The sequence below is a fragment of the Chiloscyllium plagiosum genome, unplaced genomic scaffold (assembly GCF_037043375.1).
Source record: "Chiloscyllium plagiosum isolate Xiang-an unplaced genomic scaffold, Cpla_swu_hap1 HiC_scaffold_10, whole genome shotgun sequence".
NCBI lineage: Eukaryota > Metazoa > Chordata > Chondrichthyes > Orectolobiformes > Hemiscylliidae > Chiloscyllium > Chiloscyllium plagiosum.
The window spans coordinates 93,259,225-93,320,172 of NW_028270148.1; the positions used below are offsets into that span (position 1 = coordinate 93,259,225).

Sequence of the window (60,948 nt, forward strand, 5' to 3'; positions counted from 1 at the left end):
CTCAGGCGACTGACTGTGTGGAGTTTGCATGTTCTCCCCGTGTCTGCGTGGGTTTCCTCCGGGTGCTCCGGTTTCCTCCCACAGTCCAAAAGATGTGCAGGGTCAGGTGAATTGGCCATGCTAAATTGCCCGTAGTGTTAGGTAAGGGGTAAATGTAGGGGTATGGGTGGGTTTCGCTTCGGCGGGTCGGTGTGGACTTGTTGGGCCGAAGGGCCTGTTTCCACACTGTAATGTAATCTAATCTAATCTAATGTAATCTAATCTAATCTAATGACATGTGGAGATGTCTTCGCCCTGAAGGTAGAGATTTTACCTTTTTTTCTAATCCATTTAAGTGCTATACTAGAATTGAAATTTTTTTTGTCCCATCGACCTTTTTGAACTCGGTGCTGACTTGCAGAATAGGGAACATAGTCGTTTCTGTTCATGCGGCAGTGTACTGGACGTCAAGGTTGGAGGTGATGGAGCAAGATCCGGCACTGGCTCATGGACCCTTTCCTCCTGAAAGTTAGCACGTGTATAGAGTATTTTTTGCAGGAGTTTAAAATCTTTTGGGATATTAATTTAGATACAGCCAGCAACCCATCGGTGCTGTGAGAGACCGCCAAGGCCTATGCACAAGGTTTGATTATTTCTTACTCCGCGACCCAGAAGTGGCAGAGGGGAGAACAGTAACGTTTGCTTGAGGCTCGTCTGAAGGCAGCTGAGTTAGCATACCTTGATAGGCTGTCTATAACTAAATTATAGCAGATTACAGCCCTTAAGTCTACTTTGAATGCTGCACTCACCCAAACAGCAAAGAGGAAAATCTCTTTTGCGAAACAGAGATTATTTGAGAATGGTGATAAACCGGGTAGATATCTAGCATACATAGCCAGAAAGAAGAATGCCCCCCAATCTATTACATCCATCAGAGAGAGTACTGGTACTCTTACTTACAATGCTGAAAAGATTAATGCAGCATTTAGAAAGTTTTACGAACTTATACGAACTGTTTATGGTTTTCACTCGGCGCACTATGAGTGGGGTTCTTCCTCCCAGGGGGTCACGGATTGTTTCAGGCGATGATAGTTAGCTATTCGTTTAAATGGTACACCTGGAATGTTAAGGGGAGTCATTCACCAATTAACAGAAAAAAGATACTGTCAAGCCTTAGAACAGAGAGGGTTGATATAGCCTTGTACCAGTTGGAGGGCTGTGAGGACAGAATGATGAAGATGGAATCCTTTTTTAAGACCCTGGACCTTCCGGGTGTAACCTCAGAGTAGGCGTCCTTTCTGAGTGCTCCCCTGACAATTCAGGAAGTACTGGAGGTGGTGAAACTGCTTCAGAGTGGTAAAGCACCTGGACCAGATGAATTTCAAAGTGAGTTTTATCAGGAGTTTATGGACAAGCTGGACGGGCCATTCTTGGATATGTACAATTACTCATTCAGTCAGGGCTGTCTCCCATCTTCTTTGGATAAGCAAATATTTCTCTTATTCTTAAGAAAGGAAAAGCCCCAGAAGGTTGCACTTCATGCAGGCCTATATTGTTATTGAACATGGACTTTAAAATCCTATTGAAAATGCGGGCGTTGAGGCTGGAGAGGGTATTGCCTTTTATTGTAAAGGAGGACCAGACAGGTTTTAAATATGGTCCAAATATGTCAGCAAAGATTGATCCTGGGTTTGGTAGTCTCCCTGGATGCAGAGGAAGCAATTGATCGGGTGGAGTAACTGTACCTCTTTTATGTCATGGAACAGTTTGGTCTTGGAGAGGTTTTTGCCAAATGGATGGCAGTGTCGTGTAGTGATCCGAAAGCAGCATTTCTCACTAATGGTATAAGGTTGGCAGAGGCTGCCACCAAGGGTGCCCTCTTTTGCCACTATTATTTACATTGGTGATCGAGCTGCTGGCAGAAGCCATTCGGACGGATCCCAATATAACTGAGGTAGGGTCAGGCAGGCATAAAATCACCCTCTATGCGGATGACATCCTTCTCTTTTTAACTAATCCAATGACATCTGTGCCCCACTTAATACAAACGGTTAATCTATCTGGTTTGTTTTCAGGGTATAAAATTAATTTCATGAAATTGGAGGCCATGCCTGTGGGAGGGTCGTACTAGTATATCCAGCTTTGGGGATGGAACCCGTATCCCCTTCCGGTGGTCACTGGGAGGTTTTCTGTATTTTGGCATTTTTATTTCCCTGGTTTTTGATCAATTATATAAAGCCAACTATGTGCAGCTTCTAGAGAAGATAAGGAAGGACCTTCGGTGCTGGGAAGATCTTTCAATATCTTGGTTGGGCAGAATAACTCTGGTTAAGGTAAATGTTCTTCCTTGCTTATTATATCCCATGCGAATGCTCCCTTTGATGCTGCCCAGGCAAACACTGCGCAGGCTTTACAGCTGGCTTGGATCTTTTATTTGGCATCATAGGTGGCCTCTTATTAAGCTGGATAAATTGCAGCTTCCACAGGAGAGGGGAGGGGGTCCAGACTTTAAGAATACCAATTGAGTTCTTTACTATCCTATGTGACTGAATGAGCCTGTCAGGATCCACGATCAATCTGGTTGGATATTGAGGCCTCCCAGACAAAATGCCCTCTCATTAATTTGTTGTTTATGAACAAGATGAGAATTGTTATGGATCACTGCAAAAGCCCGATTGTCCTAAACACAGTTAAAGCATGGAGAATGATGCGGCAGGGCGAGGGCAATTTACAAAAAAATTCCCCTTTCACTCCCATGGTGGGAATGTTGGGATTCCAGCCAGGTTCGATGGACTCTGGCTTTAAGCTCTGGGAGTTCAGAGGAATCTCCTGTTTGGGAGATTTATTTGACGGGGAGGTCATGATGTTCTTCGAACAGCTGAGTCAGAAGTTCAAGCTATCTAGGAAGCCTCTTACTTCCAGGTTAGAGACTTCATACAAAAGAAGTCTACATTGATGGCTAGCCCCTACAAGTCGGACATAGAGAGGAGAGTACTCCGATCTACAGGTGTCCTCTCAGTTAGTACTCTCTATCACTTGTTAGGTAGCAATGTGTTGAAGGACATTGAACGGCTATGCAGAACCTGGACTCAAGAATTAGGAGTGGAAATTTTGTCAAAGATGTGGGAGGATATCTGGGAAAATGTTAGGAAGATCTCAGTTTGTAATAGGACCAAGGCTATTCAACTGAAGGTACTTCATATGGCTCACCTGGCACTGGAGCGGCTTGTGAAATTTAAGACAGGAGTGTCCCCAATGTGCCCCAAGTGTAAAATGGAGGTTGGTACTCTTACTCACTGCTTGTGGTCATGTCACAAGGTCCGCAGGTATTGGGATGCCATAGCAAATGTTTTGGCAAAGGTTTTGGGAACTGAGGTTAAGTTGGATCCGGTGACCCTCCTTTTGGGTATTCCAAATCTTCCCCCTTTGGATGTGCATGGGAAGAAATTGTTTAATATTCTTTCATTCTGAGCAAGGAAGAACATTCTAATGAGTTGGGTGTTGGCAAATCTGCCAGGACTCTCGAGCTGGCATAGGTTAGTCATGGAACACATCCCTGGACTTCCTCAAGAGTACGGTGTACCAGAAAAGGGAATTGTTTTACAGAACATGGCGGAATTATTTTGAAATTATATTGATGCAGACTTATCAGCTATATTATTCAGGGCCTTTGTGTAGCCATGACGGTTGTGTCTGTCAGTCTGGGGGCCCCTGGGGGAAAGAATCCTGAACAAATACACATTTACTTCCATTGCTCCCAATGGTGGGGAGCTTCGGTGAGATTGCACTGAGTGTAGTAATTTAATTGAATATAATTTAAGTTATCTTGCTATAACATGGTTTAATTTTGTTTTGTTTGTTTATTTATTTTCCTTCTTTCTCCTTGGTTATTTATTGAATTGTAGTTTTTGTAGAGGTCTTTTGTCTTTTTGTTTGTGTTTCGGTAGTTTGTGGAGTAGAGTAGTAGTTTGTTTTCTATTATTGGTATTATGTTATAAAGTTGTCACACTATTTTGTACTGGTTTTGTAATTTTGTAAAACATTTAAAAACTTTGTTTTCAATAAAAATATTTTTTTAAAAAAAGAAAAAATATGGTGGTTTGGTGATAGGTAAACATATTTGTTGTGTGTAAGAGCACTCCTGGATATTAAAAAAAATGAGTAGATGAAAAATATACCACAGGTGATTGTGGATGAGTGGGACTCAAATTGTTCAGTTATGTAAGAATACTTATGGATATAAAAATAAAATAATCAGTGGAACATGAGTTTATGGAACACGGTTAACTGAAATAAAACTAACGCGAAGAGTGGACTTGGATTCTTCAAAAACATTTATTTTCTAGTGTATAACATTATCTTGCATCTTAACAGAATTTTTCAGCATAAACAGCAAGTATCATGATAAATATTAAGTAACATCATAAATGCAATAAAAATTATGTCTTTGTGAAATTATACAACTAATTTTTATACTGTAAAAATATGTGTGGGGACTGTGAGATTATACGTAGCATGGCAACAATGCAGCACAACACAAGGGAATGTATCCTCGACATGAAGATTGGACTTCATTTCCATCAGGATGGTACAATGGTCACTCCTAACAATACTGTCATGGATTGATGCATTTGTGGAAGTTAGATGAATGAGTATGAGGCACTGCAACTTTTTAACTCTTGTTGACTCCATCATCGTTTGCTGCAGACCCAGTAAATCAGCTGTGTCCTTCAGAACACACTAGGTAGTGGAGTTCCTGAGCCCTCTTGGTAATGGACATTGAACTTTTTCACCCAACGTATATTCTGTACCTTTGCCACCCTCAGTATTTCCTACATGTGCTATCCAACATGGAGGAATACCGGTGCAGCAGCTGAGGGCTGGCAGTAGTTCCTAATCAGCAGGAGGTTTCCATGCCTTTGTTTGACCTTATGAAACAGATCTCACCTAGTCTAGAGTCAATGCTGAGGACACAGGATAAGGCTTTCCTGACTCTGTGCCATTATGGTGCCACCTCTGGTGATGTCTGGGCAATTGTTAGTTTGGATTCTGTTGCTGGATTTATCTGCAGGACAATTTTCCAAACTTTGGCATAAACACCCCAGATGTTAGGAAGATTTTGCAGGGTCGACTTGGCTTGGTGTGTCATTGTTTCTGATGCCTAGTGATCTATCCAGTTTCATTCCTTTTTGACTTTACTCTAGTGATATGTCACAACGGTTTGGCTTTGCCAGAGGGCAGTTAATAGTTGACCACTTTTGGTGTGAGTCTGGAGTCACATGCCCAGGTAAGCAGCAGCAGATGGGTTTTTATAACAATGGTGTCATGGCTACCATTGCTGATAGTACCCCGTTTTAATTCCAGATTTATTTATTGTACTTGAATACCACCAGCCATAATGGGATTTGAACAACTGTTCCATAGGATTAGCCTCTGATTACTAAACCAGTGACATTACCACTGTGCCATCATCTTGGCATTGACCTGCATTGGCTCCTGGTTCAACAATCTCTTTAAAAGTCTAATTCTCATTTTCAAACTGCTCCAAAGCGTTGCTCCTCCCTATCTTTGTACTTCTTCGATCCCTATAACCTGCTGAGATTTCGGTACACTTCCAATTTCAATCTCTTGCCCATCCTGACTTTCATCACTATCTCTGTCAGTCATGTTGTGGCTCCAACCACTCATATACTTTCCTTAAATCTGTCCTCCTCTCTACCTTTTTTTCTCTTAAGATTCTCCTTAAAACCTATTTCTATGAGCCAGCTTTTCATCTCCGTTTCAATTTGGCCTTATGTGCCTTGCTGACAAATTTTATTTGCAACAGTTCTGTGAAACACGTTTGGCCATTTTACTAACTTATATCACCGAAGGTTGTTCCTGTTCTTACGGTCTCCATCAGAATGTTTAAAACATGCCATAAACGTAGTGACCACATTAACAACTCATGATTTTATGCAGGACAATATCTATAATGCATGTTGCAATTATGGTTAACCACAGTTGTATCATTATGGAAACTGAAATTTGCTAAATTGAAGAGTATTTGTTTTGGTGGAAAAAAATGTACATGGTACAGTACATCCCTGAGTAACAGAAAATTGAAAAGCTTGTCAGCTTTTCTCCTTTTTTAATTATCAGTTGATCTTCTGTCACGATTCTTGAACATTAGTGTGGAATCTAGAGAGCTTATGTAATAGTTATGATTTGGAGATGCTGGTGTTGGACTGGGGTGTACAAAGTTAAAAATCACACAACACCAGGTTATAGTCAAACAGGTTTAATTGGAAACACTAGCTTTTGGAGCGACGCTCCTTCATCAGGCAGCGCTCCAAGCTAGTGCTTCCAGTTAAACCTGTTGGACTATAACCCGGTGTTGTGTGATTTTTAACTATGTAATGGTTAGTTGCTAAGATGAAGTTATGTTTAATCTGATTTGTCTCTTTAACCTCTGCCAAGTTATATATGATTGGGAAGTGATCTAATTGAATAAAATCTATGGTTAACTACAGGGAGCTGCTTCTAAATCCTGGCTCATTGCTTTGAAGAGAAGTCGTTATTAAGATTGGAGAAAAAGAACAGCAAATTACTAGTTCAATTTTTCTTTTCTAATGCTTTTGACTATGCAATAATGTCTAGTTCGTGTAAAACTTTTATATTAGATTGATTTAGCATTTAAAAACATGCAAACATAACAATTAATGTAAGCAAAAAAGGGTGTTGTTGGATTTCAACTGTATTATATATATAAAATTCTGAAAAAGTTAATGTTATATTGAGGTCACACACTGTCTGTGAGTGGAGATGAGGAGTCCCATTCTGGCTTTTGGAGGGAATAGATATACTTATACCAGCTCCCTTAGATCCTAGTAACCCTGATATCTAAGAACAATGTCACTTCTGCAGTTCCTCTCCCACCAATCATGAACAAGCCCAAGTGACACTGAACCATCTCAAATAACCCTTACCCATTTCCACATACTGGCAGAGGTGGCAAATACTGCAAGGTGCCAACAATGGTCAGCTGGGAAAATGCCACATCAACAACTAAAGAAGAAAAACTGTTCTACAGAGAGACAACAATAACCTGACTTAACTCATAGGAGATCATAATTCTCTTTGACTTTACTAGTGTCACAAACAGCTCTGTCCTTGATTTTTCAGAGGGGTAATAAACCAGGCCGGGCTCTGATCAGTCTGGTTTTGTACGGAGATAAAAAGGATTTTGAGAGGCCTTTTGTTTTTATGTAAACAGATGAGACTTCAGGCCAAAGTGGTCATGTTTTAGAAGTGACCTGTATAGTGAAAGGAGAGTGGTCAGCTCTCTAGCTACTTGAGCTGAGCTGAGCAGTTTTTAGTTTAGTCTTAAACTGGTTGGAAGTTCAACAGGGAACTTTGTGGAAATTCTCTCTTTCTCCTGCCCTTCAACTTCAACCTGTCAGCATGTGTTCCATTTATACTGGTTTTTAAAGGGAGTTTGCTTATTGGGACTGTTGTGTATGTTCGGAGCAGCATAATTAAGTCTAGTTGGATAGGCTGAGTTCTGTGGGGGTTCTTTATTCTGTTCTTTGTGTTTTATTGTATAATTTTGTGAATACATTTTTGTCTGTTTTAAAATGTAATAGTCAACCTAGCTAATTTAATTTGGGTAAGTTTCGCTGTATACTTACTAAAAAAAAATTGCAAAATAATGGTCTGAGCTGCCTGCTTAAGAAAGTTTCACTTAGTCCATAATATTAGCTTCTGAAGTCTTTCGATTTTGTACAACAATGAGGCCAGTCACTAAACAGCAAGCTCATCCCAAGTAATCTCCAGGAGAAGATCCATGGAATGATGTAGAAAAGAGACCACACAGACTTCAACCAGGAGCTTCCATGCCCAATGAAGGATGACACAGTTAGAGGTTTATTGATTGTCTCTACCTCAATTGGAACCATTGCTCAGAAATGTTAGTAGCAGAAGTAAGTACCATCTATAAGATGCAGTGCAGAATTCATCAAAGCTCTTTAGACAGTACCTTTCAAACCCATGACCACTTCCATCTAGAAGGATAAGGATAGCAGACACATGGAAACACCACCACTTGCAGGTTCCCCTTGGACATCACCTCCCCACCCCACCCACCCCCCCACTCACCAGGCCACTCACCATTCTGACTTGGAAATATATTGCCATTCCTTCCCTGTTGCTGAGTCGAAATTCGGAAATTCCCTCCTCAGTGGCATTGTGGATCTACATGAACTGCAGTGGTTTAAGAAGGCTGCTCACCACTACCTGCTCAAGGACAACTAGAGATGGCCAATAAATGCTGGTACAGCCAGTGACAGCGACATCCCATAAATAAGTTTAAAACAATAGCAGGTCAAAGAAATGTGGGAGAACACTAAATCCTTTGTGAACTAATGATGTCTTCATGATCATGTATTGATAAACAAAATTAAAATTTTCTGTCTAAAAGTAGTTTCTGACTGAGAGTCAAAAGGCTATATTTTTTACTTTTTATATGACTAGTTCAGTTGGCTGATCAGCTGGGTTGTGATGAGAGTGGCACCAACAGTGTGGGTTCAATTCCCGCACTGGCTGAGGTTACCATGAAGGACTCTCCTACTCAACTTTTCTCCATACCTGAGGTGTGGTGACCCTAAAGTTAAAAAAACACCAATCATCTCTCTAATGAAAGAGCTGTCCTATGGTCCAGTAGCTGAAAATGTGTTGCTAGAAAAGCGCAGCAGGTCAGGCAGCATCCAAGGAGCAGGAGAATCGACATTTCGGGCTCTGATCTCCAGTCCTCACTTTCTCCTATGGTCCAGTATGATTTTACCTGAGTAAGCCCTGAACCACTTTCCTAGAATTTCCCACCATGTATTTTCGTCCTGTTTGTTTTGTGTATGCCAGGGGGAGTTTATAAGGAGATTAGAATTTTCATTCATAGAATCCTACAGTGTGGAAACAGGCCATGTTTCCCACCAAATCCACCCAGACCCATTCCCCTCCCCTATTACTCTATATTTCCCCTGACTAATGCACCTAACCTACACACACCCCTGAAGTCTATGGGCAATTTAGCATAGACAATTTGCCTAACCTGCATATCTTTGGACTGAGGGAAGAAACCGGAGCACCCGGAGGAAACCCATGCAGACACGGGGAGAATATGAAAACTCCACTTAGACAGTCACCCAAGACTGGATTTGAACCCGGGTCCCTGGCACTATGAGGCAGCAGAGCTAACCACTGAGCCACCCAATTTTAATTAATAGAGGTATATGCCAATGCTTCATAATTATTTATCAACAGCTAGAACCTACTTCCTTGTAATAAATAGTCATTTCATGATTACAGAAACTTGGTCCATGCTTTCTCTCAACTTGGGTCAACAAGTCAGGTAAATTAGGGAATTTTGCATGCTCTTGTCACAACTCCGGAAATAGAGGGAATTAATTTCCAGCATGCTGTCTCAGTGACATGTGACAGAAGCTTTTGTTGGTGGGAACTAGATGGCTTTCCTCTCTTCCTCTTTAATTACAATACAGTTAGTTCTGCTATAATGCAGTAGTTCCGTTCTCCATCCCATGCTATTAAAAAAATTGTGTAATAGCAGCACCATTTAAACTAGTAGGTCCAGAATCACATTATAACTAATGCACACTTTAAAACTTTGCACCTTAGAAACAGTGTCCCCAATTCGTCAATTGTGTTATAGCAAATTTGTGTTAACAAAACTCGCATTGTAGCAGAACGAACAGTATTCTTGGTGATCCACATGATAACAAATTGCAATTACAGCATCATTAATAGTGCAAACAGGAAATAAGTATATCATTGTATCCACTAAAAAATAAAAATCAAGTGACTCACTAAGTATACACACCTGTTCCAATGACTGAATGAATTGGTACTGGAATTGAATTGCTTCAGAAGAAAGATTAGTAAGAAATGGGAGTAAAGATTGAAAGTGTCTGCTCTATTCTTACCCATAAAATGGACCAACAATTGATATTTGCCCATAAAATTTTGGAATTGGTATTGAAAGCAGCAAATCACAGTAAGGAAGAGCGATTACAACTAATTGATAGGGCATTATGTAAGTTTACATCCAACTTTGTGTATTTTGCCACTCCATATAAATAGTGAAATTATATCATTTGCAAATACTATGCAAGAGTTTGAGAATGGGAGTTGATGGATACAGTATAGACGCTGTATACCTTTAGTCAGTTACAGCTTTGGATACTGAAATTTGAAATTCATCCAATAAAAAGGACACAAGTATAGATTTATTGATGCCCTCCAGCACACCTCATCCACTTCCCACACCTCCGCCCTCAAAACCCACCCCTTCAACTGCAACAAGGACAGAACCCCCCCCCCCCCCCCCCCCCCCCCAGGGCTCACCTTCCACCCCACCAACCTCTGGATACATCACATCATCCTCCGTCATTTCTGCTACCTACAAACAGGAGCTGTATCCGTTACTCCTAATGTGGTCTCATCTACATTGGGGAGACAGGACACCTACTTGCAGAACACTTCAGAGAACATCTCTGGGATACACAGATGAAACAACCCCACCGCTCCATGACCGAACGATTTAACTCCCTCTCCCACTCCCCCAAGGACATGCAGGTCCTGGCCTCCTCCATCGCCAAACTCTTATCACCTGACACCTGGAGGAAGAACACCTCATCTTCTGCCTCGGGACCCTCCCATGGCATCAATGTGGATTTCACCAGTTTCCTCATTTCCCCTCCCCCCACGTTATCCCAGATCCAATCTTCCAACTCAGCACCGCCCTCTTGATCTGTCCTACCTGTCCATCTTCCTTCTCACCTATTCGCTCCGCCTTCATCTCCGACCTATCACCTTCACCCCCACCCTATCTATAACATTCTCAGCTGCCTCCACACACACACACCCCACCCCCTGCAACTCCCTCCACAGCCTCTATCCCTCCCATTAATCTCTCAGCCCTTTGGCTCACAAGCCTCATTCCTGATGAAGAGCTTTTGCTTGAAACATCAATTCTCCTGCTCCTCAGATGCTGCCTGACCTGCAGTGCTTTTCCAGCAGCACACTCTCGACATAAATTTATTGAACTCTGGTTATTAACTTGACAATTGATTTTATAATTAGATGATTGTCATGCTTCAGTCAGAGGCTTTTTCCCCGGGTACAACAGAGTGTTACAAGGGGACATAAATTTAAGGTGAAGGGTGGAAGGTATGGGGGGGATGTCAGGGGTAGGTTCTTTACCCAGAGAGTGGTGGGGGCATGGAATGCGTTGCCTGTGGGAGTGGCAGAGGCAGAATCATCGGTGACCTTTAAGCGGCAATTGGAAAGGTACATGGATAGGTGCTTAAGCTAGGTACATGGATAGGTGCTTAAGCTAGGACAAATGTTCGGCACAACATCGTGAGCCGAAGGGCTTGTTCTGTGCTGTATTGTTCTATGTTATATTTTATGTACAAATTTAAAGAAAATGCCTCTTTGTCACTTCTTGCTAAATATACCACAGATGGTGAGTAGGTGAAGGACAAAAGCATAATGAAAGCTTCCCTAATGCTCAGAGTTTGCATAAAGGCTTACTTTTTGGGCATTGTTGTTCCCTGTGGACTCTCAAGTGTTGAGTGTTAGGGTAGAAGTAGCAAAGTTGGTGCATGATCTGACAATGATGCCTTATGCATCACTTTCTACCCCTCCACCTCATCCCAATTATAGAAATACAGATATGAAAGAACCACTTTGTCTTATCAAGTCAATGACAGCTCATTCCTGATGAAGGGCTTTTGTCCGAAACATCGATTTTCCTGCTCTGTGGATGCTGCCTGACGTGCTGTGCTTTTCGAGCTCCACTCTAATCTTGACTCTAATCTCCAGCATCTGAAGTACCCACCTCTGCCTAGCTCTTTTGTATTCAATTAATCCCGCACCTTTTCTCTTTCGCCATACCCCTTTAAGTTCTGTTGCACCACCCTTTCAGGTAGTACAATCATGGTATAGAATGTAGGGAAATAGATGGTGACATCTTGAAAAATGTCCATATTACAGAGGAGGAAGTGTTAGATGTCTTGAAGCACATAAAAGTGGATAAGTCTCCAGGACCTGATCAGGTGTACCCTAGAACTCTGTGGGAAGCTAGGGAAGTGATTGCTGGCCCTCTTGCTGAGATATTTGCACCATCGATAGTCATAGGTGAGGTACCAGAAGACTGGAGGTTGGCTAATGTGGTGCCACTGTTTAAGAAGGGTGGTAAGGACAAGTCAGGGAACTATAGACCAGCGAGCCTGATGTTGGTGGTAGGCAGGTTGTTGGAAGGCATCCTGAGGGACAGAATGTACATGTATTTGGAAAGACAAGGACTGATTAGGGATAGTCAACATGGCTTTATGCATTGGAAAACATGTCACACAAACTTGATTGAATTTTTCGAAGAAGTAACAAAGAGGATTGATGAGGGCAGAGCGGTGGACGTGATAAGTATGGACTTCAGTAAGACGTTCAACAAGGTTCTCCATGGGAGACTGGTTAGCAAGGTTAGGTCTCATGTAATACAGGGAGCCAGATGGGCCAATGGGCTGAGAAGTGGCAGATGGAGTTTAATTCGGATAAATGCAAGGTGCTGCATTTTGGGAAAGCAAATCTTAGCAGGACTTATACACTTAATGGTAAGGTCCTAGGGAGTGTTGCTAAATAAAGAGACCTTGGAATGCAGATTCATAGCTCCTTGAAAGTGGAGTCGCAGGTAGATAGGATAGTGAAGAAGGCGTTTGGTATGCTTTCCTCTATTGGTCAGAGTATTGAGTACAGGAGTTGGGAGGTCATGTTGCGGCTGTACAGGACATTGGTTAGGCCACTGTTGGAATATTGCGTGCAATTCTGATCTCCTTTCTATCAGAAAGATGTTGTGAAACTTGAAAGGATTCAGAAAAGATTTACAAGGATGTTGCCAGGGTTGGAGGATCTGAGCTACAGGGAGAGGCTGAGGGGTGACCTTATAGAGGTTTACAAAATTATGAGGGGCATGGATAGGATAAATAGGCAAAGTCTTTTCCCTGGGGAGTCCAGAACTAGAGGCCATAGGTTGAGGGTGAGAGGGGAAAGATATATACAGGCTAGTACAATTTGCAACATTTAAGAGGCATTTGGATGGGTATATGAATAGGAAGGGTTTGGAGAGATATGGTCGGGTGCTGGCAGGTAGGACTAGATTGGGTTGGGATATGTGGTTGGCATGGATGGGTTGGACCGAAGGGTCTGTTTCCATGCTGTACAAAAAAATAAAAATAAAAAAAACCTAGCCATTTGGATACAGAACTGGCTCAACAGTAGAAAACAGAGGGTGGCGGTGGAGGGTTGTTTTTCAGATTGGAGGCCTGTGACCGGTGGAGTGCCACAAAGATCTGTGCTGAGTCCACTTCTTTTCATCATTTATATAAATGATTTGGATGTAGGCATAAGAGGTATAGTAAATAAGTTTGCAAATGACACCAAATTGGAGGTGTAGTGGTCAGTGAAGAAGGTTACCTCAGATTACAACGGGGTCTTGATCAAATGGGGCAATGGGCTGAGAAGGGGCAGATGGAGTTTAATTTAGATAGATGCAAGGTGCTGCATTTTGGGAAAGCGAACCTTAGCAGGACTTATACACTTAATGATAAGGTCCTGGGGAGTGTTGTTGAACAAAGAGACCTTGGTGTACAGGTTCATTGCTCCTTGAAAGTAAAGTCGCAGGTAGATAGGATAGGAGGATTTCAGCTATTGGGACAGGTTGAACAGGCTGGTGCTATTTTCCCTGGAGCATCAGAGGCTGAGGGGTGACCTTACAGAGGTTTATAAAATCATGAGGGGCATGGATAGGATAAATAGACAAAGTCTTTTCCCTGGGGTCGGGGAGTCCAGAACTAGAGGGCATAGGTTTAGGGTGAGAGGGGAAAGATATAAAAGAGACCTAAGGGGCAACCTTTTCACACAGAGTGGTACGTGTACGGAATGAGCTGCCAGAGGAAGTGGTGGAGGCTGGTACAATTGCAACATTTAAAAAGCATCTGGATGGATATATGAATAGGAAGGGTTTGGAGGGAGATGGTCTGGGAGCTGGCAGATGGAACTAGATTGGGTTGGGATATCTGGTCGGCATGGACGAGTTGGACCGAAGGGTCTGTTTCCATCCTGTATATCTCTATGACCCTATCTCTATCACTCACTCCATAAAATATATTTTTCATAGCCCATCCAATTCTTTTCCAAATATCTTAAATCTGAGACCTCTGGTTGCTGAATCCTCTGTCACTGGAAATTATTGCCCTTTACTTATTTTATTACAGCAATTCATGCTTAGGAACACCTCTGCCAAATTTCTTAATCTGCTCTGTTTTAATAATTACAAGCTGGCGTGTATGGTCTCTCTGCAACACTGAAGGCCCACATGCCTGGGACAATTTTAGTAAATCTTTCTGCACCCTTTTTAAGGCCATGACACCTTTTCCAAAATGTTATTCCAAGAACTGGACATGATATTCCAATTGAGGCATAACCGCTGTTATATAAAAATTACACATAATCTCTTTGCTTTGCACTCTATTCTTCAATAATAAAGAGCCTTCTAGAACAGCCATTTCAATTTGTCTTGAATACCTTTTAAAGATTTATGTACATTTATCATTAGACTTCTCCGTTGCTGCATCTCCTGAAAATTGTACCATTCAGTTAGTTTTACCACTCCTTGTTCTTCTGAGCTAAATGTTAACATAGTAATAAAATCGCAAAGAAGAAAAGCTGCTGATTCTGAAGGTATTGAGAGAAATATCCAGCTCAAATTCCTTTGAAGCTTCCCAGGTTCTTGCATAGCAAAACGTAAATGACAGACAAGGAAGGAGCAAAACTGGAAATTAACTCCAGACTATTGACAGGAAGCTGCAGAACTTTTATTGAGCTCCGAGAATCAGAATCAAAATGGCCTTACTTCCGCTCCTATGTCTTATGGTCTTAAAAGAAAATTACAATTATGTCGATAACAGATGGCTAAAGGCCAACTTCTGCCTCTACTTCAGTTTGACTCTAACTGAAGATTGACATATATCTAAAAGAAAGACCACCATTGACTGGAGAGTGGAGCTTTGGTGGTCAACATTTCATGGTTTGTTAAGGTGGGGATTGGTTAGCTCAGTTGTCTGAATGGCTGGTTTGCGATCTAAAAGATGCCATCAGCATGAGTTGAATTCTCACACCAGCTGAAATTATCATGAAGGACTTTCCCTCTCAACCTCTCCCTCCCTTGCCTGAGGTATGCTCACCCTCAGGTTAAATCACCACTAGTTATCTCTCTCTATTGAGAGAACAGCCCAATGGATTACTAGGACTGTGGCAACTTTATTTTTATGTAAAGCAACATGAAAGTTCACAAAATTATAGCATTGGCATTACTCAATGACACCATAACTTCCTGAGATCGTTTATCTGGGAAGTGGACCTGGTGCTATAGATCTAGGATATTGTAAACCAGTGTTATCTAATGTGTGACAAATTCATTCTGTTTAATCATACCAGTTTGACCTCTAGGGGCTAATAGAATCTTCAATAAATTAAAAGCAATCTGTTTGAACTTAAGCTTTGATTGAAATATGAGAAATGTGAACAGTTCAATGTGACCCACAATAAACTGATCAGCCTTTCTAAGATTTGAGGATTTTACCAAAGTGGCAAAATACAGATAGACTCTGTGGCAATGGACTACCCACTTTTCATGTAAACAGTCAATGACAGAATTTAATTTAAACATTTAAAAGTGATAATAAATGCCTCATTCTTAAACAGCACCAAGAATAGTGTAACAAAATTATCAGAACTGTGATGGAAACTCACAAGTTAGATGAAGGTGATACTCTTGGGATAATGTGCGTTCCAGTCTCTCCAGTGCCCATTGATGGCACAAGTGTACTTGACACAAGACACCACACAATCCTGCTCCAGTGACCCATAGGTGTAGATGTAACTACAGAAGAGAGGCAAAGAGTTTGGTCCATGACTCCTGGGCTATCCTCTGCTGAGACCTGATGATGACCACTATTTTTAGGCCCGGGGCAAGGGAATGGAATTCTAGGTATCGAAAAACGCAAAAACAGAAAATAAATTTTAACTGGACTATTCGTCAGGGTAAACCTTGCCTTGGCAAAAATGTAGGAAAGGTTCACCAGCTGGAATTGTGGGAGAAGAGGCCAGGCCTGAGAAAAGAGATTGTGTAAATTTGACCAATACTCTCTGGTATACTCTAGTCTTGGGACAAGGGGATTGCCATTTTTGAAGGTATTGAGCCAAGGAGAAATTCTTTTACTCAAAGAGCTGGAAATCTTTGGATTCTCTGCTCCAGAGAGCTGTCTACTATTGCACAAAACAATGGCTTTGAAGGGGTTAATATTCAAATTACATTAGCTGCGCTCATTCTACTGAGGTCACACAGTCTGTAGTGGAGCCAAGAAATCTTCCTGTTGTTTTTAAAAGACAGTAGATATCTGAACAAGCTCTCTCAGGTCCTAGCCATTATGTCTGACTGAATGTAGCTGTTTTTACTGAAGTCTTGCAGTAAACCTTGATATCTAAGAATAGTGCCTTTTCCATCAAGACTCTACGGTGGTGCATCCACTATCACTAATCACTAGTTAAGCCAAAGCAAAGTAAAGATGGGGGTGGGGGATTACCACTAAGCTCCACAGAACCATTAATTTATACCACACAGTCAGCTATTCCACCATATTGAAGTCATCAATAAACCATAGGGAGGCTCCTTGATGACAAGATCTACCTTTTCTGTACCCGGTTCATGCCACTTACATACAGGGAGACATTGTGTGACAATGAGTTGCCCATTAGGTTTCAGTTTCCCTGAAGATCTCTCCACCTTAATGTTACTCCACCTTTCCATCCTTCTGCTCTGGTCTGTCATTATGCCTCCAGCCAAAATCCTGAAATAAAAGACACCACATAAATTGGTAACAGCTGCATTCAACAACTCTTTAGATGCTGTACATGCCAAACACTTGCTTTCCTGATGAAGGGCTTATGCCTGAAACTTCAATTCTCCTTCTCCTCGGATGCTGCCTGACCAAATCAGACACTTGCTGTCATCTAAGATGTTCTTGGCAATAGTGGTTACAACAGCCTCAGTGAATGCCATACCCATGATTAGCAGCACCATCTTTCCCAATGAGTTCAGGAAATACAGGCATGCCTGTTCTCTGCTGCTTCTCTGTTGTTCCCTCTTTTTATGCTCGACCTTGTCCTGCACGAGAGAGTGAAGAATGTCAGTTCGTATTTTATAATGTATTTGGGTAATGTACCCATCACAGCTGAATAACTGGAAGCTCATGGAAGCTGCAAAATGCGGGCGTGATCCTTGCAATAATGCTAAGTGTGTGGTGGTGAAGAGGAGCATAAGAATATTAGACATTGATTCCTGATCACTGGAGATTACTGCTGGGTGAGTGATCGAGTTTTGGTGGATTAATTAGTGTAGAGGTTGGTCGTGTAATGGGAAAATGGCATTTGAAGATGTAGTCAATGATTTGACCATCCATATGAGGTCATTGACCATTTGGAGTAGAATCTTCTAGGGCCTGGAATGATGTTAGTCATGGCAAGAAATATGACAGAATCACACGAGAAGTCCAGTGAGGCCTATGTCATGTCAGAAACAACATGCTGCATTTTTAAACTAAGTGTTTGGTGCCAAGGTGAGATTCTTGTTCAGGAATGGCGAGTTGCTTATTATAGGTGATTATTGCTTGTTAACAACCTTACTAACTGCATATGGACAGCACAGGGATATAGTGGTTCGAGAAGTCAATTTGCCAACACTTTCTCAAGGGTAGCTGCCCTTGTTTCCTTCACAGTGCATGCTGTAAAGGTGTGCTGGCTACATTGCAGAGAAATGCCGTCTCTTCTGCTTTCCACTTCCTGGATGAAGACCTTCGGAGCTGCATTTTATTCACTCATGGCTCTGGATGTCACTGGCTGGCCAGCATTTATTGCCCGTGGAACTAGAAGATGCTGTCGAAGGAACTTTGGTGAATTTCTGCAGTACAGCTTGTAGGTGGTACAAACTGCTGCTGCTAAATGTCAGTGGTGGAGTGGATGCTTGTGAATGTCATGCCCATCAAATGGGCTAATTTATCCTGGATGGTGTTAAGCTTCTTGAGTGATGTTTGAGCTGCACCCATTCGGACAAGTGGGGAGTATTCCATCATACTCCTGACTTTTCCTTAGAGATGGTGGACAAGTTTTGGGGAGTCAGAAAGTGAGTTACTTGCTTCAGTATTCCTAGTCTCTGACCTCCTCTTGTAGCCACAGTGTTTATATGGTCAATCCAGTTGAATCTCTGGTAAATGGTAACTGCAGGATGTTGATAGTGGGGTTTCAGTGATGGTAACACCATTGAATGTCAAGGGGTGATGGTTAGATTATCTCTTACTGGAGATGGCCATTTGCTGGGATTTGTGTAGTATGAATGTTACTTGCCACTTGTCAGTCCAAGCCTGGATATTGCCAGACCTTGTTGCATTTGATTGATTGATTTATTGTCACATGTACCAAAGTACAATGAAAAGTTTAGTTTACAAGCAATACAGGCAGATTATAGTAAGCATGGATGTTCAGATCAAAAAGATTTAAACAGAGGCATACAGGTTACACTGCATAGGGCATGGGCTAGATGAGATCAACGTTAGCAAGATCAATATTATTTGAGGCTAAAAAGAGTTCATTCATCATTCCAATAACGGCCAGGAAGAAGCTGTTCCTGAACCTACTGGTGCATGTGACCAGACTTCTATCTGATAGAAGAGGTTGTAGGAGATCATTACTGGGGTGTGATGGGTCTTTGATGATGTTGGCAGCCTTTCCATGGCAGCGAGCCTTGTAAATGGACTGCTTTAGTATCTGAGGAGTCACGATTGCACAATGTTCAACATCAATCATCAGTGAACATTCCCACTTCTGATCGTATGATGGAGAGAAGTGAAATAGCTCTACAGAGACCGGTATTCCATCAGCAAATCACCCTTTTTTTAAACGTGGCAAGTCCTTGCCACTGATCCAGCTCCTTCAGAGTCAGTTCTCCGAGTGAACAGGATGTCTGACACTCCTGCTCATATCTGTCAGCCAGGACTCCCTGGTTGGATCAGATTAACAGCCCCAATCAGGGAACTCGTATTATATAAGGTCCACTTGGCTAACTTCGTTAAAATCACTACACTTCTCCCCCTCTGAGTTGAAGGACGTAGGCCAGTTTTTTTTCTCAGTAGTTCCTCATGGGGCATTTTAGCACTGAGTTAGATTCTTCCAACTCAGACTCTGATACGGGAGTGGGGGGGCATGTAAAACACCTCTTGTGCCTGGAGCATCTTGAAAGAAATTTATTCTCTTTTCAGGTAGAAAGGGCATCATGGTGGTGGCATCCACCATGTACATCTCAGATCCCGAGATATCTTCAATGCCTGACGGAGAGGGAGAACCCAAGGGTTCCTGAACACTTGGAAAGGCTGTCAAGGAACTGGGTACAATTTGCTTCCACATCGTTTATGGAGTTAACAGCTTTCATATGATCTACGTACTTGCTCAGGTGTTCAGCTAGTATCTGGCAGAGATCTTTTGACTTGGAAAATCACTCTTGCTTTCCACAAAAATGCACAGTCCTCTATCGTGATCTGGTCTTTTTGGGTTGAAAAAAGGATTCAATTGTGTTTGTGACAGCCCTTTGGTTTTCCTCATCACCACCAGGTGTCTCAGTTTTGCCAGGACTGGATCTTTCTGCTGATATCGTCAGCTGTGATTGGAAGTGTGTCCAGATATTTCAAAAGCATTATAGCTCTTCCAGTGGTGGTACCACTGGTGGTGTACCTGCCAGAAGGAGGGGTTTAACACAATCGCATTCGCTATTTGACCTCTCAGATGTTGTTCCAAAGCGTAATTATACTCACTTAGTATTAGACCCCACCGCTGAATTCGGACTGAAGTTATGGTTGGTACTAACTTGTCCTCTTTAATTGGCCCAACAGGGGTTTGTGTTCTGTTATTATTCCAAATGTATGTCTGTAAAGATATTGGTGGAACTTCCTGACTCCAAATATGACTGCCAAACATTCCTTCTCTTTCTGGACACATTCACGCTCTGTTTTGCCAAAGTCCTGGATTCATACACTATTGGGCTTTTCTCTCCTTTGGGTCACCTATGAACGAATATTACCACAATGCTGTATGGAGCGGCATCGCGTGTCAATGCCAGAGCTCACTTGGGAATATACTGTGCTAACACCTTAGAGGATGATAGCTGTTTCTTCACTTCCCTGAAAGGTACAGCGTGGATACCTTACCATCGCCAAGGCTGATCCTTTTTGAAGCATTGATGCAAAGGTGCCAGCATGGAGTCCAGGCGATGTATGAACTTTCTGTAATGATTCAACAGCCCAAGGAAAGACCTAAGTTCTGCAACTGATATAGGAGCTAGGCCACCTTTGATTGCCCTCACTTTATCTTCATGGCAGCAAGCCATGTAAATGGACTGCTTCAGTAACCTGGTCTTCAGTAGCCCGGTCTTGTTGACTCTAGCCCAAGTAGGTCACTTGGGGGTGCCAGGAACATGTACTTTTCCCTTCTAAGGTGTACACCCACCTGGGAGAAATGTCTAAAGACCATGTCAAAGTTGTGTAAGTGCTCCTTATTGGTTTTCCTTGTTATTAACACATCACCTAGATAAATGGTGAGCTGGGGTAAACCTTGGAATTCTTCTCCATCATCCGCTGAAAAATTTCAGAGTGGCGATACCCAAAATGGCAATCTCATATATTGATACAAACACTTATAGCATACTTCTGGATATCTTCATCTAACTGCAATTACAAGTACACATTGCTCATGTCCAGCTTCATGAAGGACAGCTCCCTACCAGATTTACATATGCAAGGGATTGTATATTTATCCAGCTGTGAAAAGCTGTTTACCTTTGGTTTAAAATCCCCACAAAGGTGAACTAACTCATTGGGCTTCAGAATCAGTATGACTGGTGCTGCCCATTCTACACACTGTACTGGTTTGATGATCCATTTCGCTCTCCAACCTTCTGATTTCTGCGTCCACTTTTGCCCATAAAGAAAATGGCCTTGCAGAATCATAAAATTCCTGGTCAACATGCAATGTAGCCTTGGCTCCTTTTGTAGTCCCTATACCGTCTTGAAAAATATCCGTGTATTTAATTAGGACTTCACTCAGGCAGCATTTTCTAATTGAAAACCGTTAAGCCAATCTGGGTGAATATTTCTCAATCAATTTTGCCCCATCAAGCTTGGGCCAGGCAGTCATTTACTACAATCTGTGGAAACTGAACCAGCTGCTTCTCATCAGAGACCAGAACCAAAATTATACCCTTAATCTGTAAAGGGTAAAGGGTATACCGGGTATTCCCCGGTATACGTTCTCAGCCAAGCCAAGGTCTTGCACAAACTTAAGGGTTGGAGCCCAGACCAAATTTTGGTAGAGCCTGATTCTACAATCACTGAAATAGCCTTATCGGTATCAACCTCCGTTAGAACCAGGTGACAATTTAACCAGATGTTTATTTTGATAGGATGTGATTTGTATGTTGCTAAGCAATTTAACTGTTTCAAACCAGATGTAGGTGGCCTTTACAGGGTGTGCACTCTCCTGGATACTGGTCTGAGTCCTCTTACTCAACTTAAGTCTTGTGGGATCTTTTGCTGTCTTGAGTCTGCATACCAGCAGCAACTACATTGGCCTTGTCAGCCCAGATTCTGAAGAAACTTTTAACTGTTCGGTCAATGCTTAGCTTTGTTCTGGGATTTTGCTGTGGGCTGATCTACAGACCCTCTATGCAAGATATGTTTTGAGTGAGGATCTGCAATTGTGTTCACTCAAGTGGTGTTCCCCATGCTCAGTTGGGCTGGCCAGGGTGTCTACTTCTGTCAGAATACCCTGGAACTCGTACACCTCACTTGCCACATTTTCCAATGATAAAGCCAGTTGTAGTACCTGTTTGAAGACCAGTTGGGCTTCAGCTAGTAGGTTATTTTGCATGGTTACATCATTAATACCACATACCAAACTAACAATCTCTCAGCATTACATTAAAGGTTAAACCAAAGTCACATTTCTCTGCAAGTCATCTTAATCTAGTCAATAATCTTGATACAGATTCCACTGGTTCTCAAATTGCTGAGTAAAATTGATAGTGTCTCAGAATTAGAGGTGGTTTGGGGTTATAATATTCCTTAACTAAATCCATCAACTCTTGAAAGGTTTTAGTATCTGATTCTTCATGGAAATTTAGGCTCCTGATAACCTAAAAAGCTATGGGTCCACAAGCTGTCAGGAGGATTACTCATTGCTTTTCATCTGCCCCATTGTCAATTGCCTGGAAAAAATGACATTCTTTCTACATAATGAGCGCAGTCTTCAATAGCAGGATTAAACAAGTCAAGCTTCCCAAGTAATGGCATGTTACCAGAAATACTTACTCCACCTCAAAGATGACTGTTGAGAGTGAATTTCTTGAGGAGTGTGCTTTTCTCTCATTGCCACTGAAATAACTCACAGAGGCCAGTGTCCTGTCACCAAGTCACCCTTTATTTACATGTAGAGAGTTGTTGAAACTGATCCAGCCCCCCTCAGACCCAGCTCTCAGAGTGAACAAGATGTCTGACACGCCTGTTCATTTATTTCTCAGATCCCTCGCACCCCTCCCCCCCCCAGCAATCCTGATGAAGAGCTTATGCTCGAAATGTCAACTCTCCTGACCCTCGGGTGCTGCCTGACCAACTGTGCTTTTCTAGTGCCACACCTTTTGACAATGCCCTCCTGCACTGTACATTGAACCAGGGTTGATCCCTTGGCTTGATGGTCATGGTTGAGTGGGTAATGTGCCAGGCCTTGAGGTTGCACGTTGTGCTGGAGTACAATTCCGCTGCTGTTGATGGTCCATAGTACCTCATGGATGTCCAGTCTTGAGTTGCTAGATCTGTTCGATTTCTGTCCCATTTAGCATGGTGGTAGTGCCACACACAAGATGGAGGATATTCTCAACATGAAGGCGGGACTTAATCTCTCTTACAGATACTATCATGGACAGATGCATCTGCAACCAGTAGATTGGTAACGAAGAGGTCATGTATGTTCTTACCTCTTGTTGGTTCCCTCACCACCTGCTGCAGACTCACTCGAGCAGCTATGTCCTTTAGTACCTGACCACCTTGATGAGTAGTGCTTCGTGCTGAGCCACTCCTGGTGTTAGACATTGAAATCCCCCACCCAGAGTACTTGGGAGCTCTATTTCTGGACTGCCGTTTCTTAGTCAATTTTATTCCTTGTGACGAACAGCTTTTGGGAGCTCCAATCCATACTGCAGCTAGGACACCTCCCTTCGTTGAAAGATGGAAGCTAACTTTATCTTTGGTTCGTGACGTATGCATCTGGGCCCCAGCTGAGTATGCAGACAGTCAGCAGCACTTTCAACACTGGGGTGCACCTCCAAAAAAAATGGAGATGAAGGAGCAGCATAGAGTTCGACCAGCATCACCTTGATCTGGTACAAAGTAACCATGCAAGATGATCATTGCAGCAGCTGTAATGAATTTTTAGCCCTAACAGTGGAATTAAGAAACAGCAAAGGAGACACTAATCTAGTGGGAGCTGTCTGCAGATGCTGCTCAGATTCCTGATGTCCTCTAGAGGGTGCTAGGCAATCTGTATCTTATTCTTTCAGGAATTTGTGGTCATGATCAAATGGATAAGGGCTGTTTATTTCCTGCAAATTGTGGAACATCATGCGTTAGAAGCAGCAAGAGCATGCTGAACAGGTTGGTTAAAAATATTCACACAGCCCAATAGTAAGTGTTCCTACCTTAGGTTCAAGGTCCATGTTCAAGTCTGACCAGTACTGCAGGTGTGTGTCATAACGCAATCAACAAAGAAAAAGAAGACAAAAAATAAATCTTGTAGCACAGTGATAGTAGTGGCACCATTTGAAAAATCTAAGCCCTTTTATTTAATGGGCAGATAATGATCAGAAACTAGACAACAGGTGAGTTTAATTTGATTTTTACTCATGAGAATAATGTGTTTAATTCACTTGTACAACACATCCGGCGTTATCCTTATTTTAACTAATCCTTACCCTCATCGTTCTAATTGCAATTGCAAAAGTAATCTGCTTTGGTGTAAGACAAAGGATTCATCCCATGCACTGAGATGAACATTTTATAGAAAGTAAAGATTTTAACTTCTCTCCAATTCTAAGTTAAGGGAGTAATTTTAATCTGTTGTCCTATTAGCAGGTAAATCTGTGTCAGCCACCTGTCTGGTTGGCTTAAATAGCGTCAGCGGTTAAGTTCATTAATTAATAAAGGCTAAAAATGGCAAATTGCCAAGATTTATGGTTCAATGCTGTGCAACATTGTCAGAGAAGACCAGTTCCTGCAGTAGGGATTTTCAACACAGGAAAATTGGGAAAAATTGACAAATCAGTCAACCTCGTGAATCTTCATGGGCGACAATTGCAAGTGTAACCGACTAGGTGAAAATGGTACCTAGAAAGATCGAATACTGATTGAATTTTAATCTTTGCAAATTTAACCCTGACAGAACAACCCAAGATGCTGCATGGGTTACTCATGCTCCTAAGTAGCCATCTACTCTTTCCCTACGTTGGGAAAGCTAGAATTAACATTTCAAAGTTAACTGTGCACTGTTTTTCATTTTACTGCAATTAATGTGCCTCATTTTCGTACTTGCTTTAGTTTGACCACTCAAATCATTTGGACCATTTGTAACAATTCAAAATCAAAAGCATTTCATATGAAGGAAAACTACATGGTACAACTGGCATGTCAATAACTGACTGTTCCCATCCTCCCTATTTAACTTTTCTAATTATTATATTTTTGTATTTTTCAAAGACTGGAGGATTCTGCTGTGGCCAAAATGTTTTCAAAGATGTAGCATGGAACGGTAAATGAAAGAATTAGGCAAGTGTCTGTTTGGACCATCACATTTTTAATACCTACATTGAAGCATTTCTGTTTATCTCTAAAACAGTAATTAGTGGCACTTTGTCCTTCCTGACAATATGGCACCAGCTGGTCCCTCTGTGATTGGCAAATGTTAGACACATTGCTATTTTCCCTGTGTCTGCGGTGCTACAGGTTATGAATCGTTTTGTTAATGTTTACCAGTCTGAAGCAATCAGCCTGTTATTCATTATCTCAGTTAACAAGCACTGGAGCCTGCACAAGGCCCAATCTGTTTCTTGAAGAGATTGTTTAGGGTGCATAGAATATTTATTGGTCAAGCCAATTAATATCCCCTCATTGATTATCTAGGGAATTCCACTGAGTGGCAAGAGGACACCAAAATAAACATTTATTCCCCTTTGTGTCTCTAAGCTGAATGGATAGAGCATCACAAGCTTGGAGCTGCCATATGCTGTCAGTACAGGGTACTGCCGGGTTATAATGCGACTTGTTAGAGACTCACAGCCTGTCTATTCTCTGCGGTCATGTGGAGCAGCTGGGGGTTGGGGGTTGGGTGGTGGTGGTGAGGGGAATCAAACTGTAGCCACTCTCAGTGGGCGTGACAGTCTCATCTAAATAGCTGCACAGTTGAGCAATTCCATTGTTCCCTACAGGTCATTACATCTGCTCATTAACAGTCATAGCAAACGTGGAGAAAGAAAGGGCTGAAGCCCCAGAGAGCAAGGAATCCAAAATGCACCCGATGTCAATTGCAATTAATATCTAAACATGTCAGCTTGCTGATGACGTTTGTTGCTATTATCCTAGCATTAAGCAGTTTGGAGCCAGTTTATAGCCAGTCCAGTTTAGAGTCTGGTCAGTGATAGATCCCAGGATGGGAGAAAGTGAGGACTACAGATGCTGGAGATCAGAGTCAAATAGAGTGGTGCTGGAAAAACACAGAAGGTCAGGCAGCATCCGAGGAATAGGAGAGTTGAAGTTTCAAACATAAGCTCCTCATCAGGAAGGTGGTGGGGGAAGGGGGTCCCAAGGGGGCTGAGAGATAAATGGGAGTGTGGTGGGGCTGGGAGGAAGATAGCTGGGAATGCAAGAGGTAGATGAAGGTGATAGGCCGGAATGGAGGGTGGAGTGGATAGGTGGGAAGGAAGATTGACAGGTGGGACAGTTCAAGAGGGCGATGCCACGTCGGAGGGTTGGATCTGGGATAAGGTGGGGGAGGGGAGATGAGGAAACTGGTGAAGTTCACATTGATCCCATGTGGTTGGAGGGTCCCAAGGTGGAAGATGAGGCATTCTTCCACCAGGTGTTGGGTGGCTAGAATTTGTTGGTGGAGGAGGTGCAGGACTTGCATGCCCTTGGCAGAGTGGGAAGGGGATTTGAAGTGTTCAGCCACTGGACGGTGGGGTTGTTTAGTGTGTGTCCCAGAGATGTTTTCTGAAACGTTCCGCAAGTTTGCATCCTGTCTCCCAAATGTAAAGGAGACCACATTGAGATCAATGGACACAGTAGATGTCGCATGTGAGGTGCAGGAAAATCTCTGTTCGACGTAGAAAGATACTTTGGGGTCTTGGATGGAGGTGAGGGGGAAGGTGTGGGCACAGGTTTTACACCTCTTGCAGTGGTAGGGGAAGGTGCTAGGAGTGCTGGGTGGGTTGGGGGGGGAGGTGTGGACCTAACAGGGCGTCACGGAGGGAATGGTCTCTGTGGAACGCAGATAGGGGTGGGAAGGGAAATATATTTCTGGGGCAGAAATGGTGGAGGATAATGCATTGTATCTGGAGGTTGGTGGGGTGGAAGGTGAGGATCAAGGGCGTTCTGTCCTTATTGCAATTGGAGGGGTGGGGTTCAAGGGTGGAGATGCGGGAAGTAGAAGAGATATGCTGGAAGGCATTGTTGATCACATGGTGGGAGGGGAAAGTGCAGTCTTTGAGGAAGAAGCCATCTGAGATGTTCTGCAGTGGAATTAGTCCCCCTGGGAGCAGATTTGGGGAGACAGTGGAATTGGGAATAAGTGATAACATTTTTACCAGGGAGGGGGGTGGTGTGAGAAGGTCTAGTCCAATTAGCTGTTGGAGTTGGTGGGTTTGAAGTAGATGTCTATGTTAAGCTGGCTGCCGGAAATAGAGATGGAGAGGTCCAGGAAGGGGAGGGAGGTGTCTGAGATGGTCTAGGTGAACTTGAGGTCAGGGTGGAAAGTGTTCGTGAGGTTGATGAACTGTTTAACCTCCTTGTGGGAGTGCGAGGTAGCGCCAATACAATCATTGATGTAGCGGAGGAAAAGGTGGGAAATGGTACTGGTGTAGCTGCAGAAGTTGGACTATTCCATGTACCCAACGAAGAAGCAGGCATAGCTGGGGCGCATACAGATGTCCATGGCTACCCCTTTGGTCTGAAGGAAGTGAAAGGATTCGAAGGAGAAATTGTTGAGGGATGTTCATTGTAGGAGATACAGCAATGGTGATGTCGTTGAATGTCAAGGGGAGTTGGTTAGATTCTTTCTTGTTGACAGTTGCCATTATATGGTATTTCAATGTCTAAATATTAGTTGCACCTGTCAATCAAACCCTGAATGTTATTTAGATCTTGGTGTATACAGACACTGACTACTTCAGTATTTGAATTATTGTGAATGGTATTGAATAATGTGCAATCACTAGTGAACATCCTCACTTCATGAATTAGGAAGATCCATGATGAAACATAGACATATGAAATGATGTCAGGAGCTGAGTGGCACTGGTAGAACTAAAACTGAACATTGGTGAGCAGGTCATTGCTGTGTAAATACGGGTTAGTATCACACCATCCATCACTTTGCAAATGATCGAAAGTAGACTAATGGAGTAGTAATTGGCTTGATCAGTTTTGTAGTGGACAGGGCATAGCCTGGCAACTTATCACATTGTCCAATTAGAATCATAGAATCTTTACAGTGTGGAAACCAACAAGTCCACACCGACCCTCTGTAGAGGATCCCATCCAAACCCATTTCCCCAACCCTATTATTCTACATTTACCCCTAAATAATGCACATAGCCTACACACCCCTGAACACTATGGCTGATTTAGCTTGGCCAATTCACCTAACCTGCACAATTTTGGACTGTGGGAGGAAGCCAGAGCATCTGGAGGAAACCCATACAGACACGGGGTAAACGTGCAAACTCAAGACAGTCATCCGAGACTGGAATCGAACCTGGTTCCCTGGCGCTTTGAGGCATAAGTGCTAACCAATGGACCACCGTGCCACCATGATTAATATCAGTATTGCAGCTATACTGGAATAGCTTAGTTTAGGGGCACAGGTAGTTCTGGAGCACAGATCCTCAATATTGCATCTTTTGCAGGATGTAGTCATGGACCATACTGTTTTCTGCATCAGTACCTTCAGCCATTTGTTGATATCATGTGGAGTGAACCACAGTGTGAAAAATAGTATCTGAGATGTTGGGGCCTCAGAAGAAGGCTGCATGTGGTTGCAAGTGCTTCATTCTTGTCATTTGCATTGCTGGACTCCAATATTGTTGAAGACATTTATGGAGCCTCCTCGTATGGTTAGTTGTCCACCACTCTTTATGATAGAATGTGGCAGGTGTGCAGAATTTAGATCTGATTTGTTAGTTGTGGAATCACTTAACTGTATATACTGTTTTCACTGTTTAGCATGCATTTATGCCAATGTTGTTGATTCACAGGTTGACAGCTAACTTTTGGGTATGGTTGGTGCTGTTTGTGATATGCTGTCCTGCACTCCTCAGACATGGGTTCATATCCTGCCTTTGTGGTAGATTGAGGGATATGCTGGGACATGAGGTTACAGATTATGGTTGCGTATAATGATGCTATTGATGATTTCTGGTGATTCAAGGATGCCCAGTTTTCAGCCGCTTGATTCTTTTTTATTCTATCCTACTTAAATGGTCATAAGGCTACACAAGACCTTTGTCTCCAACATGACTGAGTGCTGGCCACTGCTACCAATACAGTCAGGTGCAGTAGCAGCTGGATTGGTGAGGGTGAAGCTAAGTAGGTTTTTTTTCATTGCTTTGGTTCATTTACAACTTGTGACAATTTCTGAGGTAGCTGCTTCCTTCAGGGCTTAGGCAGAAGCTACACAACACCAGGTTATAGTCCAACAGGTTTATCTGGAAGTGACTTCACTTGACAAAGGAGCAGTGCTCTGAAAGCTTATGACTTTAGGTAAATATATTGAACTATAACCTGATATTGTGTGAACTTCTTACTTTGTTCACCCCAGTCCAACACCAGCATCTTCACTACGGGACTTAGTCAGCTGGTTCAGTCATGGTGGTACCAAGCCCCTCTTGGTATGGACATTGAAGCATGTCACTGAGTAAATACTGTGCCCTTGACACCCTTATCAAATATCATTGAGGGCACCCCTTCAACCTTCACTGCTCCAAAGAAAATAACCCTCGCTCATGTAGTCTGTCCAGCCTGGGAAACATCCTGGTCAATCTTTCTCCAGTTCAGTCACATCCTTATAGTGACAAGACTGCATAAAGCCTCTAATTTTAGCCTAATCCACATCCTTTATTGATCCACCAAAAACCTCTCAGCTCCTGTATTCTACATCTTGACTAATAAAGGCAAGTGTAATTCATTTATCTGCTTTTGAACCAGTGCTCCCCTAACTTGATATGAATTAAAAATGCAATCATTTTGTAATTCCAGGTTATTTACATGTAACAGAAACAGGAAAGCAGCAGAGACAATGTGGATCAATTGCGCACTCCATTATGACAAATTACTGCTTCTCTCTCTTTATCCCATTTGTAAAGGTTTATTTGAAAACCAAGACCATCTTCAATGTGGATGCTATAATTGCCCACTTCTAGTCTACTCAATTCTATCCATTAGTTATTAGAGTATTCAAAATAATATTTGAACAATTTTTCAAAACATACTGACCTGAATTTTCCAATGGCCAGACTGTCATTATGCCAACATGGATAGGGGTTGTGCATGGGACCTTGTGGAAATCCATTGTTGTAGACTCTGGAGGAATTGTTCAGGCAGCTGAAGTTACTGCTGGACAATTCCCCATGCATGGGACTCACTGTACATCTTTATTTAAATCTGACACGTCAGAGGAAGAAAGGAAAAAGAAAACACAAAATGCTTGAGTTAAAAATGGCCAGAAATTAGTAAATATTATTGTCCAGTGAGTTAGGGTTATTTTATACACAAATATCAACAAGTTAACATGTTGGTAGAGCCAACAAATAGGAGGACAAATTGGTTTGAATGTGGAATGAACTGCCAGACGAAGTAGTAGATGCAGGTACAGTTTTAATGTTTAAAATGCATTTGGACAGGTACATGAATGGGAAAGGTTTAGAGGGCTATGGGCCAGACACAAGCAAATGGGACTAGATTAGTTCGGCAAACTTGGTCGGCACAGACAAGTTGGACCAAAGGGTCTGTTTCAGTGCTGGATGACTCTGAATCTCTATGAATCCAAGTGTTCCAAGTATTTAGACTTATTACATGTGAGAACTAGTAACATGCTATGAATTGCAAAGTTTTAAGGCTAATTAGTTTAAAGAATCAATATGTGATGGATGGTAGTTACAGGAAGTCTCAGATGGTAGTCTCAGATACAGTCACATAGATGGGTTAACTCCAGGAAAGGTAAGAGAGGTTGGCACCTAGTGCAGGTGTGTTCTGTGGCTATCCCCATTTCAAACAGGTATGCTGTTTTGGAAAATGTAGGGGGTGATGGATTCTCAGGGGAATGTAGCACAAACAGCCAAGTTTCTGGTACTGAGACTGGATCTCATGCAATGAGGGGTACGTCGGGTTCCAAGAGCTCAATTGTGTTAGAGGATTCTCTAGTCTAAGGTACAGACAGACATTTCTGTGGCCAGCAATGAAAAATCAGCATGGTGTGTGGCTTCCCTGGTGCCAGGATCAAGGATGTCTCAGAGAGGGTGCAGAAGTTCTCAAGGGGCAGAGGAGCCAGCAAGAGGTCATTGTCCACATTGGAACCAACGACGTAGGAAGGGAAAAGGTTGACATTCTGAATGGAGATTACAGAGAGTTAGGCAGAAATTTAAAAAGGAGGTCCTCGAGAGTAGTAATATCTGGATTACTCCTGGTGCTACGAGCTAGTGAGGGCAGGAAAAGGAGGATAGAGCAGATGAATGCATGGCTGAGGAGTTGGTGTATAGGAGAAGGATTCACATTTTTGAATCATTGGAATCTCTTTTAGGGTATAAGTGACCTGTACAAGAAGGACGGTTTGCACCTAAATTGGAAGGGGACTAATATACTGGCATGGAGATTTGCTAGAGCTGCTCGGAAGGATTTAAACTAGTAAGGTGGTGGTGGGTGTGAGGATGGGGGGGGATCCCAGGGAGATAATGAGGAAAGAGATCAATCTGAGACTGGTACAGTTGAGAATAGAAGAGAGTCAAACAGTCAGGGCAGGTAGGGACAAGGTAGGACTAATTAATTAACCTGCATTTATTTCTATGCAAGGAGTCTAACAGGGAAGGCAGATGAACTCAGGGCATGGTTAGGAACGTGGGACTGGGATATCATAGCAACTATAGAAATATGGCTCAGGGATGGGCAGGACTGGCAGCTTAATGTTCCAGGATACAAATACTACAGGAAGGATAGAAAGGGAGGCAAGAGAGGAGGGGGAGTGGCGTTTTTGATAAGGGATAGCATTACGGCTGTGCTGAGGGAGGATATTCCTGGAAATACATCCAGGGAAGTTATTTGGGTGGAACTGAGAAATAAGAAAGGGATGATCACCTTATTAGGATTGTGCTATAGACCATCTACTAGTCAGAGGGAAATTGAGAAACAAATTTGTAAGGAGATCTCAGCTATCTGTAAGAATAATAGGGCAGTTATGGTATGGGACTTTAAATTTCCAAACATCGACTGGGACTGCCATAGTGTTAAGAGCTTAAATTTGTTAAGTGAGTACAAGAAAATTTTCTGATTCAGTATGTGGATGCATCCACTAGAGAAGGTGCAAAACTTGACCTACTCTTGGGAAATAAGGCAGGGCAGGTGACTGAGGAGTCAGTGGAGGTGCACTTTGGGGCCAGCAACCATAATTCCATTAGATTTAAATTAGTAATAGAAAAAGATAGACCAGATCTAAAAGTTGAAGTTCTAAATTGGAGAAAGGCTAATTTTGACGGTATTAGGCAAAAACTTTCAAAATCTGATTGGGGGCAGATGTTCGCAGGTAAAGGGATGGCTGGATAATGGGAAATCTTCAGGAATGAGATAACGAGAATCCAGAGAAAGTATATTCTTGTTAGGGTGAAAGGCAAGGCTGGTAGGTATAGGGAATGCTGGATGACTAAAGAAATTGAGGGTTTGGTTAAGAAAATGAAGGAAGCATATGTAAGGTATAGACAGGATAGATCGAGTGAATCCTTAGAAGAGTATAAAGGAAGTAGGAGTATACATAAGAGGGGAAATCAGGAGGGCAAAAAAGGGACATGAGATAGCTTTGGCAAATAAAACTCAGGAGAATCCAGAGGGTTTTTACAAATACATTAAGGGCAAAAGGATAACTAGGGCGAGAATAGGGCCCCTCAAAGATCAGCAAGGCAGCATTTGTGTGGAGCCGCAGAATATGGGGGAGATACTAAACAAGTATTTTGCATCAGTATTCACTATGGAAAAGGATATGGAAGGTATAGAATGTTGAGAAATAGATGGTGACACCTTACAAAATGTTCATGTTACAGAGGAGGAAGTGCTGGATGTCTTGAAACGTGTAAAGGTGGATAAATCCCCAGGACCTGATCAGGGATGGGCAGGACTGGCAGCTTAATGTTCCAGGATACAAATACTACAGGAAGGATAGAAAGGGAGGCAAGAGAGGAGGGGGAGTGGCGTTACCCTAGATCACTGTGGGAAGCCAGAAAAGTGATTGCTGGGCCTCTTGCTGAGATATTTGTATCATCGATAGTCACAGGTGAGGTGTCGGAAGACTGGAGATTGGCTAACGTGGCCAAGGAACTATAGACCAGTGAGCCTGACGTCGGTGGTGGGCAACTTGTTGGAGGGAATCCTGAGGGATAGGATGTACATGTATTTGGAAAGGCAAGGACTGATTAGGGATAGTAATCATGGCTTTGTGTGTGGGAAATCATGTCTCACAAACTTGATTGAGTTTTTCAAAGAAGCAACAAAGAGGATTGATGAGGGCAGAGCAGTAGATGTGATCTATATGGACTACAGTAAGGCGTTTGACATAGTTCCTCATGGGAGATTGGTTAACAAGGTTAGATCTCATGGAATACAGGGAGAACTAGCCATTTTGATACAGAACTGGCTCATAGGTAGAAGACAGAGTGTGGTGGTGGAGGGTTGTTTTTCAGACTGGAGGCCTGTGACCAGTGGAGTGCCACAAGGATTGGTGCTTGGCCCTCTACTTTTTGTCATTTACATAAATGATTTGGATCTGAGCATAAGAGGTACAGTTAGTAAGTTTGTAGATGACACCAAAATTGGAGGTGTAGTGGACAGTGAAGAGGGTTATCTCAGATTACAACAGGATCTTGATCAGATGGGCCAATGGGCTGAGAAGTGGCAGATGGAGTTTAATTCAGATAAATGCGAGGTGCTGCATTTTGGGAAAGCAAATCTTAGCAGGACTTATACACTTAATGGTAAGGTCCTAGGGAGTGTTGCTGAACAAAGAGACCTTGGAGTGCAGGTTCATAGCTCCTTGAAAGTGGAGTCACAGATAGATAGGATTGTGAAGAAGGCGTTTGGTATGCTTTTCTCTTATTGGTCAGAGTATTGAGTATAGGAGTTGGGAGGTCATGTTGTGGCTGTACAGGACATTGGTTAGGCTACTGTTGGAATATTGCGTGTAATTCTGATCTCCTTCCTATCGGAAAGGTGTTGTGAAACTTGAAAGGGTTCAGAAAAGATTAACAAGGATGTTGCCAGAGTTGGAGGATTTGAGCTATAAGGAGAGGCTGAACAGGCTGGGGCTGTTTTCCCTGGAGCGTCGGAGGTTGAGGGGTGACCTTATAAAGGTTTACAAAATTATGAGGGGCATGGATAGGATAAATAGACAAAGTCTTTTCCCTGGAGTCGGGGAGTCCAGAAGTAGAGGGCATAGGTTTAGGGTGAGAGGGGAAAGATATAAAAGAGACCTAAGGGGCAACTTTTTCACGCAGAGGGTGGTACGTGTATGGAATGAGCTGCCAGAGGAAGTGGTGGAGGCTAGTACAATTGCAACATTTAAAAGACATTTGGTTGGGCATAAGAATAGAAAGTGTTTGGAGGGATATGGGCCGGGTGCTGGCAGGTGGAACTAAATTGGGTTAGGATATCTGGTCGGCATGGACGGGTTGGACCGAAGGGTCTGTTTCCATGCTGTATATTTGAATGCCTCTATGACTCTAAGCGAGTTAAAGCAAACATAGCATTCATTAGTTGCTTGCAATTACATTAGGGGCTCCTGCGGTGCAGTGGTAGTATCCCTATGTCCGAGTCAGTGGTCCTCAGTTCAAGTCACGCCTGACCCAGAGACCTACAATAACAACAACTCTGAACTAATTGTTTAGAAATTCCAAGAATTACAGCATTGTGGTGGCCATTCAGCCCAACTGATCTACAACGGTGCTTATATGCAGCACAAGCTTTCTATCACTCTGCTTCATCTATCAACATGTCCCTTAATTCTCTTATGTGTTTATTTTACACTGCCTTAAATAAATCTGTTCTAATTACCTCAACAGCTGATGGTGGTAGAAAGCTCCACATTCTAACCATTGTCTGGCTGAAGAGGTTTCTCCTCAATATTTTACTGGATTTATTAGTTAAATAACAAAATTTCAATTTTTACCTCTTCATTTTAAAACCAGTCTGTCTTAGCCCATGAAGCTTTAGGAGATAAAGTAATTTCTAAAAATATTTTCTATTAGAGATAGATTATATAAGTAATGTGATTCGATTGGTACTGAGTGAATATTAATCTCTGACAAAATCCTGCATTCTGAGAGCGTCATTTGATTTTCAGAAATAATGAAAACAAGGATTCTTAAAGGGACCATGCAGTGCAGTACTACGTATTGTTTTGTGAAAAACATATATTTACCATGCTTTTTCCCTACATTTTCTTGTGTTCTTCGATCTTGAATCGACATATTTAGGAGCAGTCTAAATATTCAAAACTCTTGTAAATGTACAGGAATGTACTACAGAAGATATGAAAATACAAGAAGGGGTGGCACGGTGGCACAGTGGTTAGCACTGCTGCCTCACAGCGCCAGAGACCCGGGTTCAATTCCCCGCCTCAGACGACTGACTGTGTGGAGTTTGCACATTCTCCCCGTGTCTGTGTGGGTTTGCTCCGGTTTTCTCCAAAAATGTGCAGGTTATTGCTAAATTGCCTGTAGTGTTAGATGAAGGGGTAAATGTAGGAGAATGGGGTCTGGGTGGGTGGCGGATCGGTGTGGACTTGTTGGGTTGAAGGGCCTGTTTCCACACTGTAACTAATCTAATCTAAGAAAAAGTGTATTCAATAAGAAAAGTTGAATTATATATTGGGAATGCTGGAGTCTACATATGTTTCATCTTTCAAATAGACTGGAATGTCTTAAAATTCAGGGATGTGATTTACAAAATCTGTTCAGGGTTAGATCTGGCTGAAATAACTTCTGTGGAAATAGTTTACAAACAACTCCATATTTTAAATGTCACATTTCAATGCCATGCAAGGAAGTCATTTTCAGAAGTACAGGATAATAGAGACAACTGCCTGATATCCTGGCATGTATTTTTTGCACTTCAGATGTAGGCTCACTTTCACAAAGTTGCTGGCAAAGTGGCAGTGGTTTTTGAATGACTACTGTCATCCTGAGAGAGGACTGTAGGTTCTTGCACCACTGAGAGCCACTGGTACTCTCTGGGCTGTGTCTTAGTAATCCTGGTAATCTGTTGAAGTATAGTTTGCTGGGTGGTTGTATGAGGTTGCATGCTCACAAGTTAGGTATGTATGGTAACAAGCATGGATTTCATGCCTTTCATCTGAATTTCTTTGCTTCTTTTGCAGCACAGATGTTTGCTGGCCTCTGCCTGTAGAGCAGTAGAAATTGAGGTTGCGCCCACCAGACATTGCTTCACAGCTGGGCAAGCAAATGCTGGCATGGAGCAAGTTCTTCTGTGTCACATTGTAACTGGCCTGGTCTATGATCCTTGACAGTGCCTAGACACTGTCTGGTAGGCATTCCAATGCATGTTCCATCTTTGTGTGTATGTTCATTAGTATTCTCCTGTATGCTGTCCCTGTCAAATTTCTCATCTAGGACCTCTGTAGAAAACCTACATGGGACCTGGCTTTCACCCAAAATGATCTTTTCCACCAGACTTGCTGCAGCCCAATTGTGACTGCTGACCCACCATGTGCCGATATAATCTTTATACTACCCCATATGTTTGCGCTGTGTCAGTACCTGACCTTGTTGCTGTGAGCGTCAAACAGAGCAAAAGTATTCAAACAAACAGCAACAGTAATTTCTGGAGAAACTCGCCGATATCTGTGGAGAGAAAATGATTTGGAGGTGCCGGTGATGGACTGGGGTGTACAAAGTTAAAAATCATACAACACCAGGTTATAAACCAACAGGTTTATTTGGAAGCACCAGCTTTCAGAGCGCTGCTCCTTCATCAGGTAGTTGTGGACTATAAGTTCATAAGACACAGAATTTATAGCAAAAGTTTACAGTGAGATGCAATTGAAATGATATATTGAAAAAGACCAGGATTGTTTGTTAATGATTAATTAGATTAGATTCCCAACAGTGTGAAAACAGGCCCTTCGGCCCAACAAGTCCACACCGACCCTCTGAACAGTGACCCACTCAGACCCATTTCCCCCTGACTAAGGCACCTAACACTATGGGCAATTTAGCACAGCCAATTCATCTAACCTGCATATCTTTGGACTGTGGGAGGAAACCCACGCAGAACATGCAAACTCCACATAGGCAGTCACCCAAGGATGGAATCAAACCTGGATCCCTGGTACTGTGAGGCAACAGTGCTAACCACTGAGCCACCATGCTGCCCCAAAGTCTCTCATCTTTTAGAATAACCATGTTGGTTTCAGTTCTTTCATAAGTAAGTAAATCCCAGAACTTTTTAAAAAAAGTTACATTCTCAATTGGACTTTAACAATAGGTTTTCTGAACATTGGGACACAGACAGACAGACTTTAGTCTCACAACTTCAATGCATTACCTGAGCTGACATGGCATCTATTGTTAGTTCTGGGATTATGTATGAAAGATCTGAAACCAACATAGTCATTCTAAAAAATGAGAGACTTAACAAAATATCCAGGTCTTTTTCAATATGTCATTTCAGTTGCATCACACTGTAATCTTTTGCCATAAATTCTGTGTCTTATGATCTTATACTCCATAACCACCTGATGAAGGAGCAGCGCTCCGAAAGCTAGTGCTTCCAAATAAACCTGTTGGAGTCGAACCTGGTGTTGTGTGATTTTTAACTTTGGAGAGAGAATAGAGTTAATGTTTTGAGTCTCATGACCCTTCATCAAAATGAAGGTACTTCTTCACTGCTAATGCAGTATTTTCTCACCCCCACACTGGAGGCTGCTGGGGCAAGCAGCAACTGTTGGATATCGGCTCCTCTGTTTGTTTGTGACCTTGAACTTCAAGAGAAAGGAAAGACTATCGATAATTGTACTCTACTCGGTTTAGGTGACATTCTTGCCATAAATAAAGAACTGTATGTGTATGAGAGGTGGGTGTGAAACTTACTGTGTGTTATTTATGGGTGGCACTATGGCAAGTGTTGCTGCCCCACAGCACAAGGGACCTGGGTTCAATTCCAGCCTTGGGTGACTATCTGTGTGGATTTTGCATGTGCTCCCAGTATCTGCATGGGTTTCCTCCAGGTGCTGTGGTTTCCTCCCACAGTCTAACGATGTGCAGATTAGGTGGATTGGCCATGCTAAATTGCCCCATAGTTTCCAGAGATGTGCAGGTTAGGTGGATTAACCATGTTAAATGCAAGATTATGAGGATAGGATGAGGGGGCAGGGTCTGGCTGTGATGCTTTATGGAGGATTGGTGCAGACACAATGGGCCAAATGGCTTCTTTCCCCACTGTAGGGATTCTGTGAGAGGTTGGTGTGAAGATGAGGTAAAACAGCTGAATATTATGCCTGAATCCAGACTGTTCAGGACTGCTGCTAGATCAATGATGGAGTGTGGTGAACTGAACAACATGTGTGGTTGGTGATGTAGCATGTCAGAGATGCCCTTTGACAATGCTGATTTGGATTACATGTCATTGAACTTTTTGTGGCACTGTTACCAGATTTGAGGGACTAGGCTCTATCAGTTGACATCCCTGGCCATCTGCTTCCATTTCTTTCTGATAGTGCTCTCTTATGGCCTCCTGGTCCCTCTCATTACCTTACCACCATGGAAGCACCACCTCTCTGCTCCAGCTGACCTCCATCACTGAATGACACATCCATAAATCTCTTCCCAGGAAATAAATTCATTTGGCTCCTGCTTTTTAGCCATTTTCACAACCAGCAGTGATCAACAACCTCCTTTCAATGAGTGTGCTTTCCTTTGCAAGGAGAGATTGTTTGCCTTTAAGTGGAACAGGATATCTTGAATACTTGCTAATCGCACACATTGCTAGGTTCCCTGTTGAGCATTCAGTCAGCCAGGTGTCTGATATTTGCTTAGCTGAATTATGGAAATAAACAGGCAACAGAGAAAAGTAGGGGAGTGGGGAATGGGTCACATCTGGAGCAGGTCCAGGTCCAGAGGTAAGTAGGATCCCAGCTAGGTAGCTGCCAGAGCTCCAGGTATGTAGCGTGCCAGGTGGATAAGGTGCCAGGGGATGGATGCCAGGGGAAGGATGCCAGGTGGATAGGGTGCAAGGTGCAAAGGAGCCAGGTAAGTGACATAGCATTCAGGATTGGTCAGGATGGCTGGGTGAACTTGGATCAGGCGAGATCCGTGCTCTGCACTTGACCTTGACACCCTACTTAACTGACTCTCACAGTCTTATCTATGTCTTAGAAAAAGCATTGTCCAAATAACAACAATACCAACAACGGAGAAGGCATTCCTGACAGAAGAATCGATGGAGAAGGCACAGAACATTCCGGAAGACACATAACCTGGCTGTAATTTCGAGAGATTAAACTCTATTTCTTTTATAGATGAGTGGGACTTGCATTTATTGGAACAGCATACATTAGAATCTTGCTTTATTCAGAAATTGTTAGTAGTAGTTAGAAGGGAATCATTTGATTTCTTAATAGTTTAGTTAATTTGTTCACTGTTAGAGTTAGATAAATAAATTGTCACTTGTTGATTTCAAAATGAGTGTCAGTTGATTTATTTAACCGCTATAAGTTTTATTAGATTAAATTCCCTATAGTGTGGAAACAGGCCCTTTGGTCCAACCAGTCCACACCGACCCTCTGAAGAGTAACCCACCCAGACCCATTTCCTTCTGACTAATGCACCTAGCACTATGGGCAATTTAACAAGGCCACTTCACCTGACCTGCACATCTTTGGACTGTGGGAGGAAACAGAGCATCCAGAGAAAACCCACGCAGACACAGGGAGAACATGCAAACTCCCCACAGACAGTCACCTGAGGCTAGAATCGAACCTGTGACCCTGGTGCTATGAGGCAGCAGTGCTAACCACTGAGCCACCATGTCACCCCAGAGCACAAATGCAGTCCCCCATTACCACAAATTTTGCAGTCGAGTATCCCACATTTGGGGATATCGCAGGCATCAGCACACCAAGAGTACAATGGGATAGCCTCGTCCTGGGAGAACCACCTTACTGATCATGGTATGTCCCCTGCCATGTAATTTGCTGGGAGAAAGTGGAGACTGTTCACTAGAAGTTTCTGAAAAGTGGGTTACATCACTTTTCACGCACCTTTTACAGATTGCAGGGTGAAGCACTGCTCTTTGTTTTTAGTTCTCAGAGAAGGGTCAACCTCCACTTTATAACACCAGTGGAATCTTCAATTCATGTGCAAATCCTTTGTAGTCTGCTATTATGGGAATTCCACAGGATTTCTGTGCACAACTCCCCTTGATGCTGGAATAACAACTGTCTGGCCACTGGAAAATCTAGATCAGATGTGCAAATGATAGTTCATAGCCCAGGGATTACATAAAATAAACACTTTTACTTTCCTATTGTGGATCGAATCTTTAAAGCATTAAATTTAGGTCTATAATTTTTTATTGGTTACATTTTAGTGGCATTTTAGTACAGGAATCAATTCTAGATTACTAATTAACTCACCAAAAGCCAAATGAAGATTGACTAAATTCAAATAATGATTCCTGATGAAGGGCTTTTGCCCGAAACGTCGATTTCCCTGCTTCTTGGATGCTGCCTGACCTGTTGTGTTTTTCCAGCACCACTCTAATCTTGACTCTGATCTCTAGCATCTGCAGTCCTCACTTTCACTTAAATTTAAATAACTATAAGATGATTAAACCTTTTAAAATACTATATGATAACAAATAGCTGTATGGTTCCCCCACTTAAACTCAGGATATGCAAACAAATATTTTATAAAAAATATATTTACAATCCAGTACAAATTTGAAGGCTTTCTGTATCTTGTTTCAACCTTAGAGGAACTTGTTTTTAAGAGAATGCAACTCTGTATCCAGTTTGAAAGAAATTCAACTGCTGTCTGGAGCTTAGCAAAACAGGTTTGCTGTGAAAAGTTTTTCTCAACTTGAAAAAAGGTCTATTTTTAATAAACGTTATCAATTATGTCTTAATTTACTTTCAATGTATCAACTGTCTTCAAGCTATTCTTACAGGTGTTTGGCTGACTGCCAAAAGGAAGACTTTCAAGGCTTCTACATGAATCCCCTGCTGGCCGTACAGCACATATGAGCTTCTTGGCAACAATTCAAATCTATGTTAGGAATACTTCTATTCAATTTACATGTATGTTCCCCAAGCTCCCAGTGGCCTGCCATTTTAAATTGCCGCCTTACTCTCAAGCTGACATCCTTGGTCTAAGGCCTTCACCTGGATGGAGGTGATTAAATGTTCCCTGCCAGCAAACTTGCAGTGAGGAAAGGCACTCACTTTTGCCCATTGTTTCAGCCTGCTCCTTCCCAACTAGAATGGTTTCTTCCTTTTTTTTCAGTTTCTTTTCTTCCCTTGTCCGATCTCTCCCCAACCACACCTTCCAATGTTCTTCTGATGCTGTTTCCTTTGCAATGTGGACTTTCAATCTCACTACATCTCCATCCTTAATCAGGTCTGTTTGAGAGCTCTGCCCTGGTTCCTTCCATGGAGTTGTGACTCGTTTCCTTCAATCATCTCTCTCCTCTGCCTGGCTGAACTTGTTCACACATTGAACAACATCTCTTTTATATCATCCCACTTCCTCCCACTTTGTGATGGCTACTCACATGCGTCCTACCTAATCCTACATTTTATGGGACATGGAACATCACTATTGCTTTCTTCCTCAGGCCAACTCTCTCAAGTCTTTCTCTGGTGACAGTATCAGTGCCAATTCCCACTCTTGTCCTCAGCTGGAAAAGTTTGCTACACTTTCCATTCTTTGCTCACCTTCACATGGTCTATTTCAAACCCTTCCATTCCCTTGCTTGACTCCTCTGTCTCCCTTTCTCAGGATAGGCTATTCTTTATAACCCCGCTGATTCACACAGTTACCTTAACTACACTTTCTCGTACTATACAATCTCTAACGATTCCATTTGCCCAACTCCTCTGTCTCTTGTTCCATTTATTCCAATGATGTAACCTTCTGAAATAGCACCTCCAATATTCTTCCTTTCTCCTCAACCAAAGATTCCTAGTCAGCATGATCAGCAGGACACTTGACTGTGACTGATCCATTCCCTATACTTATTTCTCAACACTTCTACTCAATCCCAGAAGCACAATAATGCCGCTCCTTTTTTTTCATCAACTGCCCTAACAGCCTCTGTATTTAATGAATTATCCTTCACTGTTTTCATCACCTCCAAGATGATACCACCACTAAATAAAATTGCCCCTCCCACTGCAGCACTTGAATTCCACTTCTCTAATATCTCCAGTGCTACATTCCATTACCTTGGCATATTGCCTTAATGCCCCAACACACCTTCCAGGTGAAGCAGCAATTTATATTTACTTCTCCAATTTAATGTATTGCCCTATCACCATTTGCTTTGGTCCTGTAAATACTAACTGACTAACTCTTCTGTCATTAATCTCTTCTTTCTTCCATTCTGCCAAAGCGCTTTCTTTGGCACCTTCCTGGATTGGGATGAAAGGTCATTGACCTGAAATTTTAACTCAGTTTCTCTCTGCATTGATGCTGCCAGATAAGATGAATATTTCCATTGCTTTCTGTTTTTATTTCCGATTTCCAGCACGTGCAGTTTTCTCTTTTTGAGAATGAAAGTAGCTGCTTTTTTCAAGCATTTACAAACTTTACAGGCTTATTTTCCCAGCATCTTGTATTTCTCTTGGCTTCTTTTTGCCCTCTGCTGTCAAGCTGGCTTAGGAGTCCATAACATATGTAGCAATCAGCTGTGCATGAGTGATTAAGAAACTCAAAGCAGTAAATGTCCACAAGGCAATGGCCCAGATGGACTGACATCTTCTCTGGCAAAAGTGAAAACAAGGGCGATGAGCTGCTTAATACTTTCACAAGCTCTGTAAGTACTTGAGAATTGCAGATTAGTTCAAATAATTGCAAATGTTCCACAGTGAGTACAGGAAATTAATCAGAAAGATTTGAAAAGAAAGACTTGCATTTACACAGCACCTTTCAGAACCCCAGCACATTCAAAGCAATTTGCAGCCAAATTTGAAGCATTTTTTAGTGTCACAGTAAATTTATACTTAGCAAGATCCCACAAACTGTAATGAGCACAAAAGTTTAACAAGAGAGGTAAATCATTGACCAGGCCACCTCAAGGAAAAGTCCTCTGCTCTTCCTTGCAATAATACTGTGAATCTTTACACCATCCGTACAGGGCAGTTTAATTGTGCATCTGAAGACATGAATTGACCTGAGGTGCAGATCAGCCATGAGATAATTGAATATCAAAACTGGATTGAGAGTTGCGTGACCCACAGGGACAGTCCAGTTACAAAGAGAATGTTTAATGATGGGTTTTGTTGTCCCTACCTAGTAATAGTGAGTCAATTTTAAAATTGCGTCATTTTCTATGATGTATCTTGCTACATTCTGAAGGCACGAAATGAGAAATATAAATGTTAATGAATGTTGTTGATAAGATACAGAATCACCTAAGTCTTACAGTACAGAGGGAGGCCATTGTGCTCTTCAACTGAGCATGATTACCTATGGCCAATCTCCTTTTTCCCCATATCCTTGCACATTATTCTATCCAAGGGATCATCCTGGTCCCTCTTGAATGCCTTGATTGAACCTGTCTTCACCACACTTCCACTTCGTGCATTCTATACCCTAAGTAACATGTCTTTTTTTCTTGTATCATCTTTGCTTCTCCAACAGTACTCCAGTTGATGTTTATCAAGTGACCAATGCTCTTCAGAACATTTCTAAAGAATCCAAATTAAAAGGGAAAAATCAATATATATGGTGTATGAGAGAAAAGTGCTGATCAGTTGGCAAATCAACTTTGGTACAGATGTTGCCTTGGAAAATGCACTGGTTATTGCTGATCGACAGTTAACAGTTAGATTTTACCAGGCAGGTTGAATCTGGTTGGTCAGAGTATCATCCCAGGATAAATTAATATGCTACCTATGTTGTTGAGATTAAACAGGCACAGTAAATGCACGTGCTCTTTCTATCTGCAAACAACAGGGTGACGTATATTAATATATATATAACTTATAGAACATAGACGTACATCGCCAGTGTTAGGGTCGCAATTATGTACATTATTTATTATGTGAATAATAGAAAGCCATATATCCAAACTTGTTGATGACACAAAGTTAGGTGGCATTGTAGACGATAGCATAAAATTACAAGGGGCTATGATAGCATAGGAGAATGGGCAAAACTGTGGCAGGTGGAGTTCAATGTAAGCAAGTATGGGTTATCCATTTTGTACTGAAATTGGATAGATTAGAGTACTTTCAAGATTGGATGAAGTTAAATACAGGCATGTCCAAAGAGACTTAGGGTTCAGGCGCATAGATCTTTAAAATGACACAGACTGGTTTAAAAAATAACCAAGAACACTAATGGAATGCTGGCCTTTATATTTAGAGGACTGCAGTATAAGTATGCAGAGGTTGCGCTGCAGTTATACAAAACCGTGGTTGGAACTCATTTGGAGTACTGTGAGCAGATGTGAACACCACACCTTAGGAAGAATATGTTGGCCTTGGGGGGGGGGGAATGCAATGTAGGTTTACAGGAATGATACCTGGAATTCAGGGGTTAAATTATGAGAAGAGATTATATAAATTAGGCTGATTTCTTTTCTGGAATTTAGAAGATTATGGGATGATCCAGTTGAGGTCTTTCAGATATCAACAGGAAAAGACAGTGTAGATACAAATCAATTATTTCCATTTGTTCGGCATTCTAGAAACCACAGAATATCCACACTGCCTAGTCTGCTGTTAAACCACATTTTAAAAAATACCTATAGGATGACTGTAGCTCTTTTTAGTAGGAGCCATCAAGACTAGTTTGACAAAAATGATCAGAAGGTCCAAGAGCTACTAAATCATAAGCATAAGGTGCTCTTGCACAGGAGGTAGCACCAAAACATGAGGGAAGGAAAGCAGATCTACAGAGAAATGGAGGCTGAGGTACAACTAAAAGCCTGTGAACTGAAGAATAGATGATGGCTGAAAGTGTGCATGAAATCTGGCAACTCGCCAGAACCCTGAAGCGTGTGGATTCGTCAATGTAATAAGGGCCTATCTCACTGACAGATGAGAATAAAGAGGTGCTCATGAAGGACACTGAGAGAGTGAGCACCCATTGGAAGCAGCACTTCAAAGATCTCCTCAACTGAGATTCAGCCCTTGACATTGCTGCCCTACAGCATAGTACCTGTGATCATCTCAGCAAAAACCCTAGCCCAATGAGTTTGGAAGGTCATTTGACAGGTAGGATCCCACAAGGCTGGCAGCATAGTTGGGATCCCTGCTGAAAATAAAGTAGGGAGGGAAGAAGGGGAAATAGTCTTTGCTCAAATACATGACCTCATCTCCCTCAACGTGAAGGGGAAGAAAATGCGGAGGATCTCTGAGATGTGACCATTTGCAAGAAAGGAGGAAAAAAACAATTGCAGTCAGGAATAAGAGTAGCAGTTACATGGGAACAGCAATGTTTCCAAGTTCCTCTCCAACTCACACACCATTTGACTTGAAAATATACTGCTATTCTTTCATTGCCGCTAGAGTCATAATTTTAGTATCCAGTTAACAGTTTTCTAGGTGCAGATACATGCCAGCAGTATTTCAAGAAGGGTTAAGAATGGGTAATAAATGCTATCCTTTGTCAGCAATGCCCAAGTTCCATGAATGAATGTAAAAATTCCAGATTAAATTCTTCCTCTTGATGAGCATGTCCACAAACCAATTAGTTGGTCGTGCATCTCATTAGCTGTATATGGGATATTGTTGTGCAGACGAAGTAACCTGCATTTTCTGTCTGAATTCATGTGGTCCTGTGACTTAGTTCCCAAGGATGCAATCAAAAGTTACACAAATGCAAGTTCAAAGTTTTGTTTTCTTTTATTACTTTTGGAAATGTTTTGGAAATGTCTGCTCAAGTGTATGTAAAAAACCTTTCAAAGAAAAGCACGGGAAGTTATTCCCAATGCCCCGGCCAACATTTATCCTTCAATAAATAACACAAAAACAGATTTTCTGGTAATTATCTTATTTGCCAGAGCTTGCTGTAAGCTTAATGACTACTACATATCCATTTCACAACAGTGGATAGCCTGCAGAAAATAAATTCTTAATTGAGTTTAAAGTGCTTTAAGGTGACAAGAGGTCATAAAAAGCATGATATAAATATAAAGATTTTTTGGTTTGGATGTTCAATATTCCTTGATAGTCCATTGTTAGTTGTGTAGGATTTTAAAGATGTTTTAAGGATGTAAGATACAATTGTATCAAATCTTGTTTAGACTATTGCTCGAACACTGCTTATAACTTTAATTTCCATATTTAAAAAAAACGGTAGAGATACTGGAGAAGGTGCAAAAAAAAATTACCGTAAATTCAGAGTCTACTTATCAAGAAAGGATCAACAGGTTGGAATTGACCTCTGGAAAAGGTTGAGGGAGACTTCTTAGAGATCTTTACATTAAAGAAAGGTTTTGACATATATATATATATAAAATATTTCTACTTAGAAAGAAGAAGAAAACTGAAAGTCATCGTTATATAATAGTCATCCAAATATAAAATAGAGACTTTATAAGAAAACTCTTTACTCAGAGAGTGGTGAGAATATGGAACTCATTACCACATTGGTGGTTGATGGTTGAAGTGATTATATAGATGCATTCAATGGGAGGCTTGATAAGCATGCAGAGCAAAAGGGAATAGAAGTAATACTGGTAGAGCTGATGAGGAAAGATAGGAGGAGGAATGTATGGAGCATAGACCCTATCACCTCTGTCAACCTGGAATCTCTCCTCCCCCATTTTCACCAAATCCCTCCACATTTTGCACCCTGAAGCTAGAAACCATATCAGGTTCCAATGCTCCTCATGACTATCTGTCCTCCCATCATTAAGACCAATTGCATTCCATGACTCCAGCTTCTGCCCTACCAGACCTAATGCCCCCTGTGGTTGTGAGCATATCCTGTTCTAACCAATACCACTATGCACCTTATATTCTCATGCACAAGGGCAGCCCTGGACATCTCTACAATTCTCTTTCTAGACATGGCTCCCAATTGCCCCAAGAAATGATAGAAACTGTTGTGAGCATCACCTGTTCAATCCTCAAACCACATTCAGTCTTGATTCTATTGTTGTTTGTAACGAGAAAAATTCTATTGGAAATCTGTTCTGATAAGCTTAGAGTGAAAGAGGGGTAAAGCTGATTACAAATTCCTAAGTACAATACAGGACTAGACCACTGCCTGGCAGGAGAACAAGAATTATGGCTTCAAATTTAATGTGCTTGAAAGTGTGGTAGTTATGCAGTTCTGCAGTGGATATTGTGCATAAAGAAAATTTCATTTGATTGATGTTTCTACTGAATCATGGAAGTGTTCTTTCAACACAGATCCATTGGGAGCTGTCACCATGTCCAAGCTGAGATTACTGACTTACCCAGGGTTGAAACTGGGTACTCTTTCAAAAGAGTTGGTATCATATATAATATATATTGGCACATTTATCTATTGAAGCATCAAATCAGTTTACCCTTCCAATTCTTCCTTCTTTTCCCATTAACAATTGGTGGTTCTCTGGCCTCTGAGTTTCACTCCACAGACTTGAGCACATAGAGTAAGCATTACTTCAATTACCAAGGGAATGTCAGAGATGTTGTCTTTCACATGAGATGTTGAACAGAGGAGACATTTAAAAATCCAAGGTACTATTGAAAGAAGCACAGAAAAGTAAGTAGTGATGCTTGGGAAATAGATTTCATTCCAGGACTTGAAGTTGTTCAAATGTGTTTTGATAGTTTGATAGTCTAAATGGTTAACAGTGACCCTCATCCCAGACAGTTCTAGATTTGAATACAATTCTCAAGTGGATATTTACTTGGGAATTGTTGTTATTTCCTACTTTAACAATAAATGAAATACTGTAATGATGTTTTATTATAAAAGAAAGATAAAAATGTATTTTAAGTCAATTTTCATGACTTCAGGACACCCTAAGAGATTTTACAGCCAATGAAATATTTTGGAGGTGCTGTTATTATTGTAATTTAGGAATCTGAGCAGTCAAAAAGGCCCCACAAATAGCAGTATGATGGTAACTAGTTAATGTGCTATAATTATGCTTGTATTGGGAGAAATATTGGTAAGACGCAGGGGAGAACACTCGTGATCAGAAGGTGTTGTGGTATATTTTATGTTCACCTGAGAGGGTGGATATCACTGTAGATTAACAGCTCATTTAAAAGGTTGCTAATTGCAAAATTCAGATCTCTCTTACCACTGCTTAGAATGTCAGAGCAAAATTAAGAAGGGTTTAGATCCAGTGAAATTAGTCCTTCATATTTCCATGACAGCTTTGCTATAATGTTCTGTTCTCATGCAATCCCATGTCATAAGAAAATCATGTAACTGCAGCATCATTTAAACTGATGGGGTCAGATTTGCGTTATAACCATTATACACTTTAAATGTTCGCCCTGTAGAAACAAAATCCTCAGTTTGTCAATGGTGCTATAGTGAATTTGTGTTAATGAAAGGCATGTTATAGCAGAATGGCCTGTACTTTGTTCTGAGCTCCAGTGGCACAGGGTCATGAATGTCAGCTCTGTATTCTGTTTCTATACTCTAGTGCAGCTTTCAGTCCAATGACACCAATGCCTGTTTGTTTCTGGTTAACAGTAATCTGAATTTCCAGTTGGAGACCATCACAAGTTTTCCAACATGCAGAAAGATGAGTCTGAGTTAGCATTTAGGCAAAATGTTTGCCTACTGAAAAGCTACCTTCCAGCATTCATTTTGTTTCTGCACTAGGATGGGACAGTTGAGCCTGTCTATGAGGACTCTCCATGGGTTGCTATAATCAGACATCAGGAGCTGATTTTATTTCTTCCTTCCACTCCTCTGCCCTCAGTGAGGAGGAACGCTTTGTGTTGCCTAATATTCCATTGATTGCAGCAGACAGGCTGGAACTGACTAAAACTGGTCAAGAAAAGCAAATGAGTTTGGATGACATTTAACGCTAGTTTCCTCCACTTACTCACTCTGATTAAGAGTCAAACAGTTGCCCACTTGAGCAACCAGACCATCTGTTACCTTTGAACCAAATTGGGAGCTATAATGAAGGTGAATTGTGTGTTCCTTAAAGAAAATTTTAAATCAGAGCCCCGAAAAATCATTTTATTATCTATCTAAAGGCTTAGCTTGCACCCACTTGCTTATACCATAATAAACTGTTAATAAAAATGTAGGGAATGCATGCTTTTGAGATGTTTGATGCCTCAGAAAAAAAGGTTTTATGGGAATGACAAATTAGTAATCAATTATAAAGCAAAAACAATCAATTATAAAGTACATATAATAGAACATTTTCCTTTTATGTTTCTCAAGCAGCTTCGAGTCACTGTACTTTTGGTTACTCCTGGAGCTTCTAGTGCAGTAATGACTTGATTTTAGACATTTCTCTCCCCATGTTCAAACCACTATATGGCCTTGCCCGTCCCTACATCCTTAACCTTCTCTCACCCAAGTATCTCTCTTATAACTGCATTCCTCTGATTTTAGCCTGTCTGGCACCCTCTACTTCTTTTGCCCATATTGCTGGCCACGCATTCAGTCATTTGAATATTCTGCTCTGGAATTCCTGCCTTAAGTTGTTCTGCCTCTTCACCTCTCTCTTGCTTTAGGATACTCCTGAAACCCTACTTCTTTGCCCAAGCTTCTGGTCACTTGACCAAATAGGCAGAATCTTTATGCCCTTTAAAAGATTTCAAACATAGGGATCATTTCCAGGTAGCAGTAGCATCACCTGTTTTGGCATATCATTTTAGCTTTTCCTGCTGCTCTTCCCAGTATACTTTCCTATGCTACTCAGTAATCAAGGATTGGGCCCCTGGCTTGATGAACATGATGAAGTGAGAGATATTTCACGTACGATTTCACAGTTTGTGGTTAAATACAATCCTGCTGCTGCTGCTGAAGGTCCAAAGCACCTCTTTAATGTCCAGCTTGGAGGTGCTGGATTTGATCTGAATCAGCCTCATTCAGCAAAGTTGTAATTCCACCATACATATTGGAGCATGTCCTCAGTATGAAGATAGGACTTCATCTCCACAAGGACTGTGCAGTACTCACTCCTACTGATACTGTTATGGATTTATGCATCTGTTGCAGGTAGATTGGTGAGAATAAGATCAAAATATTCCCTTTTCTTGGTTTTCTCACCAGCTGCCTTCAGCTTAGTACGGCAGTAATGTCCTTCAGAAGTTGTGATGTGGAGGAGCTGGTGCTGAAATGGGGTGGACAAAGTTAAAAATCACAAAACACCAAGTTATAGTCCAACAGGTTTATTTCAAAGCACTAGCTTTCAGAGTGCTGCTCCTTCATCAGGTAGCAAAATCCTTGGCACATCCTTGGCAAAAGGTAGCTACCTGATGAAGGAACTGTGCCCTAAAAGCTAGTGATTCCAAATAAACCTGTTGGACTATAACTTGGTGTTTTGTGATTTTTAACTTTAGAAGCTGGATAGCTCAGTCAGTAGCAGTACAACTGAATCACTCTATATCATGGTCATTGATGTCCTGTCACAAAAATGCACTCTATACCATGGCTACTCTCATTACATTCTTCAACATGAAACTGTATAATCATTGTTGATTGTAATTAAAACCCATCTAGTTCACTAATATCCTTTAGGGAATGAAAACCATTGTTCTTATCTGGTCTGGCATAAATTTATTCCAGACCCAATGTGTTTGACTCTTAATTGATTTCTGAAATGGCCAAGCAAACTGTTTAGTTGCAGGGCAGTTAGAAATGGGAATAAATGCTTGCCTAGCCAGTGACACAGACATCCCATGAATGAATTAAAAGATTGAAGGTGGAGGAACTGAGGGTAATTAGTAAGGAGATTTCTTGTCCTTATTTGACCTGATGCCAGGAGACTTCATTGGGTCTGGAGTGATTGATGAAGATTTCCAGCACCACTCTCTTCCAATGGTATACCACATACTGCCACCTCTGGTAGGTCTGAATTATTGGTGGGACTGGATGTCCCTCGGCATGGTAATAGAGGATTCTGGATTAGTAGTGCTGGAAGAGCACAGCAGTTCAGGCAGCATCCAAGGAGCTTCGAAATCGACGTTTCGGGCAAAAGCCCTTCATCAGGAATAAGGAGACTGTTGGCTGTAACATATGATTTGGTGAATATGATTATGTCAAGCAGCTGCTTGAGGGACAGCAGGACAGTTCTCCCAATGCTGGCATAATCACTGAATGTTAATGAGGAGAGTCTGTCAGAACTGACTCAGTAGGGTATGTCTTTGTCATTTCTCATGCCGAGTTTGATGCTGTGTTATCCATCCAGTTTTATTCTCTTGCAGATGAGTTACTTGTGTTATGGACCAGACCAGAGTCCCACAAAATCTATTAAGGAGGTAGCCCAGGCCCTAAATTTTTCTTATTTTAAAGCTAAATGTTAGGTGCTGTGATCCAGGTGCAATATGATTGATCAAATGACTTGGTATTAAGCAAAACACAATTTATTCAAACACTATAGTTAAAATACAACAAAAGAAAGAAGAACTTGAAATAACTTTACTGGAAAACTTAACAGAATAATACATACAGTCATAATTACTAATTAACTGTTCCTACATAATAACATATCATAAACACATCCTTGGCAAAAGGCAGATTCAGAAAACAGATTTTGTCTCATACACAATCCAGTAGGTCAGGAGGAGAACCTTAGTTTTTGGCTGTAATTGAGGGAAGGGAAAAATAGCTTCTTCTTCAAGATCCCAACAATAACTGCTGCTGGAAACAAAGAAAACTAAAAATCCCTATGGATATCGACCCTACCCATTCAGGCTGCTTCTATTGTTCCAGCTTTAAAAAAAACCCAAGAATTCAGAAGTTGTTTATCTTCTCATAGACTGCTCAGCGCCTGTCTCCCAATCTCTCTCTCTAAATGAAACCAGACAAAACACACCTCTTAAAGCCACAACATCATCACACTTGCTAGGCCATTTATGAGAGAAGTTGAGACAATTGTATTGCTGCTGGTCTGGAGTTTTGTGTCGGCCAGAGTAGGTAAAATAATAATTGGGGCAGTAGTGTAATGACAATGTGACTAGTCTCGTGCCCTAGCTAATTTTCTGGGGAACGTAGTTTCAAATACCAACGTGGTATACTGAGAATTAAATTAATCTGACATCAAAAACTAGTTTAATAGTGCTCACTTTCAGACAGTGAAGTGTATTTTTTTAAAAATAGCAGATTTCCTTCCTTAAAAGGGCACTTAATGAACAAGGTGGTTTTAATGATAATTTATTAATGAGCTTGGCATAATATTTCAGATTTGTTAATTAATTCAATTTAAATTCAATTAGTCACAATGGTGAATTTGGATTTATCACCAATAGTCATCAATATTAGTCCAGACTACTGGCCCAGTACTATTCCCATTATGCTGCCGTTTTCACATAACTGAACTCTCGTATAATTCTGGTAAACTTCCTCTACCCTTCTCTAAGTTGGCAAAATATAATGGGGTAGTTCTCAGCTCAATGAATTCTGATGACATAAAAACCTCAAAATTCTTCTCATCGCTTATCAATCCATTCACCACTAGAAACATTTTTGTTTTTGAGGTGTTTTGAGGTCAGAATATCTTTTTATTTCCATGAGGTCAGAGACAAAGGATGAAACATTGACATATGATCTGAAATAATACCAGGTTGCTCATCTCTGAAGTAAGCATACTCCTTTAAGGAGAATGGATTGGTACAATTTGTTTCCTGTTATAAACAGCAATGTGAAATTTATGTGATTCTCTAAAGTTGGATTCTGTTGATTCATGTAATTTGAGTCTGTTTACAGGTAGAATACTTATCAGTCAACCTGCTAAAGGCTGAAAGAAATATGAAATCAGAATACTTGTGAGATCATAGTAGCTGATAGATGTGAGGGATCTTGTTGCTGCAGTTCTTGTGGGTTATAGGGGATCTTTTTACAGGAGAAATCAGTGACAAGGAGCCCAAAACAATATTCAATACAGATGCAAAATTTACAGTGGTGCATATTCCCTGCCTGATTGATACGAGCTTCATATTGAAACTTGTTCTTAATACTTGCTTCACATTTCTTTTTCTACTGATTTTAAAAGTCATTTTTAAATGTCACCCTTAACTCAATTTTAGCAACGTCGTGGACAGTGATACAATGCAGGGACAATTGTATGCACAAAGTGATGTAAACCCTGTGGATTTTTAAATTACAATATCACCACTTGTACCACTTAGGGTAACTTTTCCTTATGACCAACCAAAATGTGTTGACAGTGTGGTGCTGGAAAAGCACAGCAGGTCAGGCAGCATCTGAAAAGCAGGAGAATTGATGTTATGCCCAAAACGTCCATTCTCTTCATTCCTGATGAAGGGCTTATGCCCAAAACATCTATTCTCTTCATTCCTGATGAAGAGCTTATGCCTGAAACGTTGATTTTCCTGCACCTCGGATGTTGCCTGACCTGCTGTGCTTTTCCAACACCACACTCTCGACTCTGATCTCCAGCATCTGCAGTCCTCACTTTCTCCCAATCAAAATGTGTTGCATATTCTACAGCCTTAGCATTCAGAGAAGCATATCTACAGCATTAATGATAAAGTCTGATGACAGGTCAAGACTAGTGCCTGCATAGGATGAATGAGCATTGACAAGGTAGATTTGTTGTCTAAACACTGCGCTTTACAGTTATAGACTCAGAATTATACAGCACAGAATCAGACCCTTCAGCATGTCCGATGAGAACATGGTAGTGCTACACCTGAAATAAGTTTTCTCTTTAATCTGCTTCCTCTCAGGCACAGCTGGAGGCCCAGAAAGTGACCCAAGATTTTCAACGAGCCACTGAGGTGGTGTGAGCGGCCAAAGAGACCATTGCTCTGACTGAACAGAGGCTACTGGAAGACAAAGAACGTCAGTTTGATTCAGCGTGGCAAGAGATGCTTAATCACGCAACACAGCGGGTAGGCCCAACTCTAATCCACATGATTGAGTCTACAGGTGACAAATCCTATACTGCTGTTCCTGAAGCCAACTTGCAGGAGAGTTTCTGGAGATCCTGGATTCTGATGCATGTACTTATTCATTAAAATGCATAGAAATAAAAATGATCCTGCTTGGCATGTTTGTTCACCTTTGCCTGATCTCAATTCCTCCCCTTCATTAATACTTAATTCTCACCTTATTCCAGGCCTTCAGATTGAACCTTGGAGTAACTCTCCATAAGTTGTTAAAGTTGGCAGGAGAGGTAGATTAGATGGTCAAGAAGGGATATGGAATATTCATTGGCTCAGTCAAAGAGGATGAGAAATAGGAGAGCTAAAGAAATGCTGTTGTTAAACTTAAAAGGGTTCAGAAATGATTTACAAGAATGTTGCCCACGGTTGAGAGTTTGACCTGTAGGGAGAGGCTGAATTAGGCTGGGGTTATTTTCCCTGGAGCTTCGGAGGCTGAGGGTTGACCTTATAAAGTTCTATAAAATTGCGAGGGACATGGATAGGATGAATAGTCAAGATCTTTTTCCCAGGGTAGGGGAGACCAAAACTAGAGGGCATAGGTTTAAGGTGAGAGGGGAAAAATTTAAAAGTGAGGGGCAACGTTTTGGATATGGGCCAAATGCTGGCAAATGGGAATAGATTAATTTAGGATATCTGGTTGGCATGGATGAGTTGTGACAATTTAACTTGCACCTATTCAATTAGGATTTATTCACTGCTTAAATGGCCAGTGAGCTATTAAGATATCAGTCTTGGTCAACCTTATCACAGAATTAGAAAGTTGTAGCTTCAAGATTGATTCCAGAAATCTGACAACAATCTAGGCTTACACATGAAGTAAAGTGACAGTGCTGTATTGTTGGACATACTGTCTTTCATATGTGACATTAAACTTTAGATACCATTTGCCCTCTCAGGTGGATGTAAAATGTCCCATCAGACTAATGCAAAGGAAATCAGGAGTTCTATGCTGTCCTTCAATGTTTGTCTTTCAACTAACATCTTATTTTTAAAGAATTGTGTATCTGGTATTTGCCTTGTTTATATTAGTAGGAACTTGCAATGTACAAAGTGACTGCCGTATTTCTACATTACAGCAGTGTCTCATTTTAAAAAGTACTTAATTGGATCTAAAGTGTTTGGGATAGCCTCACCTTGTGAAGATGCATAATGTAAGTGCTTTCTGTTCATCCTCAAGTATGGAAAGATTACGTGTCTTTGCAAATTGGCACTAATGCCATCTAAGCACATTTTTAACTCCTTAATTACCATTTTTCAAATGGCACCATGTTCAATTATAAACAACAACAAATATTCCTATGGCTTTAACATCTTCCCACAAATGTAATCATTGCTTAATTAAAAGAGTCACTTTTAAGACTTTCTCTCAGCTTTGTAAAGAAAGCTATCCACAGACTTTATATATGTCACTTCAATTACGTTAAAAGTTTTTGTAGTACTGGAACATTTGGGTCAGGACGGATACAGATTGGCAAATTACTGCAGCTTGCTTTGAATCAGCCATAGTGAAAGCTTTCAGCAAGAGGGACAGATTGAAGACAGATTGTACAGAGGACTGTGCACAGTGTCACAGGGTGGAAGGAGTGGCTTGTGAAATTGATTTTAATCATTCAACATGAGACATCTGCCACTGTTCTAACTATTGATTGAAACTTTAATGGATCTCGCAACAAATAAAGGCATATTCCAGGCCTAACAATCACCGAGCAAAGTATTGAATACTAATGTTGAAAAACTTATTGCAAAGTGTAATAAAATTTATTTTGCAATTGACAGCCAATTACCCCTAAATCACAACTACAATTTATAATAACAATAAGTATTTAAGTTAAAAGCCTTTTCTGTAGGTCAACTGGGGATGAATCTCATTGCATCTCAGAAGCTGAAGGAACTAAATATAGTTGATTTATTGTATTTTAAAATCAATTTGAACTGATCTTGAGTCAGACTTACAAAGGGAAGTGATACGGAGTAGTAGCTTGTTACATTTAATTAGAATTCAATGGAACAGTGAAATTTCTTAGATTGAATTCCATTTTTATATCTAACATTTTTTTTCTCTCAAATTTTTGTCCTAATATCCAAAACAATTAGGATTTGATTTCATTGGCTTAGTATTTTAGTGATACCTCAACCCACCATGACTACTTCATTCAAATTGCGCTTCTGCAGATCAAAGCTTAGATAGTGAGAGTCAGCAAGCTTTAAGAGAAGACATGAACTGAGATCCTGCGTACCATCTCAGGGTGTCATAAAAGTTTTCCAGTGTTATGGACCAAGCTAGACTCCTCAAAACATTTCAAGAAGGTAACCCAGACCCTAACTTTTCTAGCCATTTTAAGCAGGTGTAGAGTGGATATTTCAGGAGTGATGCAGTTTATTTACACACAAATGAATTTATAATAACATTAGATTAGATTACTTACAGTGTGGAAACAGGCCCTTCGGCCCAACAAGTCCACACCAACCCACCGAAGCGCAACCCACCCAGACCCATTCCCCTACACCTAACACTACGGGCAATTTAGCATGGCCAACTCACCTAACCGGCACATTTTTGGACTGTGGGAGGAAACCGGAACACCCGGTGGAAACCCACGCAGACACGGGGAGAATGTGCAAACTCCACACAGTCAGTCACCTAAGGTGGGAATTGAACCTGGGTCTCTGGCGCTGTGAGGCAGCAATGCTAACCACTGTGCCACTGTGCTACCCACTATTACTATTTGAAAACTCAACTGACTCTATCGCAACTGAGTGATGCTGTTCCAAATACTTGCAACATCCCATAAACACCCATGGCAAAAAGGTAAATTCAAACACAGGTTCTTATATGAGAGAGATTACAGAGAGAAAGATAGAGAGAGAGAGAGAGAGAGAGGATCAGTATGGAACTGCTTCTTTGGTTCCCCAGCAGCTTCTCTGTGTTCCCAGCTAAAACGTGACCAGCTGCTGCAAACAAAACAGCTTGCTAAAACCAAACCCTGAACTGGGAGAACTGGCCACTCCCCTTGCATTGTACAAGTGTTTTTTTAAAAAAAGTGTTTAAAAGAAAACACTTAAAAGCTTCTTTTAAGTAGATAACCCAGACATACCAGAATCTCTGTCTTTATGAACCCTTTTGAAAAATAACCAAGGACAACATAACCTTGTTAAAGGACTAGCATTGTCACACTGGGCACTATTTGAAGGAGGCCAGGTGAGTTGTCCCAGGTGTCTTGGCCGTGTTATCCCTCAACTAACATCATGAAAAAAATCAGAATGTCTGGTCATTATCTCAGTGCTGTTTGTGCGATCCCTGCAAAGTAGCTGCCACATTTCATATATTACAACAATCACATCACTTCAATGACAATTTGCATTTAAATAGCACCATTGATTACTAAATAATTGACACCAAACCACATAAAGAGATATAGGACAGGTGATAGGTAGAGGAGAATGGTGCGATCAGCCACCTCAAAGATTACAGACTAATTGAAAATGAGGATGAGGGATAGTTTACTGTGGCCACAGTCGCACAAGATATCTTTATGACTTTGATGATGGCAGTATCAGATGACTTTGAGCTACACAGTTGTCCAGAAGGTTATTTGGGACATCACAAAAGACATTACGTAAATGAAAGAGCTTTCTTTTCATATACATTGTAAACATGTTCATTTTGTCTTCAGAGAGCACTGTAAAATGTAGATTAACATTAATATATCCTATAATTGAATCAGGAGAAAAGATTTTCAGACTAATGGATTTCTATGCCATTAAAAAACTAACAGTAGTATGATCTGCAGATTACGATGAAAATGAATTGATATAGATCACCCTGACAGATTGTCTAAAATGCTACCTTTTTTCTCCAATCATTGGATAGTTTATAGATGCAAGTTATTTTCACAAGATTTTTACTTTAAAACAGCAAAGTACCTGTTCCATTTCTCAAATTGAAAGATGATTATTTGATGGATTTAGTGTTTATTATTTTACTTCATAACCTTTAAAGAACATGATCCAGGTTGTTGCTAGAAATCTGAAATAAAGTTCTGGAGAAACTCAACCGGTCTCACAGCATCTGTGGAGAGAGAAAGCGAGTTAAAGTATTGAGTTCAATGATTCTTCTTGAGAACGTGGGAATCTGTTGCTGTGCCAACCAAGATTTTCAGTCACAAGTGTAGGTTGATGTAAAGTTGGCCTGAACCTTGTCCAATGATTCACAATGTTATGCAACAGAAACTACCCAAATCACTACACTGTGGCAAGTTCACAAAGTATCTCTTGGGTGTGATTATTGATATGGAAATGGAACAGCCAGTTGAAGAGGAAATAACCTACTGGATCACATAGGGACCCTGCAGGTCTGTGTCCTGTGCAGTGCATAGGTATGTGTGTAATGTTCATTTTTCTTTAAAGGTCCTTACATGGGTGTGTTTTGCAGAATCACCCTCTCACAAGTCCAGACACTTAACCCATCCACACTGAGTGTCAGCACATACATTTTCTTCCCCATTGCACACTTATGGTTGCAGCAAAATGATAGATAGCAATGAACGTTTTTCCGCCAGTGGTTTCTAGCCTCTGCCTGCATGTATTGGTGAAGTCCCTAACATTCATTTTCCCTTTGTGATAGCCCTAAAAATGAACGCCAGAGGATTTACACCTCTGCAAACAACTTATCTACATGAGTCTTCACCTGCCCATCGAACCCCATGCTCCACCATCCCTAGACCCCATCATTTGAGGTGACAATGCCAAATGTGGTCATCCACTGTCCCGCTTGAAGCCAAGGCATTCCATGAAAAAATCCCCCTCCTACATGAACCCTCTCCTAACCACGCTTCACCATAATCGCCAACATCCATTATTTAGAGATAGAACAATCTCTGTAGCAGTTTTTCAACTTCCTGTTACAAATTTTACTTCCTTCTAATTTGAAATACTCCCTCGGTTCCCCTCTCTCTGACAAAGCTAGCATCCACACAGCACTAGTAAACCACCCAGTGAGGACAGCAGTCCCAGGTCTTGTTAAGGTATAACCTTTCCAGCTGGTAAATGGCCCAGAACCTGTCCCAAAGCCTCAGAAACCTGGTAACGCCGTCAACCACCCCCACCACACCAGTTCTCTAGCCACGAGTTTATTTGATCAATCCACCCATTCTTCTGCTTACTAGCGTGTGACACTGGGAGTAATCCTGCTCATGAGGTCCTGCTTTTTAATTTCCTTCCCAACACCCTGAAATATGTTGCCAGGACCTCATCCCTCTTCCTACCTGTGTCACTGGTTTCAATGTGGACCACAACTTCTGGCTGATCCCCCTCCACCAGGAGGACATCCTGTGGCTTCACTATGGCAGCTTTGACCCTAGTACCAGAGAGGTAACATCCCAACCTGGAGTCATGTTTCATGCTGCACAAATGCCTGTCTGATTCCCTGACTATGGAATCCTCTATCAATGTTGCCATTTCAATCTTTCCCCTCACGCAGTTGAGATGCTGGTCATGTCAGGGACTTGGCTTCAAATGCAGTTCCCTGAGTAAACCTTGCCCTCAGCCGTTTCTGAAATGAAATACTGATTATCAAGCAGAATAGACTCAGAGGACTCATACACAAACTGCCTGGTTCTCAGATTGCCTGACAGTCACCCAGTCCCTCTCTGGCTGTATGCTTCTAATCGACAATGTGACCACTTATCTATAAGTAACATCCATGTTGTTCTCTGCCACACAGTTGCACAACAATGACTCAGGCAATTGCTGACATTCCGAAAGTCAAGTTTATGTAACTGGTGAAACTTCCTGCAAATGTGTTTTTCTGGGACATATGGTATGCCCATGATTTCACATATACTATAGGATGTACTCTCTACTTGACCCAGATGACTTGCCATTGTGTAACACTAAAAGCAATGTATTACCCTTAGAATAAGCATAATATTACTGTAAAAGCTTATTTATACCTTAACTACACTTACGTTAACTTAATTTTCATTCAGTTTACTTTATTATTTTAATCTACTTCGCCTTGATTTAACTTTACTTCTCCTTCGAGAGTGTGCCTTACTGAAATCTAAGTAGCAACTCTTTATAACTTAAAGCTTTTTTAAAGTTTTAGGCTATTTACACTCGCTGTCTAACAACAGTTTCCCAGGAACCAACGTATTTACAGTTGGCTTTGTTGTCACGCTTAGACTTTTGTTCACAACCAGCCCAGCAGCTGAATGGCCCCAAGAAGAGGTGTCTCCTGCAGGTCTGGCTGTTTCTGCTTTGGAAAGTGAATGAAAACCTTGAACCTCACCTTGTCTTTATCCACTGTCTGAGTCCAGGTGTCTCCTGCAGGTCTGGCTGTCTCCACCCCTGGAAGGTGAGTAAATACATGTGTGTGTGTGTGTATATATGTATATGTAAATAAGCATACCCTTTTTTATGTGATAAACTTATGCATTTTTGTTAAATTCCATTAGGAGTCTTATTTGAATCTGCTCAGTGACTGACCACTATGATAATCAAACTGAGAAAAGAATTATGATCTATCTAGCCAGGTGTAATCTGGGATCTGACGGTACAGTGACTATCACCAATTAACTGTTCCAATACAGTAACATTCTATAAACACACCCCTTGGCAAAAAAGGTAAATTCAAACATAGATTGCATGGTTAGGAGAGGGGTCAAGTGGGAGGGGTATTTTTTTCATGGCTTCGAGTGGGACAGTGGATGATAACATTTGGCATTGTCACCTCAAACATAGATTCTTACAGGCAGGAAAGAACAACATCTAGAGAGAGGTTTCAGAGAAAGTCGGAGGAATCCTTTACAGAAGCTTGCAACCCTTCTGGACTCCAACATCTTGTGACTGCTACTGCTAAAAAAAAGACAAGAAAAAACCTGAATTGTGAGAACTGGCCACTCCCCTTCTATTGTTAAACTGATAAGCTTCCTAGACTCCTCAGTACTTCTACCTTTA

General features: G+C 41.4%; 1 long non-coding RNA gene and 1 other non-coding gene across 2 annotated transcripts; one reads left to right on the plus strand and one right to left on the minus strand.

Moving 5' to 3' along the window:
- The first annotated feature begins 23,856 nt into the window (after window positions 1-23,856).
- On the plus strand, window positions 23,857-60,326 carry LOC122553243 (uncharacterized). The gene is made up of 3 exons (XR_015758310.1): window positions 23,857-24,061; window positions 53,773-53,937; window positions 60,174-60,326. It is a non-coding gene; the product is annotated as an uncharacterized LOC122553243 (long non-coding RNA).
- LOC122553289 (U1 spliceosomal RNA) lies at window positions 39,754-39,912 on the minus strand. The gene has a single exon (XR_006312670.2). It is a non-coding gene; the product is annotated as a U1 spliceosomal RNA (small nuclear RNA).
- Window positions 60,327-60,948: the final 622 nt, after the last annotated feature.